Raw genomic sequence first — 72,089 nt, 5'->3', positions numbered from 1 at the left:
GCATCAGCAAGGACTCCGTCATCTACAGCTGTCAAGCTTGGACCATGTGAAAACTCCATTAAGGTAGATGTCACAAGCTAAAGAGGTATGATTGGCTCATTACTCTATCTTACTGCAAGTAGACTAGAAATTATGTATGCTACATGCTTATGTGCAAGGTTCCAAGCGGATCCTAGAGATATTCATCTCGTTATTGTAAAACGAATCTTGAGATATCTTAAGGGAACACCAAATAGGTATTTCGTACCCTAAAGAATCTGGTTTTAACCTTGTTGGATATACAAATTCAGATTACGCAGGAAGTGTTGTTGATAGGAAAAGCACCTCAGGGAGTTGTCAATTCCTAGGTAGCAGGCTAGTCTCATGGTACAGCAAGAAACAGCAAACAGTTTCCAACTCAACGGCCGAGGCTAAATATATTACTGCTGGAAGCTGCTGTCCTCAGATCTTGTGGATTAGGAACCAGCTACGGGACTATGGCTCTGTATTGAACAAAATTCCTATTCTATGTGACAATACAAGTGCAATAGCCATCACCAACAACCCTGTGCAGCACACGAGGACCAAGCACATCATTTTATTAGAGAACATGTCATGAATGGTACTGTTGAACTATTTTTTGTTCCAACAGAAGAACAAATAGCAAATATTTTCACTAAATCTCTTGATGAATCCAAATTTACCAAATTAGTTGGTAAATTGGGTATGTTGAATAGTTTTAGTGATTAAACTAGTTAATATCTGAGATCTGTTCTTGAATGAATTTTCAAATAAATTTTTCATGAATGAAAAATTCATTCGCAAATTTATTTTATCATTTATACCATATTTCTTGCTTATTCTATGTAATTTTATTATCTTATCTTATTTATCTATCCAACTTGTTAATTTTAATATCTCAGAATATTTTATTTTCTCTAAAAATATTTTTCTATGAATTTTATTTGCTAAAATTCAAAAGAAATCTATTTTTGGACTAAAATATAGTTATTTCTGAGTATTTTTATTTGTAAATATTTTTTTTATTCTTGCTATATTAATATAAGTTTTTATTTGTATTTTCTGGATTTGTATATATTAGTTAAGTATTTTTCATTTCTATGTCATTAAGTTTTTTTTTTGAGTTAACAATTGCATGATATATGAAATTGAATGCTGATATCTTTTTGATAGATAATTGGTATTTAATTCATTGATATCTTATTTTAATATTGTAAATAGGATGTAACATAATTATTGGTATCTAAAGTTCTTGACAAGTATCAGTCAATGATATATTGTTAATATTTTGTTGCAGATAATTGTGAGATTTTAAGTTCTAGTGAATTTATATGAGTTGCTATATCTGAAAGATTTACTATAACTTGAAATCAGCTGCATAGTCATTCTTATTAATATTATTTTTCAACAAACAATGTTGTTGATTATAATTTTATTAAGATAGATTATGGAACTTTTGACATGAATGAGAATTACTTAGACTTTACCCTAAGTGATCAATGCTTTAACAAAAACTCATTCATATTGAAAGACAAAATCTTTCTTTCTCTTTTTAATACTGCTAGGTCATCAGTCTGTGTCTTATCAAATCATTTATCTTTTTAGGCATAAAAACAGACTTGTGCACTCGACCAGTTTTAGGAGAAAATCAAACTTATTTCTACATTAGTGATTTCTTCTTTCATTAAAATCTTTTGAAATCACTATTGTACATCATTTTTCTCAAAAGATTAAATGTATAATTTTCATTCATTATAGATCTTAAGTACATTTTATCTTTATATTGCTATATGTTCTGTGATACAGGTCCAGCCTCCAATGGCCTTCTTTCATTGACTGTTATGAGGTTGATAACCCTCAACTTCTATCCCAGACTGTAAAGACAAACACAGAAACAGAACCAACCAACACTCTCTTACCACTAAAATGAAGTATGAATGAGCGTGAGGGAGATAGTGCCTTAGTGCACCTCATAAGGAAGGTTCTGAAGTCAACCCAGCAACTCTGTATCCTACAAAGATGAGTAGTATTTTAACCGAGACAACTGCTAACCCCATACATCTTCTCAAAAAGATGTAATGGCTGAAAAGGCACAAAAATAGTTACTAGATTCATCCTCTCAACAGGGTGTGTCTATTGAAATTTGCATGTCGGCCAGGGTATCCGATGTAGTGGCACCACCTCAAACATAAACAATTCTTGATGCACAAGGAAAGGTTACACACACAAAGGAGGAGTGGACAGAAACAAGAGTTTCAACCATTTTAAGGTCAGATTCGATTGTTCAAGGTTCTTTAATGGAAAAATTGCCTTTACAGGTGTTAGGAGAGGATACTGATCCAATAGCCATATGTCAGTGGTCTGTGTCTACCTCCCCATGCTTAAATCCCCTGGATGCATCTGCGGATAGTGGATATGACATAGGCGCAGATCGACAACTTGTTGACAATGATTCAGATATTACCTGATGAGTCACAAGGAAATGTCTTCACAAACATTAGAAGAGAACTTTGATCTTTATGCTAAATTCGTTGGATCATTGTTTACCTTCCCAGAGTTCAAATCTGGAACCCTAAAAGGGAAACTAGCAACTTGTAGATTATGACTCAGATTCATCTGACGAGTTTTGCGAGGATGGGGATTTGCGAACTCCCATTGCACCACATGTGACCTCCTTAAGGATGGCTAAGGTGATTTTCTTGCAGGTACAGCTGAATTTTGGAGCTATAAGAGGAGTGATATACTTGTGAGAATGAGTGTAAACACGAGTGGAAAGAAGAGTGAAACACATATGAGGTACACTAAACAGAATCACACACTCACAGTGAGGAAGAAAGAGAAACGCCATATCCAATTTCCCCATCCCTAAACATGGTTCTTGATACTTCGGGTCTCGATTTGGTTATGATTGGAACCTAACTCTTAGGGACCTAACATTTACAGATTGGATTAGAATAAGAGATATAAGGAGTTGGGAAGATTGATGAACATGGTTGATCAGACTCTGACTTGTTATTTCTTTTCCAACCAAGTGGAATATGAGAACTCCTTCAGACAACGTCATACATTCCTTCTCTAAGGGGGAGATAAAAGCTTAAGTAATAGTTTGGAGGATTCCTCAACTAAGGGGGAGAAATAGCAGGGATGAGGAAAAAGGTAAAGCACATGTACACTACACCACACCATTATTGTTTGTAACTACGGATCCTATTGTTCGGGAGAGGTGGTAAAAACAAAGTGATTTCCTAGTGATCGGAAGAAGTAGTTTGGTTCATCACTATTCTTCATAAGGGAAGAAGCTGTTTTCCAAAAAGGGGAGTACCATTGGTTTTTATCTGCGGATTGTACGGGAGATGTGGTAAACGAAGGTGATCTCCTTTAAGCAGTTGATTCTCATAGGGGGAGAAGCAAGAGAGATATGCGCTTCTCAACAGGAAATGTGGTTGTATAAAAGAAGCTGTTGATAATTACTTCAAGACTGAGAAATATTATCTAGAACAGATTTGAAGAACCAAGGAAATGAAGATGAAACTACTTGAAGATATGTTCAGTCTAGAGGAACTTCAATTTCTTTTGGAATCTGGAAAATGTTAAATATAATCCAGAACTTTTCTGCTATTTACTTTGCATTTCTGTTTACATCCTTTTCTTATTTGTTAGTTAAGTTATCCTCTAGGTATTTGTTGTTATTGTCTAACAAACAAATAGGGGGAGATTGAAAGGCATATGTCATAGCCTATTTATTTATTCGAGGATTTAACTTAACTCAAATAAGAATGTAACAAGTAAATAGTGGATCTATCATCAAAGAGATCTCACAAAGTAACATCTGTCAAAGGATTCAGAAACAATGTTCATCTACAGACTTGAGGAATTACTTCACTAGAAGAAGTTCAAGAAATTGATCAAGCCTCAGTGATATAAATCAAGATTGTGGATTGAATCAAGTGACAGAGATCTTGTCAGGGTATCAAATAATTACAGGGATTTAATCTAGAAGAAAATCAAGTTATTAAAGTCAAGACATGAAGAAACGTCACGGAATTTAGTCACTCGTGAACCAGACAGTACATCGAGTGTCAGCATTGAAGTGGTGGAATTGATTAATAATTTTCAGTGAGTTTCAGAAGATTTTCAGAAGAATGGTTGCTGTTCAAGACTAGTATTAATTATCTATTAATTAATTAAGTCATATAATTTAATTAAGAAAATAAATTATATTTGCAAAGATTAATTTATTTATTAATTGAATTAATTGATTAATTAATTCTGAATTAATATTATGAATTTTCAGAATTGATTTTGAATTTATATTCAATATTAATTCAGCATGACAATCAATTGAACTGATATGACAATCAGATTGTCATACCGATTATCTTGCTAGTTCAGTTGATTGTCTCACCGATTGTCTTGCTAGTTCAAGTGATTGTCTCACCGATTGTCTTGCTAGTTCAAGTGATTGTCTCACCGATTGTCTTGCTAGTTCAATCAGATTGTCTCACTGAAAGTCATGTCAATTCTCAGATTGTCTTGCCAGTTCAATTCACTTCTGTTGATTAAATTATAAAAGACAAGGAGCAGTAGATCATTCAACACACATTGAATACATCTTCAACCAACCAAGAACATTAGCAGCAGAAGCTTTACTCTCAGCATTTCATCTCTCAACTGCCGCAAATCAGATTATTAATTTCTAGCAATTAAAGTTAAATCTAAACCACTAGAAATCATTATCTTGTTCTTGTGTAACTATATAGTGGATCAAAATCCCTAGAACTTAATCTCAAATTGCTTCTAGCATTTGATCTTTTTATTGCAAAAATAGAAAAAGTTCATGTCGAATTTATTCTAGATTTGTGATAATTTATTTGAGATTAATCCCTTATAAACGATACTGTTGTTGTAACACCTTTCAAGTTTAATAATAGTTTTATTTAACTTGAATTTTGTTTCAATTTTTATTCCGCACTAAATTAAATTAAACGGTAAAGTTTGTATTCAACCCCCCCTTCTACAAACATATTAGGACCTAACAACTTTCTTGCTCGAAGTGAAATTGGGTATCCTCTGACCCAACCACAGCTTCTTTCCGGCGAACAGGTACTGGAGTTTTGGAGGAGTGGAGTTTATGATGATGGTGGTGAAGCTGGGTCCCCAAGCATTATTTTCACAACTGGGGAAGATGAGCATCTGGTTACCTTGTCTACAGTACGACAAGCATTGCATCTTCCTGAAAAATGTTCTTATAGTTCACAAGTTGGAGAGTCAGCTCTTCAAAATATGATGGCAACTTTAGGCTATGAGAAATCTTTGTCCAAGCTGGGACAATTGAAGAGGCCCCACATCAGGAGGGAGTGGAGTTTCTTTTTCGATTGCATCACCAAAGCTTTTGCCACCAAGTGCTCCAACTTTAATGCCATTCCCATTCTGAGTCAGCAAATTGGGTATGCTCTTCTTCATCAAACCCACTTTGATTATGCTAGTGTTGTGCTAGGTTTTATAGGTGATAGGATGAAAGAAGATAGCAACACAGTTTATTTTGCTAGATTTTGTCAGCTTATATACAATTTCTATTGTTCTGATGCACCTCAAAACTTTAGTGAGACAATTAAACCCTTTAAATTGCAAAAAGGGCTTTCACAGACTTTTTATCTACTGATAATAAGAAAACCTTCCTAAGACCCCTTCAAATTCCTACATCTGTAAAATAGTTCTTAGTAAACTCTAATCCTCACACATACAGTTGCATATATTCTGAGGTAGCACCAGCACATCCTCCACCTACATAACCTACCAACACTCAACCAGATCAATCCTCTCAACCACAACCATCACAGCCTACCATCAGCATATACTTTCAACCAGCACAATCCTCTCAACCACCCTCTGGTACTTCTCAAAAGGTGCCAGTTGTAAAATCTGACAAAACCTCTAGGCCTAAAAGGACTATCTCTGTGCCTAAATCTCCACCAAGGAGGAGAAGAAGGATTATTCTAAGGGATGAATCAGATGAAGAGGAACAGGTCCAGGTTCCAGCATCAGAACCTGTGACAAATGAAGTTGAAGGTTCTGGAATTCAGAAAAGGAAAAGATCTGCAAATTCTGATGCAGATCATGTTTCTCCTCCATCTAGTAGAAAAAGGAAGACTAGAGCAGGTGTGCATATGGTAGAAATTCAATCTGAAGATGCTGAAGAAGCTGAGGAAGGGGATCAGGAATCTCTGATCTCGTCAGAACCAATAGTGATTGTAGCTTTCCCACCTCCAATTCAAGCTGAAGACACTGTTCAAGATACAGTGATCACACCTCCTATCTCTCCAATCAAAGAAAAAGCTACAGTTGAAGATTCAGGATTAAGTCCTGAAATTGACATTCTTAGGTTAAACATTCCAACTGTCCTGTATCTGGAAGCACCACAAGGACAAGTGACAACTCCACCTGTTTCTTCACTAAATGCTGAAGTTCCTACTACTCCAATTCTGGATGTGGAAACAGATGAAGTTGTACCATAATCTCCTACAGCCACACACACTCTTGTGTTGTCAGAAGATGATGAGCTTCTCTCAAGTTCTGGAGACAGTGCTCCTGTAAATGCTCCAATTCTTGGAAAGGAGGCATTGATTAAAAAGTTTGTTGAAGAAGATGCTCCTGTTCCATGGAAAGAAACTCACAGAGGAGTAGAGTGGACCAAGAAGTGGAATGAATCTGGTTTCATTCCAAGCTCAAAAGTTATGTCAGATCATATTGCAAAAGCTGATGAGTTGTTGACAAATTCTGATTTCAAAGCTCAACTTAAAGTCACAGCTCTCAGTACTAAAAGTCTTTAAGGTCAACACTCCATTACTCATGCCAAGGTTGATAAACTACAGGAAAATACTGATAAGCTGGACCTGATGCTCAAGCTAGATAAAAACAGGTTTATCAGACCTATTCATGAAGAAGTAGAGGCTAATGAGAAAGTCCAAGATTAGCAGTAGGCCCAACTGAATGAGGTCCTGCAGAATCAAGCCTCTCAACAAACTCAACTGAATGAAATCCAATCTTTAGTGGAACTTCTTCTCTCTCTACACCTATCAGATGATACCAAAAGGGGGAGAAGGTAGTTAAGTCCAAATGCTCTACTATTCAAACACTGAAGAATAAGAATGATAAAGAAGATGACCCGGGAAACCCTAGCAAGGGCAAAGCTCAAGATCAAGGTCAAAGCAGCAAAGTTTCTTCACATAAACTAATTTCTGATTCTAGCAAATCTTCTACACAGAATAATACAAGTTCTGAAGCTGTGAATGCTCAAGTTCTGAAAGCAAGTTCTGATGATCAAAGTCTAATATCAAGTTCTGATTCTGATTCAGTCTGGAAGTCAAGACTCTCAGAAGTTTTTACAAACTCTGAAGCTTAAGGGAAGGGAGACTACTGTCTACTATAAGAATCCCAAGATTCAGACACTTGATGAAGAAATTGCTAGAAGATTATTTCTCAAGCATAATCCTGGAATGGATTTATAGACTCTAAAGGAGGAAGAAGCTAGATTTGTAGGTGAGAAGACAAATCTTAAATCTAAAGCTTATAATGCAAAGAAACCTCCAAGGCCTAAGGCAAAAGGCATTGTGATCAAGGAGAAGTCAACTTCTGAGGCTTCAAAGCCCAAGACAAGATCTCAAGTTGAGATTGATCCCAAAGCAAAAGGGAAAGGAAAAATTGATGAACCAACAAAGAAACATGAGATGAAGATTCCTCAAATCCTGATAAAACCTGTGTGCAAAATGGTTCAAGTTTATGATGATACAGCTGTAGAAGATGAGACTGTTGAAACTCTGAAAAGAAGAAAGATGACAGTAATCCAAGACAACCTCTGACATAGCTCAAGTTGTTCAGAGTGAAGCTACAGAAGAATCTGCAAATCCTGAACAAGTCATCAAGACATCAACCTTTGACAGAGCTCAAGTTGATTTGAACAAGATGGAAATTGCTGATAAAAGGAAACTCCTATGGAAGAATGTTAAACCATCAGACCTTAAGAAAAGTCAACTGCTATCTGATTTCATGACTGTTGGATTGAAATCCAGAGAAGCAAGAGACAGAGCTGGATTAGGTTCTAAAGAAGCCAAGATCAAAACAGGAGTTGAAGTAATTACCATAGATCCATTCTTATTAACTGACAAACCACTTGAGGAAGTCACACAGAAACACCTTGACAAGGTTATATCTATTCAAGTGGTACTGGATACTCATGATAAGAGTAATATCAAAGAAAAGTTGATTCTATTTCTTGAAGATGGAAGAACATACAAAATGTCAGAATTAGATGTGCTGAACAAATCTCTGAAAGAACTTCAATTCTTTCATTATCTTTTAGAGATAAAATCTGAGATTGCCAGAAGATGGTCAAATTTCATCATGAAAACCATAAGGGATAAAGCCAGAATCTCTGGATCAAGGATTACAGAATTTATTCCAAAGATAGTTGAAGATGGTGGAAGTGAAATTCTAATAAAGAAGAATTATGCTAAACTTGAAGTTATTCTGAAGGAGAAATATATGTTCTATAATAAAGATTCATCTCATCCAAGGGTAATCAGACTTGGTGATGGATTGGAAAGAAATCACATCTCAGCACTTAGGACTGTAAATCAGATTGGAAGTCAAGATGAAGAAATGAAGCAAGTCAAGGCTACAATAGCTCAAGTCCTGAGAAATGCAGAAGAGAAGCTGATATCAAACTTTGTCAAGAATCACTTTGGATTCAGATTGACTCAGTAAAATTGGTAAAAGCTGCAAGGACTGTAAGTTGTAGTTAGTTGCCTAAAAAAACTCTCATTGTATTTGTACTTAAATATTTTTGACATCATCAAATCTATTAACTTGTATATTTTTCATAATTTATAAATTGGGGGAGATTATTAGATATATTTGTGATGTCATGTCTAATCTGATTTGTGTTTAGTTTCAGAACTTAATATCAAGACTTATCAGGACTTACTGGAAATCAGAACTTACTGAAGTTAGAACTTATATCAGAACTTAAGGTCGTCGGGATTTATATCAGGACTTAAGTGCGGGTACTTCAGATAAGGAATACGGCTGATTTACAGGAGAGGATCTGGACTAAAACAATAGAAGATATGCATGGAGAGTTGGACAGCTAGAAGACTTGTAGAAGATAATATCTGATTGATATATTTTAGGAGATAGAATTATATTCCATATCAATTAGAAGATATCTTGTAACTGTGTACTATATAAACACAGCTTAGGGTTTACACTATATGTGTTATCATTCACGAGAAAGATTATACATTGTAACCTAGCAGCTCTTAGTGATAATGTTCATCACTGAGAGAGAACAATTGTTCTATTGTAACAGAGTTTATTATATTGAATATACTTGATTACTGTTACATACTTGTGTTGATAAATCGATTTGATTGTATAAACACTATATTCAACCCCCTTCTATAGTGTTGTGTGACCTAACAGATTAGTCTATACACCAGTATTGGTTCTACCCGATGAGAAGGGAGAGTTTGTTATCTACAGCGATGCTTCGTATAAGGGATTAGGTTGCGTATTGATACAGCACTGAAAAGTAATAGTGTATGTGTCACGTTAATTAAAACTGCATGAGCAGAAATATCATACGCATGATTTGGAATTGGCAGCAATTGTATTTTCTCTTAAGATCTGGAGACACTATCTGTACAGAGAAAAGTGTGAAATTTATACAAACCACAAGAGCTCGAAGTACATCTTCATGCAGAAAGAGTTGAACATGAGATAAAGGAGATGACCGGAATTGATCAAGGACTATGATTGCATGATAAGTTATCATCCTGGAAAGGCAAATGTTATAGCAAATGCGCTAAATCGCAAAGAAAGATTGAATATGTTAACCTCGTCCACAGAATTGATCGAAGAATTCGAGAAGTTGAAAATAGAGATACAAATTCTGGGGTTAGAAAATGAAGTAATTTATACAATGGCATTTCAGCCAGAGATTCTGGAAAAGATTCGACATTGTCAGGAACAAGTGATGAATCACGAGAAGGAAAATTGTCAAGAGAATAGAATAAGGCTCAAAAAGATGATAAAGAAATATACAGAGTTTGTTCGCGTATCTGGATTCCTAATATTGTGTAATTAAAGCACGTGATTCTACACGAAACTCATAATTCAAGATTTTTTATCAATCCTGGAAGTATAAAAATTTACAAGGACTTAAAGAGATCTATTGGTGGACGAACATAAAAAAGAAAATTTCAGAGTAGATAAGCAAGTGTTATACGTGTCAAAGAATAAAGGCGAAACACCAACGACCAAGTGGATTGCTTCAGCCGCTAGACATACCTGAATGGAAGTGGGAACATATCGTGATGGATTTCGTGGTTGGATTACCAAAAACAAAGGCTAATCATGATACGATTTGGGTGATCATTGATCGACTGACAAAGTTCGCGCATTTTTTGCCAATCAATAAAAGATTCTCAATGGAAAGGTTAGTTAAGTTATATCTGGACGAAATCGTAATGCGTCATGGAGTACCAGTATCTATCGTGTCTGATAGAGATCCAAGATTTAACTAAAGATTTTGGCGACAATTTCATGATCATTTTGGTACAAAGTTGAAAATGAGTACAGCGTATCATCCGCAGACAAATGGACAAAGTGAAAGAACTATTCAAATGATCGAAAATATGTTGAGAACCTGTGCATTGGATTTCAAAGGAAATTGGGATGACCATTTACAGCTGATAGAGTTTTCATACAATAACAGTTATCACGAGAATATTGGCATGCCTCCTTATGAAGCATTGTATGGAAGAAAATGTAGATCTCCTACATATTGGGATGAAGTTGGCGAACGCAAGCTGTTGGGTCAAGGAACTAGTTCAGCAAATGAAGGAAAAAGTGGAAGTGATTCGTAAAATGCTGATAACTGCTCAAGATCGACAAAGGAAATATGCCAACCAGAATCGAAAAGATATGATATTTGAACCCGGAGACAAAGCGTTGATAAAGATATCTCCATGGAAAGGCTTATCCAGATTCGGAAAGAAAGGAAAACTGAGTCACGGATATATTGGACCATTCGAAGTATTAAAGCAAGTCGGAAAAATGGCATACAAGTTAGTGTTACCTCCGCAAATGAAACATCTCCATAATGTGTTCCGCGTATCTCTTTTGAAGAAATGCAATGCAGATTCTAGTCACGTAATTGAGTTGGAACCCTTGGAAATTCACCAAGACTTGTCTTATGTGGAACAACTCATTCAAATCTTAGATCGGAAATAAAAAGTGCTTAGAAATAAAGTGGTGCCATTAGTTAGAGTTTTATGGAGAAATCCTAAAGTCGAGGAATCGACTTGGGAATTAGAAAGCGAAATGCGTGAGAAATATCCCCATTTGTTTGATTAGGTCAGATTCTGAGGACAGAATCCTTTTAAGGGGGTAGATTGTAACGATTGGGATTTTTGTGATGTAATTATAAGAATAAAATATACTTTTGTGATCTAATTGTTGATTAATGAGTTTAAATATAAAGTTATATAAATTTATGGCTTATGTGGAATTTCTGTGAAATAGTAAAAGGGAACGTAAAATGTCCCGTTCCAGTTTGATGGGTCAGCGAAAGGCATAAGCTATATTTTTGTCAGGTCATCAGGTAGAAGGGGTCGGCTATACGAAAGATGGATTAAATGAAAAAGGATCAGAATCTAAAAATTTGTGGGTTGTGTTGAGTTATAGTAATAATGTGTATTTCGTGTAGACCTGGCAACGTTTCGTGTCGTGTACAAACGTTCCGTGTACTTTCGTGTTTTCGTGTACCATACCTTAAACCCGAAACGACCCGAATTTGGATTCGTGTACCAAATTGGTGACACTAACCCGAAACTAATAGATTCGTGTTTACCCGTTTTAGTACACGGATTAAATACGAAAAAAATTAATTGTTAAAAAATGCAATAGGTACTTAAATGGTCTTGAATAGTGAACAACAAAGTTCCTAATAAAAAAGCATGAAACAAGTGAAAATGTTCTTATGTACAACAAACTACAAATTGTTTAACATTCAAAAGAAATTGAAAACATAAAGTCAACGACTTGATCTTGCTTGTTTTTTTTGCATCCACGACCACGAATCTAAAAATAAATAGCATAGATTTAGTTTACCATTATAATGTCTTAAAAAGAAATTAACAAATTTAGTTTACCGATAACAAATGTCTTAAAAACCATGTTTGTCCAAGTCTAAAAGTGAAAGAGTGAAGTGCTCACATAGTCAATGAATAATGTTAGTCGCTAAACATGTCCTAATAATACACGCAAGTAAACGCGTTCGCAAGTAGTATACAATTTTTTTCTAGTTCGTTCCCACAGAGACTTTATTGGTTAACTAATTAATTCACGCACTTAAGCAATAATGTATGGTTATTATTCAATGCTAAGACGATAAAAAACTGAGGTTGTTTATAACTAAGAATTAAACTAACAATTATAACTAAGAGAATAAGATTGATTAAATTAATATATATGACAAATATGGGATTCTAACTTCATTAAATACTTCATTCAATAGCCTTATTTTTCACAACCTTAGCATGCAATGGTGATGACACTAATCAGACAACACGAAACGGATAAACGCCAACTTTCGTTGCACGAGTACCATACTTGTAACACCCCCCAGATCCGGGGTCGGGGATCCGGGTCGTCACGGTCTTTCTTTCCATAATATCACTTCACTTAATTAATAATAAATAACCTTATGCTGTGACCCCACACTAACGCACACCACAACCCGTTATAGTCTCAGAGATGAAATTTAAATAAGTACAAGTCTTTGAATCCACAATTTAAAAGTTGTTACAACCCAAAATGATTACTTGATAAATTTACAGTTAATTGCCATTATCTGCCACAAGTTATAATTATACATAATTGATTCTCAAAAGTAGATGGTCTGATCTACAATAGATCTACCTCTGCAGCTATAGCAGCTACAACATCAACGGGAAGACGCGGGACGCTTCCCACGCGCTTGCGCTGGGTCTGCTGGAGTCTAGCCATCTTTCCTAACTGTTGTTGTGTGATGAAGAAATAAAGCAAGGGTGAGCAGCAAGCCCACCAAAATAATATGTATAATGATTTACAATATATGAGCCTACTCATAATACTCATGAAAGTCTTGGTCAAAAGAAATGAACCTAGTTTGATATCTTAATGCGATGAAGTCGCAAAATATTCAGTATATATACATATATACTTTTCAAAATATTGGAAGTCCTCTTCCATGCATAATATACACAAAGTCCCAGTGTATAACTGTATAAAAAAAATATCGTTGCAAGGTGATCTCATACATCTAACCTTGTCTCAACGTTTTTCTGAAAATCTTTGTCATTCATAAGACAATTATTAACTAGATATAAGTTTAAAAGATGAGGTTACCAAATACCCCAATATACTTATATCTTTCCCAATACTACTTGAACTACCACCGTTCAAGTTATAATCAGTTTCAAAAGTTCATCACATAGATGAGACTACAAGACAAGATTTGAATAGATTCAATCTTTGAAATATTATTGAATGAAAAAGTTATGAGATACTTTATTTAGTCCCGATATATATATATCCACATATATATATCTCTAAAACATTTCCTGGAACCTCTGTTATGTAAAGTATGAACAGAGTTGCAATATCCAATGAATTTGGAAGGAAAAGAAAACCTTTGGCATAAACCAGATATCTTGCTGATCAGGCAAAGATACCCATAAGTAACCTTTTCTACTAGTAGATGGACGAATTCCCCACTGGTCATCACCCTGGTCATAATTAGGACCTTATGCTGGACTGCCACTCAGCCACTTATGCATTTGATGGACTCCCACTGAGCCACTTACACTATCATGGACGCCCACTGAGCCCATGTTGCTTATGCCGACTCAATAGATAGACTTACTTCCCGAACGTTGGGTAAGTAATCAATTCATTTACCAAAACTGCAACCTTGTTGCGAATATAAAATACACCACAGAGCCGGATCCCTCAGGTTTTAAGCGAGTATTTAAATCCCCTTAAAAAGGAAGATCTTAAATATAAAATTGAGTTTTGGGATCCGCTCTAACTTTTAAAAATCATTTTGAAGACTCGAAAACACTTTATAGAGTGTTTGGAGTAAAGCTGATTTAATGAAGTAAATCAGTCCCCAGAATATTTAGAAAATGACTGAATATTATTATTTAAATAATATTCCCATAAGAATAATCTTTATAAAAATAATTGAAGTAGAAGTATTAAAACTTATACTTGAAACGAGTATTAAATAACCAAAGATATACTTATATGAAAGTATTATCTTTATTTGAATAATCGAAAATAAGTTTGATTATTAACACCTTATTCTTTAATAAAATAAAGAATATATTTCAGCAAATAATCGGAGTCATAGATCCTCAAATGAATATTCAAATAATATTCATTAAATAATATAAACTAAGTCATAAGCCCTCGAATGAATATTCAAATAATATTCAATTAATAAAATAAAAGGAGTCATAAGTCCTCCGATGAATATTCAAATCATATTGAAATAATAAAATAAACTGAGTCATAACCCTCGAATGAATATTCAAATAATATTCATTAAATAATATAAAAGAGTCTTAAGTCCTCGAATGAATATTCAAAATAATATTCATTAAATAATATAAAAGAGTCATAAGTCCTCGAATGAATATTCAAAATAATATTCATTTAATATAAAGGAGTCATACGCCTTCGAATAATATTCGAAATAATACTCAATAATAAAATAAAGTTTAAAGTTATCGAATAAACCTTATTCGATTAATAGTTTGGAAAAACTATAACCATATATATATATAAATATATATATATATCCATATCCATGTATACAAAATGTACTCGGGATCCTCGACTCCCGGTTTTAGAAAATATTTTCACCTTTGGGTCCCTATACTAAGGGTATATGCAAGTTACCGCTATCCTCTAGCATAGGTATTATCAACTGAACCAACAGATATATATGGCAAGAATATGAAACAGGCATGCATATATATACCATATCAGCATGCTTCAATATATTGCAACATTTTCTAATTAACCAACATGCATCTATCGCAAGATAATGCATATACATATATTCATCACAACAACAGTATAACGGGTAGAAAACTTGCCTGAGCGACTTGGGGGTGAGAAAGGCTCGGGACGAGTCTGATAACCTATAAACAACAAGTAAGTTGGAATTAAACCAAAATCACTTGTAAACCTATACTTTAACTAACTTAGACTCTAACGCTTATTTTGCGCTCACCGATTCGCTTAAGCCACTCGGGTACCCTCGGCTCCACCATTTTTAATAATTTAACCTTTACGAGTTTTAAAGCGATTCCTTCGCGAATGTCTTACCAACTGCCTAACACACTTACCATAAATGTTTCATACATTAATTAACCCTTTTTGGTCTTTAACCTATGTTTCAAAGTAAGGCGAGGGAAAAAGTTTCGTTCGCGAAACGCCGTTACTTGAAACGGCCATTTCTCCTAAACCGTGCATCGGAATCGAACGAACTACATATCAAAACGAATCTCGTAACATGAGCTATCTAATCATGGCAGTGGTCATAATCTAGCAGGGGGTTCTCGGGTCCTAATGCTATGCACAAAAACAGTCCAAAGAAAATCGGACGTTACGACGGCTATGTTTACGCGATTTCCAAATTTTAAACCATACAAAACCAACCACAAACCAACCTCAAATCCAACATACAACCAACATCCATCCTTATCACATCATAACAACCCCAACCAATTCAATTTAATCATTCATACTTATGCTTAAACTTAACTTTAATCATACTTAAGTTCCTTTAAATCAAAACCACAACAATTACCATTCCATTTCACTACCATTCCAAATCCCAAACTCTAAATCATAACAACAAGCTACAATATCAACCCACTAATCAAAATCATCTTATAATATATAGGAATCTAGGGTTTGGAGATGGTATACCTTCCTTGAAGTGGTGGGTGGAGCTAGGAAGCCTTAAGAAGCTTGGAGAAGTCTTAAGAATGCTTGGATCTTCAAGAAAAACAAGAAAAGTTCAAGTTAAAAACTTGAAAACACTATTCATTGTCTTCTTCTTTGATTAAATGAAGAAGATTGAGAAGGAATTAATGGCTTAAACTCATGATATAGTCCTAACTAAGCATGAAGATGATTAGGGAATTATCTTACCAATTTAGGAAGCTTGGATCTTGGATTTTGAATTTCTCTTGCCTTTTGAATAGTGAAAAGCCGTGAGCAATGAAGAACAAAGCCTTGGTTGCTTTTGATTTTTGATGAAAATGATTTTACTTGGCTTGGTTGATTGGTTTTTGTGCTTGCTTTAGTCAATTACTTTCTTGCCCTTAAAATTGTGTGGTTACAAAGCTACCACACCTCCTTCCTTCCCATGTCATGCTTATGTCATCCTCATGATGTCATCCTCCCTTCCTTGTCCTCTTTCTATTGGTTGGATGACATCCTTCCCGCTAATCCCTTTGATTAACTTCCTAATCGTTTGCCTAATGACCGCTGATCTGTTATACGGTTCGCTTAACTTTCGTTCTCGTTTATCGTTTGAAGGATCACACCCGGGATCTTATTACTTAGGTTCCCTTAACCTTTCTCAATACATTATATTCCTTTTTATGATCCTCTATTATAATCCTTTAATTTAAATCCTTTTTATCCTGTTACCTTATACTCAATTCTCTCCGTATCTTGTGGATTTCCGGGAAAAATCAAAGTGTTCGGAATTGGATTCTGACGATCTTTACATACACTTATATACCACATAGAGTACTAATAATATCCCATAAGATCAATAACAGAACCCCTACATAGCGTGGCATGAAAAGTTTTCTCGTTCAGCAGAAACACTATTCATAAGGGTTTCAAAATTTCTCAAAAATTGGGGTTATTACAGTCTCCCCTCCTTAAAAGGATTCCGTCCCGGAATCAGATAGAAAACAAATGGGGATACTTTCTTAGCATTACACTTTCTAACTCTCGAGTCAATTTTCCCACATTGTGGTTCTACCACCAAACTCTGCCTAGTTTGATAATCCTTCTCCTAAGCACTTGTTCCTTTTCACTCTATAACCCTTCCTGGTTGCTCCATATAGGTTACGTCGGGTTGCATATCTATGCGCTCATATGCCTTTATTTATCTGGCATCCGAATTACACTTCCTTAACATTGATACGTGAAACACGTTATGACTTGCTACCTGTTCGGGGGTAGGGCTAGCTCATATGCTAACTTCCCAAACGTCTTAATATATCCAAGGGTCCAACAAATTGGTGGACTTAGCTTTCCTTTCTTTCCGAACCTCATCAATCCTTTCCAAGGGATACCTATAACATTACTAGGTCCCCTATTTCATACTCTTTATCCTTTCGTGTCAAATCAACATACTTATCATGTCCATCTTGGGCTACTACTAGCCGTCCTCTGATTAGATTTATCATATCCTTGGTCCTTTGGACTACTGCGGGTCCGAGCATCTTGCGCTCTACAACTTCATCCTAACGTAAGGGAGATCGACATTGTCTTCCCTCAAGGATCTCATAAGGCGACATCTCGATAGTGACATATGATCTATTGTCGTAAGATAACTCAATCCGAATTAAGTGATCATTCCAAATTCTTTCAAGTCTATTGCCCAGACTCTCATTATAGCTTTTATCATTAGAACTTTTGCTTCTCGGTACCCATTCTTTTCCAGTTCGTAATCGCTACTACCTTCCGTTCCTAATATTATACTGGTTATACTTTTGCTCGTTAGCGTTCTATAACCTTTTAATAACCACGTCAACCTTAGTATCACGAATGTGTTCCCATTCCGCATACTACCACCACTTTATTACTCCTTTTTCAGTTGTTTCTATTTTCCAAAATTTGATCAATCAAATAGAAGTAAAGGAATTTGTTGAGAGATCACTATGATCATGAACACTTGTTATATCGCATAGTTAGTACAGAAGGTGGCCAGCCCTTAGTACTTGACAAGCAATTAAACAATAGCTGGTATCCTACTCGGCTTCTATCACACAGATAGATAGTCATTCGGCAATACCTCCCCTTCTGGAAGGGTTGTTCTTCTCAGCTTACACGAAATGAAAAGAAGAGAAAAGAACAAACTGAAGAGAATTGTATATATGAAAAAAAAAATATACTGCCACAAAATATCTGGCTTGGAACCTACCTCTGAACTATAGAGGTTTATCATAGAAGAACAAAACATATATGTATTTATATCAGCATCGAGCATTATAGCCTCGTATTTCCCATGCCTAAATATTTTTGCTATCCCGTCCATCATTCTATGGACCCATGCTCTTCCTCGAGCTTATACACAATTACCTTTGAAACTCCTTCGACATCGAAAATCAAATCTGGGATCTCATTCTAGACATCATCGTTACTTGAATTCTATGCTTGCACCGCAACCTTCCTCGTATAATAATACGACTCTCTATTGATAAGAAAGAATAATAATTCACTAGGTAGATACTCTACTTAATTAGTCTATCAATGATAACTTATACACTACCACGACCCGATTAGTGGTACTCAATCTCAACACCCATTCCAATACAACTCTCACGGTTGTAATCAGCTCAATACTCGCAGAATCATTGCTGCCTTACTATGGTCCACCACTGACCTACTGTCGTCATTCATGTTCCATGAAGTCTTAATAGCTAACCATACGGAGTCCATACATGTCGTATCAAATCCTTCTAAGGAGGTAACATAATCACCATTCATGATTCATGGAGTACACTCCTGATCCTGACATACATACATGACATGAAGCATATAAAATTGCAGAAGAGTTTCAATCAAAGCACCGATAGCAGGTTAATACCATTCTTAATCATACGCCCTAAATAGAGGACTTAAGTCAAAGGTTCGTCTAGTCCTTTTTGAAGCATGGTCCTGGCTTATCTCAAGATAGTACCTTCTAAGATAGATAGCCTGCTCATGGCGATTACACGAATTAAACCTTTACCAACTACTATTACGGTTGGGTATTGCACAGTCATCAGAAGGAATGTCAATCTTCCAAACCATAATACAACCTTCATAGCTTTAACCATCATCACTGTATTCCTTTGGCACAAGCGCCTATAATTATCCTCTTACCTTTAAAGTGTCGGCCACCTCTTTGGCCTTTCCTGATAGTAAAATTTCCTTACAGTCAATGTCATTTTAACCACCTCCAAATAAATTTTCTACCTTATTTCAATCACAGCTTATGTGAAAATACTTTTTTTTTAATATCTGATGAGTAAAAAAAAAATTTCCATTTTTCCATAAGTTATCCCCTCAGTCTTTAGAGGTTAATCACTGTCATGACTGACTCTCAATCATAATTAGAACATCTTTTATCTTAAGTCCTAATTGCCCTGAACAATTTCGACCATTACTGGTTCGATCCATACTTTCTCGTGGTTTAACACGTGCCCCACTTGGCAACATTATAATTACGTCATATTTCCTTTATCAACATTTTTATTCTTGAGAATTTTGAATATTACCTTTCTCCTTGTAAAACCTCTAAGGTTATCCTTCAATCGTTCCTCCTGTATTCCCTAGATACAGGGCATATCAAAATACCATTCACTATTACTAGAACCATTGTCTATATACTTCTGAAAAATTTCTCCACTGATCTTTAAAGGTTATTATTACCTTAATCCTTTCCAATTCATACTGTCAAAACTCATACTATCCCTATTAAGGGTGAAATGCCAACCTTTATGCATTCCCCTAGGATTTGTTTTAAGTTACCGATGTTCTATTCTTAATTCCACCTTTAAAAAGGTACATGCATCCTTCCATGGATAAATCAAGTCATATATCCTTGATAGATTATCTTATTCATCATTCCCACCTCGATAGTAAATGCCTAATTTCACAATAACATCTGTATACAAAATGAGGTTAATCAAAATGGCCTCCAAAAGATAACAACGGTTATCCGCTTTTCTTGCCTAATCTGGTAACGATAACATGGATGTTCTGGAAGATATTGGTCGTGTTCAACGTGAACTTCTTCTTAATAATTCCTTATTTACTTTTGTTGTTTATCTCAACAGTCACCTCAATGTTGGGATATCTTTCATATCTGGCGTCTCCCTTTCTGGGTATCATGCCACCGGTCTTACACTTCACCTTCTTGAAGGTCACTTCCTTCATCCAATTTTCTTAATTTCTTACTTTCTTATCCCCTTAGTCTATCCGCGTCTCATTATTTATCCTTCGAATTATCTCAAGGTTTCCTCGAATCTTCCCAACTTACAGGGGAAAAAATATATGTATCTCTTATGCCCTCAACCATCAATTTTAACTCATGGTGAATCACCCTCATCCTGACGATTACATACTCTTCTATTTCTATTTCTACGAGTCTTTAGGGTTTCCTCATACCAAACTCCCTTATCATTCCTCAAACTCTATTGCCGTTATATTCCTTTCCACTTCAATTTCTTTTTCTTTTTTTTCTTTTTTTCCTTTCTCTTATCATTATTTCATGAACCAACACAACATAAGCATTGATTCCAACATCCCGTCATTCTGGATTCGTGTCCTCAGAACGAATCTTGACAACTTTTACAACTTAGATTCATAATTTTTCACACTCGTCTGCCTTTGTTCTGGCTCTAAAGCTTTTACTCTATCTCTATAACCTTGGGAAGTACTTTCCTGAAAACAATTGACTGAACTTAAATCAGTTTATTATAATCTCTTGCTCCGTGCCTTCCTTGGTCTTTCACCAGCGGGTGGTCTCTCTCTCAGGAGGGTAAGTGATAAAAACAGTCTTTTGAGATTCGTCAATCATTTAGAATCTCAAATGATTCCTATATTTCCTTTAGCCAGGCTCTTGCCTCGATTGGGTCAGCTTGTTCCTTGGAACTCTGAGAGCTTAGCGACTTAAAGGTCATGAAAGAATTTCCTACCGCATTGTTTCCTCAAGGTGGTGGTTGGGGATAATAGTCTAAGTTCTCTTTAGACAGGTCCATGAATTACCGTATAGGGGTACCATCTCGGGTCTCCTGTCCTTACTCAACTTTTGTTTCCTCAGTCTAAATATTTCTTCCTACTCCCCATAATTGGGGTCATCTTATATAATTTAAATCCTCATTTTCCACTTCATCATGTTATGGGTTCCTTTTGTCTTGGTGGCAACCTCCCTGACTATCACGTTCAGGGTTTGCTCTAACTCTTATTCCTCAAACTAGCTTTCATCTAAGATTTCATCTTTAAGCTCTTAAACCTTTGGAACCCAAATTCTATAGGAATACCTCATTATTCCCTTATCATCTCTCTCGGTATTAATCTCATACCTATTTGTTGGCTCTCTGCCTTCATTCATCACTTTTACTGGCACAATATGTTCTTTTCCAATACTTCGGGCTGTATTGCTATCTCAAACAGCTTTTCGGTACCAGCTCCGGTTACCTTCACTACTATTTCCATTTTCTCAAAATCTCTTATAAACTCTCCAAAAGACATTATCATCTTGAGTCTCTCCTTTTTACTAAGGGCATCAGCCACCATATTGGCTTTCCCCGAATGATAAAGAATCTCCCAATCATAATTCTTGATTAGCTCTAACCGCCTCCTCTGGCGTATGTTGAGCTCTTTCTACGTGAAAATGTACTAGAGCACTTATGGCTTAGGTAATTCTCGCACTTCTCTCTATACAAGTAGTGCCTCCAATCTTTAGGGTAAAACTATTGCCACGAGCCTAAGCTCATGGGCGGGGATATTGAATTTCAAATTCCCTTAATTGTCTTGACGCAGACGTGATTATCTTGCTGTGCTATATAAGAAGCACCCTAATTCCTTATGCGAAGCGTCACTTACAAATCACAAAATCTCATTTTCCATCCGGCAACGCCAACATAGGGAACGTCACTAACCTTTGCTTCGGTTCTTAAAAGTTGTTCTCGCATTTCTCTGTCCATTCGAACTTCTCAGTCTTACGAGTAAGCCGCGTTAAAGGGGACTACTATCTTTACAAACTTGAACGAACCTCTGGTAGTGACCGGCCAATCCTACCTCTGGTAGTCGACCTAACCATGGTCATCAATTCATCAGTGGTCCTTTATCCATTCTTGTCAGGATCCTCCATTGGATCCTCCTCAGCAACTATCCCTTCTAGGACAACATCCTCAATATCAACATCATCCGGTCCTGCGTTAGGACGCTCTATCGGATCCACAATCCGATCTCCAATTAGTAATAAAACATCATCGCGCTGTTGCTCCTCAACCTCAGGGTTCGGAGTCCCGCTACCATATACGATAACGAACTACGCTCCTATCACGATATTTATAAGGGTTCCCATAAGGGTTTTAACTGTCAGTACTACGTTAGGTAGCCCGACTATGAACTTGGCAAGAGTTCTTATTATCTTAGTTAACTTATTATCTTAACGTCCCATCATCTCTGAGGTTTATAACGCTTAGCTCTGATACCATTTCTGTAACACCCCCCAGATCCGGGGTCGGGGATCCGGGTCGTCACGGTCTTTCTTTCCACAATATCACTTCACTTAATTAATAATAAATAACCTTATGCTGTGACCCCACACTAACGCACACCACAACCCGTTATAGTCTCAGAGATGAAATTTAAATAAGTACAAGTCTTTGAATCCACAATTTAAAAGTTGTTACAACCCAAAATGATTACTTGATAAATTTACAGTTAATTGCCATTATCTGCCACAAGTTATAATTATACATAATTGATTCTCAAAAGTAGATGGTCTGATCTACAATAGATCTACCTCTGCAGCTATAGCAGCTACAACATCAACGGGAAGACGCGGGACGCTTCCCACGCACTTGCGCTGGGTCTGCTGGAGTCTGGCCATCTTTCCTAACTGTTGTTGTGTGATGAAGAAATAAAGCAAGGGTGAGCAGCAAGCCCACCAAAATAATATGTATAATGATTTACAATATATGAGCCTACTCATAATACTCATGAAAGTCTTGGTCAAAAGAAATGAACCAAGTTTGATATCTTAATGCGATGAAGTCGCAAAATATTCAGTATATATACATATATACTTTTCAAAATATTGGAAGTCCTCTTCCATGCATAATATACACAAAGTCCCAGTGTATAACTGTATAAAAAAAATATCGTTGCAAGGTGATCTCATACATCTAACCTTGTCTCAACGTTTTTCTGAAAATCTTTGTCATTCATAAGACAATTATTAACTAGATATAAGTTTAAAAGATGAGGTTACCAAATACCCCAATATACTTATATCTTTCCCAATACTACTTGAACTACCACCGTTCAAGTTATAATCAGTTTCAAAAGTTCATCACATAGATGAGACTACAAGACAAGATTTGAATAGATTCAATCTTTGAAATATTATTGAATGAAAAAGTTATGAGATACTTTATTTAGTCCCGATATATATATATATATATCCACATATATATATCTCTAAAACATTTCCTGGAACCTCTGTTATGTAAAGTATGAACAGAGTTGCAATATCCAATGAATTTGGAAGGAAAAGAAAACCTTTGGCATAAACCAGATATCTTGCTGATCAGGCAAAGATACCCATAAGTAACCTTTTCTACTAGTAGATGGACGAATTTCCCACTGGTCATCACCCTGGTCATAATTAGGACCTTATGCTGGACTGCCACTCAGCCACTTATGCATTTGATGGACTCCCACTGAGCCACTTACACTATCATGGACGCCCACTGAGCCCATGTTGCTTATGCCGACTCAATAGATGGACTTACTTCCCGAACGTTGGGTAAGTAATCAATTCATTTACCAAAACTGCAACCTTGTTGCGAATATAAAATACACCACAGAGCCGGATCCCTCAGGTTTTAAGCGAGTATTTAAATCCCCTTAAAAAGGAAGATCTTAAATATAAAATTGAGTTTTGGGATCCGCTCTAACTTTTAAAAATCATTTTGAAGACTCGAAAACACTTTATAGAGTGTTTGGAGTAAAGCTGATTTAATGAAGTAAATCAGTCCCTAGAATATTTAGAAAATGACTGAATATTATTATTTAAATAATATTCCCATAAGAATAATCTTTATAAAAATAATTGAAGTAGAAGTATTAAAACTTATACTTGAAACGAGTATTAAATAACCAAAGATATACTTATATGAAAGTATTATCTTTATTTGAATAATCGAAAATAAGTTTGATTATTAACACCTTATTCTTTAATAAAATAAAGAATATATTTCAGCAAATAATCGGAGTCATAGATCCTCAAATGAATATTCAAATAATATTCATTAAATAATATAAACTAAGTCATAAGCCCTCGAATGAATATTCAAATAATATTCAATTAATAAAATAAAAGGAGTCATAAGTCCTCCGATGAATATTCAAATCATATTGAAATAATAAAATAAACTGAGTCATAACCCTCGAATGAATATTCAAATAATATTCATTAAATAATATAAAAGAGTCTTAAGTCCTCGAATGAATATTCAAAATAATATTCATTAAATAATATAAAAGAGTCATAAGTCCTCGAATGAATATTCAAAATAATATTCATTTAATATAAAGGAGTCATACGCCTTCGAATAATATTCGAAATAATACTCAATAATAAAATAAAGTTTAAAGTTATCGAATAAACCTTATTCGATTAATAGTTTGGAAAAACTATAACCATATATATATATAAATATATATATATATCCATATCCATGTATACAAAATGTACTCGGGATCCTCGACTCCCGGTTTTAGAAAATATTTTCACCTTTGGGTCCCTATACTAAGGGTATATGCAAGTTACCGCTATCCTCTAGCATAGGTATTATCAACTGAACCAACAGATATATATGGCAAGAATATGAAACAGGCATGCATATATATACCATATCAGCATGCTTCAATATATTGCAACATTTGCTAATTAACCAACATGCATCTATCGCAAGATAATGCATATACATATATTCATCACAACAACAGTATAACGGGTAGAAAACTTGCCTGAGCGACTTGGGGGTGAGAAAGGCTCGGGACGAGTCTGATAACCTATAAACAACAAGTAAGTTGGAATTAAACCAAAATCACTTGTAAACCTATACTTTAACTAACTTAGACTCTAACGCTTGTTTTGCGCTCACCGATTCGCTTAAGCCACTCGGGTACCCTCGGCTCCACCATTTTTAATAATTTAACCTTTACGAGTTTTAAAGCGATTCCTTCGCGAATGTCTTACCAACTGCCTAACACACTTACCATAAATGTTTCATACATTAATTAACCCTTTTTGGTCTTTAACCTATGTTTCAAAGTAAGGCGAGGGAAAAAGTTTCATTCGCGAAACGCCGTTACTTGAAACGGCCGTTTCTCCTAAACCGTGCATCGGAATCGAACGAACTACATATCAAAACGAAGCTCGTAACATGAGCTATCTAATCATGGTAGTGGTCATAATCTAGCAGGGGGTTCTCGGGTCCTAATGCTATGCACAAAAACAGTCCAAAGAAAATCGGACGTTACGACGGCTATGTTTACGCGATTTCCAAATTTTAAACCATACAAAACCAACCACAAACCAACCTCAAATCCAACATACAACCAACATCCATCCTTATCACATCATAACAACCCCAACCAATTCAATTTAATCATTCATACTTATGCTTAAACTTAACTTTAATCATACTTAAGTTCCTTTAAATCAAAACCACAACAATTACCATTCCATTTCACTACCATTCCAAATCCCAAACTCTAAATCATAACAACAAGCTACAATATCAACCCACTAATCAAAATCATCTTATAATATATAGGAATCTAGGGTTTGGAGATGGTATACCTTCCTTGAAGTGGTGGGTGGAGCTAGGAAGCCTTAAGAAGCTTGGAGAAGTCTTAAGAATGCTTGGATCTTCAAGAAAAACAAGAAAAGTTCAAGTTAAAAACTTGAAAACACTATTCATTGTCTTCTTCTTTGATTAAATGAAGAAGATTGAGAAGGAATTAATGGCTTAAACTCATGATATAGTCCTAACTAAGCATGAAGATGATTAGGGAATTATCTTACCAATTTAGGAAGCTTGGATCTTGGATTTTGAATTTCTCTTGCCTTTTGAATAGTGAAAAGCCGTGAGCAATGAAGAACAAAGCCTTGGTTGCTTTTGATTTTTGATGAAAATGATTTTACTTGGCTTGGTTGATTGGTTTTTGTGCTTGCTTTAGTCAATTACTTTCTTGCCCTTGAAATTGTGTGGTTACAAAGCTACCACACCTCCTTCCTTCCCATGTCATGCTTATGTCATCCTCATGATGTCATCCTCCCTTCCTTGTCCTCTTTCTATTGGTTGGATGACATCCTTCCCGCTAATCCCTTTGATTAACTTCCTAATCGTTTGCCTAATGACCGCTGATCTGTTATACGGTTCGCTTAACTTTCGTTCTCGTTTATCGTTTGAAGGATCACACCCGGGATCTTATTACTTAGGTTCCCTTAACCTTTCTCAATACATTATATTCCTTTTTATGATCCTCTATTATAATCCTTTAATTTAAATCCTTTTTATCCTGTTACCTTATACTCAATTCTCTCCGTATCTTGTGGATTTCCGGGAAAAATCAAAGTGTTCGGAATTGGATTCTGACGATCTTTACATACACTTATATACCACATAGAGTACTAATAATATCCCATAAGATCAATAACAGAACCCCTACATAGCGTGGCATGAAAAGTTTTCTCGTTCAGCAAAAACACTATTCATAAGGGTTTCAAAATTTCTCAAAAATTGGGGTTATTACAATACTACCAGACATCCACAAAAGAGATAGAAGCTGAATAGACACCAATTATATTGAGACCCTATATGTCTATAGAATTTGACAACATAACGGTTTAAGCACAAGTTATCTATCTTGATTACACAGGGCAAGTAAGATGGTTAAAATTACCTACGAATCATGCATAACAAATACATGAACCTATGCTAGCATGGCACGTTCGAAATCCTTAAATTCATTGTCGCTTCATTAAGAATTAACACGCTATCTTATAAGTTCGCGACGCTCATAAGACGAATACGCACAACCAATACTAGGCTATCAATCACCACATACTAAGGCATCAAAATAATTTAACTAAAGAAATCCATAAATAAATCCGCTAGAACCCCACGATAACGATTAGCCCATAATCGGACTCATCATCAACATGGGTTCCGATGAAAGTATGGTATAACAAACGTAGTCTTTATAATGAATAAATAAAACCAAGTACAAAACAAGAGTAAGGTTCACAAGCAAGAAAACTAGCATCCAAATACAACTTAAAACAAAGATTCACAAGAAAAAACAAGATCTTCTTCGTCTTCGTTGAATCGTGCTAAAAACGGTCTTCTTACGGTCTCTTTGCGCTCTGGTACATCTCTTCCATGAAAACATTCTTATTTGAATATATATAGCAGCCCTTTGTAATCTGGAAGTCTCCCCACTTAGAATCGAATTAGAATCAGAATTCATATTTTTTGCACCGGCGCGGCCGCGCGCTATCACAGCGCGGGCGCACTGCCTTTCTCGAATCCTGGCGCGGCAGCGCGCTATCACAGTGTGGGCGCGCCGTCCTTCTGGGAAAAACTCAGATTTCATCTTTCTCCTTGCTGCTTCGAGCCGGCTTTCCACGAGCTTTTATTCCAACACCACCTTGACACCAAATTAGCACCAAAATAATTCTAATTCACCTGATTCACAGATTAATGCATGAAATGCAAAAACACTAGAAAATACGTTAAAACACTTAACAACTTGAGTACAAATGCATCAATTCAAAGCTTATTAGAGCATAATAAAGTGTCATAAATGCCACTCAACATACCCCCAAACTTGAATCGATGTTTGTCCTCAAGCATAAATACACTCAAAAGAACAAGAAAATAAAAATGCATGAATGCAACTAATATGAATGCAACGATCTCAATAGAATAACTCAACCACTCAACAAGCAACATAACAACAAATGCAGCTACTCGCATAAATACCAATTAAATCATACAAATCAACTTACAAACTAGAGATGTGTGTGTGTGCAGATGCTTACAGATATACTATCGCAACTAGATCAACAATCATGACTCACTACTTATCAAGACAATCGCAAGTTTATAAACAGAATAAAAGCTAGACTCAAAATAATTTATAACACTTTAATTTTTATATCAGATATTTATATGGATTCATGCTTTTCTTCAAAATAAAACAAACACATATGCTTATTTGATCGTGCAATGAGTGAGGTCCACAAAGACTTATACAATAGTACCCATGTAGCGAGCGTTAGGTTAGCGGATCCCAGACCATAAAAGCCTTAGGTCAATTGGCACAAAGTCCCCTAAGAACTTAATAACTCGAGTACTAAAGAGCCCACTCGTGATCAATTATGCATAACACTTATTTTTTTTCTTCTTTTTTTCTCTTTTTTTTTCTTTTTTTTCTTAACGAATTTCTGAATGAGTGCGTTTCGCTCCATCTCATTCAACCCTAGACTACTCATAAAAATATGAGTCGGCTACTAGTCATTTGACACCTAGCCACACAACTAGCATTGAAATCCAATTTTCCTCCAATTTTTAAATATCCATGTCTTTTATTATTAAGAGAATATCTTAAATTTTAAATATAAACAAGCGATTAAACCTCGACAAACCAACAAACCATGACTAAGATCTAGCACTCTAGCAACCTATAAGACTTAGTGAAATACAAGTGTCTCTAGCATGCAAATCAACTTAATACGACTTAATATCTCTAAACACGACATCACTACACTAGCATCAATATCACAAGTCAATCGGAAAATCATCTAAGGGATCATGTTATAATGCAAATGCATGAAAATTATATAAACAAAATAACATAAAACTATCAAAATAAAAAAACTATATGGCAAAATATGTAAACTGTATGAACTAACTATCATGAATATGCAAACTATATGAGACTCACACAAAAACATATTCCTTCATCTACTACCCCCAAACTTAAAATATTCACTGTCCTCAGTGAAGGTAATAGTAAGGAATTCAGGCATACCTAATCAGAATCAGACTCCTCACCCTCAACGGGTGGAGTGTCGGGTGTGTCCGGAGGTGGATACACGGAATCCTCACCAAAAACTGGCCACTGGATATCAACATTGGTGGCTCTGAAAGCTATCCCAAGTGCCTGGGTGAGATCACGTGCGAACCTGCTATGGATGTCATGCATCACATTCATCCTCCGTGCCAGATGCCTGTACTGTGTCATGCTCATGCTGACTCCCATATCAGCTCCTTCCTCCTCCTCATGTGCCTGTTGCGATGGCCCTGCCTCATCTCCTAGCTGAGATCTCCATGTAGTCCTGCTCACGTGAGTGGCCCCAGCAACTGGCCTCCCACCAGGTAGGTGGTCAAAAGTATGACCAAGCCCCTTCAGATCGGGCTTGCCTCCATCCCATTCTTGCATCGTAGCCAAAGTAGTGTTGTCAAAAGGAGCACTCGGGATCTATAACTGCTCGTGTGCGGGCCAATGAACACCAACTGCCACGCATAGCTTCGTCACCACGGACGCATATGGAATAGACCCCGTAGTACTCCCCCTTAAGAACTTCAGAATCCCCTGATAAATTACCATCCCCAAATCTATATAATCGCCCTGAAGAATGCCCCATAACAACTATGCACGCTCCACAGTAATCTCATGCACATGCGAAGATGGCATGATATTAGCACATATAAAAGCGTTTCATGCATGGGCAAACATGTTCATTCTGGAAGCCGGGAACGTAGAATACTCGATCGTGCCCCTCTTGATCTTCAAGTGAGTATCGGGCTGGCACAGAGTAGCAACAATAAGATCCAGATCAAAGTCCTCTGGAGTCTTATCATTCCAGGTGGCCTGCCTGGGCTTCCTTGCGGGCTGCTCAATAACAGTTCTGATAGCCTCTGCACTATACTCCACCGTCCTCCCTAAAACCACCATGAAGCCATTCTTCTCGGCCTTGGCGTTCGCATAGAACTCGTGAACAACACTTATGGGCACAGCAGCGGGTGCCTCGCAAATAGGAACCCAGCCCATCTTAAGAATCATCTCCGACAGCTGACCATCCTTCCCTGATGGCAGAAAATCTCATTCCTTGATGATTGGCTTTGAAAGAAGCCTAGTATACTCCGCTTCAGCCTCGGGAGTAGAGAACCTTGGCCTTACACCACCCACACTTGATGAATCGGTGGTGTTGTTGTCGACTTGTGTTCTTTGTCTCTTGGGTGCCATTGGAAGTGAGTATAGAGAATAAGGGTTGTGTTTAAGAGGTAATTTATGTTTGAGAATTTGTGAATTGGTCGAGAAGTTTGTGTATGAGGTGTATATATATATTGGTGGTAAAAAGAGAATTATATATGGAATAGAAGTGGGATTTGATTATGGGAATAATGGGAGTAATGGGTTTGATTTGGAGAGGGAATTATGGGATGTGGGAGAGTAAAAATCGGTTTGGAATTGATTTTTGACTAAAAATCCCAATTTTCTCTTGAAATCGCTGTTTTATTTTTTTCTGAGTCGGGACACGGTGCGGCCGCACGCTGAGACAGTGCGGGCGTGCGCTACTTCTGCCAAATCGGTGCAGCCGCGCGCTGTAACAGCGCGGGCGCGCCATGTTTCTGTGAAATCAGCGCGGCCACGCGCTAGGACAGCGCGCCAAGCTTCTGAAGTGAGCCCTGAATTTTTTTCTTTTTCTGATTTTTTGTGACTTTCTCTTTTCTTCTTGCTTACTCTACTTACTAATGTACAACAAACTCGGGTTGCCTCCCAAGAAGCGCTTCTTTAATGTCGCTAGCTCGACGTAGAACCTTGAGCTCAAACGGACAACAGAACGACACTAACCAACTCACGGTTTGCCATGCCACCATAGTAATGCTTCAACCTCTGACCATTTACCTTGAATGTTTGGCCCGGATCATTCTCAAAAATTTTCACCGCTCCATGTGGAAACACAGGTTTGACAATAAAAGGCCCTGACCATCTTGACTTTAACTTTCCAGGAAAAAGACGGAGACGAGACTTGAACAATAGAACTTGTTGCCCCGGCACAAATGATTTGAGCACTAGAACCTGATCATGCCACCTCTTGACTTTCTCTTTATACATTTTGTTGTTCTCATAAGCTTGAAGTCGAAACTCATCGAGTTTATTCAATTGAAGCATCCTCTTCTTTCCAGCCGCATCCAAGTCCAGATTAACCTTCTTCAAAGCAGCATGCTTTATGCTCGAGCTCCACAGGCAAATGACACCCCTTACCATAAATCAACTGAAACGGCGACATTCCCAATGGAGTCTTATATGTTGTTCTATAAGCCCAAACAGCTTCATCAAGTTTCAAAGACCAATCTTTCCTCGATGGACATACGACTTTCTCTAAAATGTGCTTGATCTCTCTGTTAGATACCTCAGCTTGACCATTCGTCTGAGGATGATAAGTCGTAGCAATGCAAATTTACATTATACCTTTTCATCATAGCAGTGAACTTGCAATTGCAAAAATGCGACCCCTCATCACTGATTATGACTCTTGGAGTTCCAAACCTTGTGAATATCTGCTTGTGAAGAAAATTAAGCACCACTTTCGCATCGTTTGTTGGCAACGCCTTAACTTCAACCCATTTTGACACGTAATCAACCGCCAACAAGATATACTGATTGTTACAAGATGAGACAAATGGCCCCATGAAGTCAATTCCCCAAACATCAAAGACCTCAACCTCGAGAAGCACATTAAGAGGCATCTCATCCCTCTTAGACATATTACCCACACGTTGACATCGATCACATTTCAAAATGAACTGGTGAGCATCTTTAAATAATTTCAGACAAAACAAACCTACTTGAAGAATATGAGCTGATGTCTTTTCTCCACCATAATGTCCTCCATAAGCCGTTGAGTGGCAATCTCGCAAGATCCACTCCCCCTGTTTCGCTGTAAGGAATACATCTCCTGATGATTTGGTCAGCTCCTTGTCGAAAAAGAAACGGCTCATCCCACATATACCACTTCACTTCATGTAGAAACTTCTTCCTTTGAGCATAAGATAAGTCGGGAGGCATGATATTACTCACAAGGTAGTTCACAATGTCTGCAAACCACGGTTCTTCTTCTTACACTCCAAACAGCTGCTCGTCTGGAAAAGACTCATTTATCAATGTCTTGCAATGAAGTAGCATTAGGATTTTCTACACGCGAGAGATAATCAGCGACTTGATTTTCAATTCCTTTTATGTCCTTGATCTCTAGTTTAAATTCTTGAAGCAAAATAACCCATCTAATCAATCTAGGCTTCGAGTCCTTCTTTGAGACGAGATATCGAATTGCAGCGTGATCTGTCAAAACTGTCACCTTAGTCCCAAGTAGATAAGATCAAAATTTCTCAAAACCATAGACAATAGCAAAAAGCTCTTTCTCTATAGTAGTATAATTCAGTTGAGCACCATTTAGGGTCTTACTAGCGTAGTAGACCACATGAAATATATTGTTCTTCCTCTGCCCAAGAACTACTCCAACTGCATAGTCACTTGCATCGCACATCATCTCAAAAGGTTCATTCCAATCAGTTGCAGTTATGATCGGTGCCATGATTAAACTCTTCTTCAATGTCTCAAAAGCTACAAGTCACTCATTATCACACTTGAAAGGGACATTTTTTTCTAGCAAACTGCACAATGACTTCGAAATTTTTGAGAAATCTTTGATGAAACGCCTATAGAAACCCGCATGACCAAGAAAACTGCGAATTTCCTTAACAGAATTAGGTGGAGGAAGATTCTCAATGACCCCCACCTTGGCCTTTTCCACCTCTAGACCCTTACTAGAAACCTTGTGCCCGAGAATAATGCCCTGACACACCATAAAGTGACATTTCTCCTAATTGAGAACCAGATTAGTCTCAACACACCTTTTGAGAACATGTCCAAGATTTTGCAAGCATTCATCAAAAAAATCGCCAAAGACTGAGAAGTCGTCCATGAACACCTCCACATACTAGCCAATCATGTCAGGAAAGATGGTCATCATACATCTCTGAAATGTGGTTGGCGCACCACACAGACCAAAAGAAACTTGTTTGAAGGCGAAAGTACCAAATGGACAAGTGAAGCTAGTTTTCTCCTGATCTTCTGGAGCGATACAAATTTGATTATAACCCGAATAACCATCCAGAATTAAATAGTACTCATGACCGGCCAACCTGTCGAGCATCTGATCAATGAAGGGCAAAGGGAAGTGATCCTTCCTAGTGGCCTTGTTCAGCTTCCTGTAGTCCATGCAAACTCTCCACCCCGTGACTGTTCTAGTAAGAATAAGCTCATTCTTATTATTTGCTACCACAATAATTCCACCTTTCTTTGGCACACATTGAACCGGGCTTACCCAAGAACTGTCAGATATAGGATAGATAATTTATGCATCTAGCCAGTTAAGAATTTCCTTCTTCACTACTTCCTTCATGATTGGATTAAGTCTTCTTTGCTGCTCGACCGTAGGCTTGCTACCCTCCTCTAGCAGAATTTTATGCATGTAATAAGAAGGGCTGATTTCCTTAATATCTGTTATAGTCCATCCAATTGCCGATTTGAACTCTCTCAGAATCCTCAGAAGCTTTTCCTCATCACTACCTGAAAGGTCAAATACAATGATAACAGGCAGAGTAGATGCATCACCTAAAAATGCATACCTCAAATGCTTAGGTAAAGGCTTAAGCTCAAGAGTGGGAGCTTCCTCAATAGATGGCTTGAGGCGCTTAGGAGCTTTGTTCAATTCCTCTATTCCTAAAGATTCAAAAGGCATATCAATCTTCCTCTTCCAAGGAGAATCATTCAAATATTGCAATTGTTCTTCACCTTCGTCATCTTCACTATCTGAATTCCCCAACAAGGCTTTTTTTAAGGCATCGGACCTTAGCAATTTATCAAGTTCCGATGTAACCACCGAATCGACCAACTCCACTTTTAAGCACTCCTCATTATCAGTTGGAAATTTCATAGCATTGAACACATTAAAAGTAGCATCCTGATCCAGAACTCGTATTGTGAGCTCACCTTTTTGTACATCTATCAAGGTTCGGCCAGTCGCCAAGAAAGGTCTCCCCAAGATTATGGGAATCTTCTTATCCTCCTCGAAATCAAGAATTATGAAATCAGCAGGGAAGATGAGTTTATCAACCTTGACTAAGACATCCTCCATAATACCTTGTGGATATCTAATAGAACGGTCGGCCAACTACAAGGTCATCTAAGTCAGTTTGGGATCAGGTAAGTCCAACTGCTTGAAAATTGACAAAGGCATCAGATTAATGCTAGCTCCCAAGTCACATAAGCATCTGTCAAAAGACACTTTTTCAATAGTACACGGAATAGTGAAGCTTCCTGAATCCTTAAGCTTCGGAGGTAATTTCTGTTACAGCACAGCACTGCATTCCTCTGTGAGAGCAACAGTCTCTAAATCATCTATCTTCACTTTCCGAGAGAGAATACCTTTCATAAACTTTGCATAACTAGGCATCTACTTAAGAGCCTCAGCGAAAGGTATGTTGATATGAAGTTTCTTGAACACCTCTGGAAACTTCTCAAATTGCTTGTCCTGCTTCTTCTTCTGCAGTCGCTTAGGAAAAGGCGGTGGAGGATAGATCTGTTTCTCCCCTGTATTACCCTCAGGCGGAGTGTGGTCAACAGTAGTCTTTCTAGGTTCCACTTCTTCATCCTGCTGATCGACTTCTTTCTCAGCCCCAGCTTCTTCAGTCAACTCTTGAGTTTGTTCGAAATTCGTAACCTTTCTAGACCTCAAAGTGATTTCCTTTACCTGCTCCTTAGCTTCCCTCTTTCCTGGCACTTCAGTGTCACTAGGTAGTGTACCAGGCTAATGATTTAGCAAGGCATTGGCAATTTGCCCAATTTGATTTTCCAAGGTCTTGATGGAAACAGCTTGACTTTTGCACATAAGCTTCAACTCCTCTATTTTAGATTTTCCATTATTTTGTTGCAGCTAGAGTTGTTGTCTTGGCGCATACTGCGGTTGCTGAAAACCAGGGGGGTTGTACTGCTTAGCTGGATACTACTGATAGGGCTGTTGAACCGCATTCTGAGTGTTGCTCCAACTGAAATTAGGATAATTGCGGTTTTTGGGATGATAGGTGGATGGCACTGGTTGCTGCGATCGCTGAAAGTTGCTCATAAACTGAGCTAATTCAGTAGAAATTACACACGGATCAGTCTCATGGGCACCAGCACATAGTTCGCAGACACTGGTGATTTGATTAACTCCATAATTAGCCAAAGTGTCCACCTTCATCGTCAAAGCCTTAAGTTAGGCAGCGATTGCAGTTTTTGCGTCCAACTCCAGAATTCCTGCGATTTTTCCCTAAGTCAGTCTCTGGGAAGGATTCTGGTACTCATTAACAGCCATCGGTTCAATAAGTTCATAAGCTTCATCGTAGCTTTTAGCCCACAAGGCTCCTTCTGATGCTGCATCAAGCATGGGTCTAGAAGTAGCACCCAATCCATTATAGAAACAGTTGATAATCATCCAATCAAGCATGTCATGGTGTGGGCACTTCCTTAACATCTCCTTATATCGATCCCAAGCCTCACACAGAGATTCTCCTGTTTGCTGAGCAAACTGAGTAAGAGCATTCCTGATTGCAGCAGTTTTCGCCATAGGGAAGAATTCAGTGAGAAACTTTTGAGCAAGATCTTCCTAAGTGGTGATAGACCCTGCTGGTAGAGAATGTAACCAGCACTTAGCCTTGTCCCTTAGAGAGAATGGGAAGAGTCGCAGCTTGATAGCATCTTCAGTCATATTATTGAACTTGAAAGTGTCGCAGATCTCGATGAAATCTCTGATATGCATGTTGGGGTCTTCAGTAGGAGAACCCCCAAACTGAACTGAGTTATGTATCATCTGAATCGTGCTTGACTTGATCTCAAAAGTGTTAGCCCTGATGGCTGGTCTGATGATACTTGACTGAATGTCATTAATCTTTGGCTGAGAATAGTCCATCAAAGCCTTCGGATTCTCTGCATGATCACCCATCTCTATTAAAGCTGGTTCTTCAATTTTCTCTTCTTCTTCTACCTTATTTTCTTCCTCAAAAACTTCCGTACGAACCACTATTGCTTCCTCCTCGGCTTGATCCAGATTTCTCTTAAGAGTACGTGAACGCATATGCATACACCCTCGCTAGAGTACCTGAAATAAAACAAGAAAACAACTAAGTAACAATGTCTGAGTCAGTGAACTTTAACGACGACTGATGGGAAACTAGCGGGCCTAATCCATAAAGGCTGAAATAATGCCATAGGTACCTTAATGCCGGATGGAGGTCAGTACGGGCTGATCACCCGTATTATATTTAAAAGATGGATATTTCAATCAAGGGTTCTTTATTGTTAAAGAATAAAAGTAAAAGTTTTATAAATGTTGCAATTAGCGTTATGCTTTACTGTTGAGTTTAAATTGAATCTTCTTTAGAGTTATGAAAACTTATTCGAGAACCCTGATACTCTACTTTGAAGTTGATATTCAAAAGTTAGAAAACGATTTTTTCTTAAGATGTGAGAAACCCTCTGAAAATCATATCGTTGATTTTGATAAATATTGATTTCACAATCTTTAATCTTGAAAGCCTTGAAACCCTCTTTTAACACCATTTCCTAGAGATTGAGAGAATACTGCCACCTAGTTTACTGGGATTAGAATGCATATGCTATTTTGATATCTAAAATTGTTTAAAAGTTACTTATTGAGTCTTTTTGCTCATTTATTTGTGTTGATCTAACAATGGCAGTTAAGCAAGAAGATGGTCAGGTTTAGGCGCACCGCTCGCAATAGCGTTCCTGGCGGTCCCTATCGTACTTTGAGATTTCAGTTGCCAGATCAGGTAGATGTTGTGTGAGAAAGCGGCAATAGTTGGTGGGAAGTGTAATAGCTGAATCATATATTTTTGGGTTATTTGTCGATTCTAAGTTGGAATCGAATAATCTGGTTTAATTTATAATAAGGGTTGTAATAATAATATTTTGGTTGGTATTTGTAATCTTGTCTTATACTTTATCATGTTTAGATCCTAATAGTTCAGGGTTTATTATATATTTATGCTGCTACTATATTAGTTTATTAGTGTTGTGGGTCCTTATTTCTAACCATGAGATTGAGGGTGCCACAATATATAAAATGAGTGTGGTGAAGAAAATTAGGAGATGTAGTTGATTTTTAATTTGTTATATATTCTAAAATTTTATTACTACACTTCGTAATTTTTGATGTGAGGGATAAATAAAATTGAACGGGAGAGAGTAAAAAAGCATGCTCCCTCCATCCCAATTTATATGTCTTGTTTGACTTTTTATGGTCAAATTGACCCAACTTTGACCGAAAATTTCACATAGTATAATATCAAAAATACTTATAAAATTTATATTATTAGAAAATATGGTTAATGTACTTTTATATGTATATTTTAATTTTTCAAAATAATGAAAGAATGAGTTTTTATTTACGATCAAAATTGAGTCAATTTGACAATTAAAAATCAGACAAAACAGATAAATTGGGACCGAAGAGAATATCACAAACAAAAATATCTACTAATAAAAAAATGGATAAGAAAATGAATGTTAATGGAACCCACATATCCAAATAATCAGTGCCATTTTGGATCTTTCTCTTCCGAGTCGCACGAATAAAAATTTCATCAAATAAATTTGATATTTTCAGACCATAAACAAACACACACACGCACTGTACTTACAATAGGATTCTCAAACTGCCCGGTAAAATGATAGTCTGAACCCAGTACAATTATGTTCTGAACAGGAAAAAAGAAAGAAAATGGTGTTTTCATCTCGAATTTTAGCTGTTTCTTGCCACCCAGCATCATCGCCCCTTAATACAAATAATATAAAAAGCTCACCGTTGTTGATCTTCAGAAGAAACCTCATCAAATCCAACTTCATATGGCGATCCATGCCTTCCGATTCCGATTCGGATTATGATTCTGATTCCCCTGATAAAAACGCTTCTGCGTATGCAACTTCTTTTACTTTCTACTTACATACTTTGCATACGTGCTCATTAGTTTTTATTAAGTGATCTCTAAGATTATATGCAAGTTGATTGTTTTCGTTTTTTTTCTTTAGCTATATGGTTTAGTACATATACCTTTATAGAATTATAGTTACTTACTTATGACATGGCCAATTGTTTCCGTACTTAGCATCTTAGTCTTCGCAACAATCAAGTGTTGCTACCTCAATTGTTTACAGTACTTATCTAGCATCTCCGACAAGCCCTTTATTTAAGCTCTTAACTCAAAATATAAAGTTGTGTAAAAATGCAACTCCAACAAGCTATTAGTGGCTCCTCAAATCACTGATATCCTCACTTCTTTATTTTTAAGTCACAACTAGCTCTGAACTTAGAATATTTTATACTAAAATAATCTCTACACTTTTGTTCTCTCTCTTATTCTTTTGTTATTTTGTAACTTTAATGTACTTTTAATTATAAAATATTAGATAAGGAGTTAGTTTAAAGATTATTGTGGACACGAACTTACATTATCTTACTAGGAGCTAAATTTTTATATTATTTATAAAGAGGGGGCTAAGAGTCTTTCGGAGATGCTCTAAGTCTTCATCCGAGTCTGTAGCAGTGCATTGAAATTCTTTAAAAAGAGAAGGGAATCTCCAATATATGCCTATTAGTTTTGAAATTCTTGATGCTTTATAATCATCAAATTTCAATGGTCGAAAAGAAATTTTGAAATTTGCATTTGAGTTTTAGACATCATTATAAAAAATTTAAATTTTGATTATCACCGATTCTTCTGATAATTTATATATATCTTTGCAAGTCTTTACCCCTGATAGAGGGAGAAAATGAAAACACAACTTGCAATGGGGTTATTATAGTGTTTAGTCCGAACAAGTAACACACAGAGTTTAGTAATTCTATCTTATCATATGACAGGATCGGTTCCTAATCAGTCGTAAAGCTAATAATTTATTTCAACTTAGTCACGTTAAAAATTTCTGGGTTCATAATCTCAAATTTGAAGTTCATTTTGTTTCTGAATCAGATCGTATGATATGTAGAGACTAAAGATTATATACCAGTTGTCACTTTTACATGTAATGTTAAAGCTAAACTAACTTTGCGGAGAGAAATGAAATGAAGAGGAAATAAAACTAGAAAATTATGTAATTTAGCTTGTTCATTTGGATGCTTTCGTGTTGCAGTTTTTGTATCATTGAAGGGCCTGAAACAGTGCAGGATTTTGCTAAAATGGAAGTCCAAGAAATTCAAGATAATATTAGGAGCCGTCGAAATAAAATATTTTTGCATATGGAGGAGGTGAGCTATTTATAATGATACTTGTTTTAAGATGAATTCAAGATGGCATAGCTTTTCTAAATGCATGTCTACTTCTCATGCTCCAAGGAGTAATGTTAAATTTCTTCATTTAGAATCTTATTTCATCGATCTCATATCTTCAAGTTTTATTCTTCCAATTAGTATGTTACATACTTCTCCGTGCAACTTTTGTTGTTATCACCTTTTCACATAATGATAAGTTGATTTCACAATTGCGATCTTCGAAGAGAAATATAGGATTTTTAATCTTTTTTCATCTAATATACTCACACTAATATATATATATAGGTTTTTTTCTTTAAAGTGAATGTTTCCAAAAAAATTAAAAATCTGTGCTTGTTTTGGAGCTCAGTTAATCTCAAAATCCCTGTATTAGGTTTTTGACATACAACCACTAGCTAGCCGTGTGCTCAAGCCTGAAGCTATCCTATATTGGAGTCTCTCCTTTTGAATTGGCTATGAATGTTGGCTTCAAAGCATTACAATTATTCCATAGCGAAGTAATCAAATCACAATATCATTGTACTCTTTTTAGGCTTTTACTCTGATTTTCAGGAAGGGGATTGCCTATTCTTCTAAATTCATTTTCACTATAAATATGAAATTTCTTTTTAGTTACACCTTGTGCTTATGTTATTGCAGGTTCGCCGGCTGCGGATACAACAGAGAATAAAAAATGCAGAGCTTGGAATCTTTAATGAAGAGGCAGAAACCGAACTTCCAAATTTTCCATCTTTTATTCCATTTTTGCCTCCTTTAGTAAGTCCCTTATATTTATTGATAATTTGACTTCCTTAGTGCAAGAGCTATTTAGAAAACATTTTATTGCTTCTATTCTTTTTTTCCCTTGATATATATTTCTCTATCTGAGTATTCGTGTGTGTGTGTATTTGTTTATTGACTAAACGTATACTGTCACATTTGTGCTTCATAACTGAAGTTTTCCGGCTATAATGACTGCTATATAATTCCATGGAGAACTCACCAAGCCTTAAGCAATACCTTGCTACTTGCTTCTCTCAATGCTGAAATTTTCAAGTTTTGTAATATTATTAGTCTGTGCTTGTCTGTTTCAATTAATCAAATCGTCAATAGACTATTTCATCCGCGTTTTATAATTTAAGTATCAGATATCGACTCTATGACTGATATATGATTCAATGCAGACCTCGGCAAACCTTAAGCAATACTATGCTACTTGCTTCTCTCTTATTGCTGGAATAATAATTTTTGGTGGCCTCCTAGCACCAGCAGTAAGTCTTCCTACTTCAAATTGTTGATAAGATACTAATTTACTTAAGAATGGTATCTTATGTTTAATTTGTCAGCTGTTTCTTCTTAGCACATACTTCTTTGACCCATACATCATTTCCTTCGGTTATGTATTAATTTCTATGCAAACTTATGTGTATATATTTTCTACTGCTTAGTATTGTCGTGAATACATATCTTTAGTTCGATATTCAGGGAAAAATCATATGTGCTTATATTTGGCTCTTGTACAATGTAAAGTACTAATTACACATAATAAATTCTGGTAACTTATGCACTTTAAGGGTTGGTTACTAAATGACCATCTAGGTACATACTTGACTTAATATTTCGCCTTGGCCAATTAGGAGCTAAACGGGCTTCTTGGTCAAATGCACTGAAATCAAGAAAAGAGTTTGTAACTGTTCTCATACAGAGAAATGAGATGACTGCAGATAAGGAATGCTGCCTTGTTACCGTGTCTGCGGCTCTGCCTATTTTGCGTTTATTGAGCCTCTGTTACCCGGACTCTTCAATTTTTCCCTCATACCCTTGTCAAGAGAACATGACATGAGTGATGAGATTTGAGTCTGATCCTTCGAAGATCCGGATACTTCACTTTGAAGCAATCTAGTTCTAAATGATTTACAAGGCCTCACAGCAACTTGTTTCAGAAGAGTGATGACCGTAGATGACTATTTTTATGCTATCCTTTTAATTTATGTTATTAATTTGACATATATTATTATGTGTATGTTTTATTGGTAGAAACACTAATTTAAAATAAGTAAAATATATATGAAAAGGGTATAATTTCACTTATGTTAAGATTATGTGCCGAATCCCTGTAGCCATGTCCAATTTCGATTCCATATCCGAGACTCCTTAATTTTTTTAGCACTAAGAATCTGACATTTGGATCTGCACCCGCAGCCAAGTCCGGGTAATTTTGAACTAACATATAATAGAAGTACATGATACTCATATTATGTTGTTTTAGTTTGAAAGTGTATGATTTTGTTTCTAAAAGCATACTGCAATACTATGTGAAGGAAATAATAATGGCAGGTCCCAGAATACTGCTTTCATATCAAAACATAAAAAAAAAAAAAGGAAATAGCTGCAACCACACTGAACAAAATATGCACCTTTTATCTTATTCTAAAATTAAACGGAAAGTTCTGAAAAAAAAAAGATTAACGGAAAGTTGTATTAGTTCATTAGCCGCTCTACCCTATTAAGTCAGTTCGGAGAGAGGATTTCCACTAGTAGCAGAAGGGATTCTCAGGTGAGAGGCATTCGTCTAGCTAAAAGCGAAGCACTCTAGGTGGTTGTACGACATGGTGTGGAAAGGGACTACTGCTGAGATCCCCCCCCCCCAAGCTGAGAAACTTGATCATTACTCCAGCGCCAATTCAGTTGGAGATGATTGTCCCAATTCCAGTTTGAAAGATTTAACTTTTCTAGAAATTTATCTTATACACGTTTCTTTGATCTCAGCTGGAACTAAAGCTGGGACTAGGAGGAACATCATATGCAGATTTCATCCAAAGCATGCATCTTCCCATGCAGTTGAGGTATGGATTGAGGTTATGTTTATTTCTTTAAATGTGCTCATTTATCTTTTATTAATACTGATTGCCTATGCTGGTGGATTGGTTAACCTAATTTTGAATAATTTGCTGGTGTGAAATAACCTTGAAATGGCGGAATCCTCTCCCTGTTAATATAAATGTCAATCTGTGCTTCTGGGCACTTTGGGGCCGGGAATCCTCGAACTGAAAACAAATTAGAAATCTGCCTCGATCTTCACCCCAAAACAGGGTAGATTTGCCACATTGTAGATATAGGTCTCCCGCAAATAAACCCTATAAAATTTGTCAATTCCCAGGTTTAGAATAGTAAACATAAAATTTAAAATACAACGAAATAACTAAATGAAGTTCCTGTCTTTCTTCTTTTATTACCTGTCATGTGCCCACCATTACCTTTGGTGCCACTTCTGCCGTCGCCATTCCCACTCTGAAAATCCAATCTAACTTTTTTAATCTGTAGGTGTTGATAGATAATATATATACAAAAAGAGAATTGAGAGAGAATGTCCTGAAAGGGATACAACAATTTTGAGTAAATGACGAACTGTCGTTTAATGAAATCAGATTTCGGGTTATATATGGCCTATTTTTAGATTAACATTTTCCATAACTGATATGTGACGTGTCTGCGAAATTTTTTATTGTCAAGCTTAGAATTGGACTGTATAACTAAAATTTTGTGCTTCACAAGCAAAGTAAAGCCTAAAATGCCAAGAAAATTTCATTTGTGAAGCTTAGGATTAGATTGTATAACTAAAACTTTGTGGTTCATAACCAAAGTAAAGCCAAAAAGCCAAGAAATTTCATTAGTGTTATATTTGCCATTAATTAACAAAAAATCAAAACTCGGAAACACAACACTTTTGATATATAAGAAATATAAGCTGTGCAGGTCATTTCACATTGATTAGGTACTTATTAAGTACTAACCTACGATTAAAGTACACAAATTTGCAGAACACTGATCAGAAGACTGAAGTTTGCAATAACTTCATACTTTATTCAGATTCTGAGGAAATAAAGTGAAAGTAGCATGCGTATTAATGGGAAGAAACACGCAGTTCTGATCAAGAAATTAAAAGAAAGCAATTGCTTCAGTATTTATTGTTTCCAGATCACTGGATGCAATCTGCACATAAACAACGATCTCCGCACAGCAACCTCCACTATGATTGAACCAAATAAATAATGAGCTTTCGGCTTCGCTTGGTGCCGGATAGGCTTATTGCAGACTGCTCTGGAATACGGTAAAAATGGCAGGAGGCAGGATGAGGTGAATCTAAATTTTACCAAGCCTTCCTCTAATTAGGGGCATAGAGTTTCTTAGTTAAGGCAAGCGCGGGTATCCATTTCATATCCTTCCTGACATTAAAAATAACAGGATAAATTTAGATTAAAAGCAAAAGGATCTCCTCCAGAAAATAATATTTGGAACCAAAATGAGGACCAACCATCGAAAACCAAGGTGTACTGTCGACTAGTCAACTCCTAGTCGACAATTGTAATATAAATTTATGCATATAATTTGTATTGAAATGCAAGATAGCAATTTATAGTTATCCTTTTATAATTTTAACGAGTACCAACTACAGAGGCGCTATTATTGTTTATTCTTTCTGATGTGGATGCCTAAGTGTCGAACGTAATACACCTAGGTAGAGTGAAGGACTCCACAGCAGGCTTTATAAATAATAAGTTAGAATTCCAACCTATTGCAGATGTTATATGACTATATTCTTTAACGTCCCTTGATGTTTCTTGTATAGTCTTTACAACCATAGTGCAGAAACTAATAAAAACAATAGTTGGTATTTTGAGCAATGAACCGGTCAGTGTTTCAGTACTTTCTAGACAACAAGTTTCTTGCACCAAAAACACAGGATAGGAAGGTAGTCTCTTGCTTGACATAAATTTAGTAGTCCACTGCAATTTGATGCAAGTCTGTATCTTGTAGCATGCGGTGATACTGAACTTTCTGTTTCGCATATAGTGACGTTGATCCTATTGTGGCCTCATTTTCTGGAGGAGCAGTTGGGGTAATCTCAGCGTTGATGATAGTTGAAATAAACAATGTAAAACAGCAAGAGCAGAAACGGTGCAAGTACTGTCTAGGAACAGGTAAATTTTTGGATGAGGCAATGCCTACTGGTGTCATGGTATTAGATATATAGAAGAATTGTTTAGTCAAGTTTTTCTAGGAATCCCTTTTTCCCCCAAGTTAAAAAAGGGAAAAGTTAGGAAGTCTGCTTTCCTTGCATACCTCGTGGTTACAAATTATAAAGCCAAAATTGTTTATCTATTGCCTATTTATATGAAAGATCCTGAATTTCTTTGTGTAACTCCAGAACTATTATTTTCAAGCTATTTATCAATAAAACTACTTATTCCATTTGTGATTTAGTCGAGGTTGCAACAAAACCAAAACTTCTTATTAAGAATAAAAAAATTATAACTGATACTGAGAGTACCTATTTCTTGATGCAGGATATCTTGCTTGTGCTCGTTGCTCAAGTACCGGAGGTCTTGTTCTCAGTGAACCAGTTGCAAAAGCAAATGGCAGGGATCAGCCTTTATCACCACCTAGAACTGAAAGATGTTCAAATTGTTCTGGGGCCGGAAAGGTTGGATCTAAATTCCTTGCACACACCTTACCTTTATGAAAGTTGAATTTGTTAAGTCTAGATTGGAATGGTAGAGATTTAGCGTCTATAACCAGTCCCATAACTCATGCTTGCCGCCATTAAGAAAATGTTTACCTTAGCCTTTGCATCCAGAAGTTAAACTAGCTGAGCTTTCGAAGTAATTATAAGATCCTACCGTGTGCTGCAGGTTATGTGCCCTACTTGTCTGTGTACAGGGATGGCTATGGCAAGTGAACATGACCCAAGGATTCACCCTTTCGACTAATGTGCAGATTACTACTCGCTTGTAGCTTTGTATTTTTTATTATCAGTTTTACAACACAAACCAGCTTCAAATAGTTTGTATATAATATAAGCTTTCACAAGTAGGGGCAGATCCTCTAAGGGGCAAGGAGTCATCCGACCCTCTTAAATTTTTAGTTTAGTTAAATATGTATATTCAAATTATATAAAAATTAAAAATGCCCCCCTCCCCTAATTTTTGGCAAAAAAAAAATTGCCCCCAACTTAAAAAATTTTAATGTCAAAAATTTTTATATTGGGGTAACATTTATAAATGAAAGGTATATATTTTTTGTTTAAAAAAATTGTGAGTTACAAACGAAAGTAGAAGTTAGGAATATATGACACAAAAGGATAGAAATAGATATTGAAGTAGCATTTCTACTTAAACCACATATTTCTTTAATAGCTTTTGATTAAAATTCTATCCTTCAGAATTTGATCAAATACGTCTTCTAATCACTTAAAGGTAAGCTTTTTAAGTATACAGTTGACACAAGAACCAAAGTTGATTTTCAAATTTGAATGGTGTTCTTGATCTCGTTCAAAAGGTTGAAAAATACTATAATAGGGGTGTTATTCGGTCCGGACGAGCCGAGTTTCCAGCTGAGTGTAATTCGAGCCAGGTTTAATTGAGTTGAGCTGACTCGTTTAGTTAAACGAGCATAAACCTCTGTCTGAACCCGACTCGTTAATTTTCACGATTTTTAATGAGTCGGACGAGCCGGCTCGTTCAATTTTACAATAATCGAGCATAAAACGCTACCCGAATTCAGCTCGTTTAATTTCACGAGTCAAGTTAAGCCGACTCGTTTAATTAAATGAGCTGAAACCTTTACCCGGACTCGAGCTCGTTTACGAAACAAGCCGAGCCGAGACCAGTAAAACGAGTTCGAGCCGGGAGAACTCGCGAGCTGCCCAGATCTTATTACAACCTTACACACACAAATTGAATATCCTTGAGTTTATATGTTGGTAAAATCGTCAATGATTCTAACGCTTACAACTATAACAATTAAGAAAGGATTTTTTTAATAATCTAATATATAAGATCGTATTTTTGATTTTTTTTCGAGCCGAGCTCTAGCTTATTTCAAGCCGAACACGAGCAAAATATGGCAAATGCTCGGCTCGAGTTTGTTAAAAAAAAATTCCGACCCCCTTATATTCGAAGCTATTCACAAGTGGTATAAACAATGTTAGGATCACCCATGTATCTCTGTAATAGTAATTTTGCCACTGAACATTGTAATATACTCCCTGCATCTCATATTATGTGTCTTCTTTGAATTTGTATCGGTCAAATTGACTTAAGTTTGACCGAAGTTTATTAATAATTTATAAATGAACAAAATAAAAAAATTACATCACCGGAAAGTAGATTTAATCTACTTTAATATATAATTTTTAGTTTTTTAAAATAATATACGAGTAATGTTTAATCGTTGGTCAAAAGTTGGTCAATTTGACTTCTATAAAAGGAAATGTGACACATAATATGATATGGAGGGAGTATAACTTATCTTGTATAGTTTACTCGATACTAGTGTCTTGTTCTTATAGTGTCTTCATCATGGTAATCACGGCACCTCGATTACCTTCCAGAAGACTAGATGACAAATCGCATGACTAGTCATAAAAATTAGACAATATTTATTGTGCATACACTTATTAGACCTAATATATAACATAACTAAACACATCAATTTCTTAACTTGAAACAAAAGTAATATAACGGTAACTCAAAATAAGCTAAAAAACATGAATATTTTAAAAATAAAAATATGTGCAAGCATATAATAATGAAAGTACATTGAATATTAAGTAAAGTTATCCATCTTAATATCATTTTCATTTCTATCATTTTCATTTCTATCATTTTCTTTCTTATATATTGTCAATCTATCATTGATCATAATTGTCACAAGTTGGGCACGAAACCAAGTACCTTCACGGCTATTAATCATTTACGGGAAATTCTCAACGGTACCCTCGTACTTTTGGTTTTTTTAGATGGTACACCAAATAATTTTGACTTCTATTTGGTACCCTCATATTATTATATAATTCCGAGATGTACTCCTACCGTTAAACCCTGTTAATCAAACGTTTAATTACCTCATAAACAGTATAAAATACAATTAATAATAGTTCAAGCCTAAGTTGATAGAACAACAGTATGATAACAAGTTTAAAAAATATAGATTCAACCAAAAGGTCCATCCAATAACCATTCAAAACATCCATCCATAATCATTCAAAAGACCCAAAAATATATAACAAGATAACCTTATAAATTTAAAAGATTCGACTGTAATGACCAAAAAAGTCTACAAATTAAAATTTTAAAAACAAACCAAATATGTTCTGATTCGTTCTTAAATATGAGATGAACTAAGCTGAGAAATGTTGAACTCGGTAGCCTGTGATGCACTGCATCTATCAACTCCTAGAGTAGAGTTTCTCAACAAAGTTGCTAGTGTTTGAGTCACTGCAAACATTTGGATCAAACTTATGTTTGCTCCAAGTAGATGCTTCACCTAAATTTGCAAACCATGTCATAACACTATCACCCCCTGCCTCTTTCAGTCTTTCCATAGCTTTTCTAAATATAAATTGAGAAGTAGCATTGCAAGCCCTCCGTAACACTAATTTAATAGGATTTTTTTTTAACCTCTCAAACATTGTCATCAATTCGGCATGTGTTAGTTTCTCGTGGCTCATCTGATAAACATATTGAAAAGTTGGATAATTGTAGTTCAACTTAATACCCCTGTTTTTAGCTTCATCTTCGTAATTCATAACCAAATCCAGTAATGTACATTTATCAATTTCAACCTTAATATCTATAATTATACCCCTCCATTCAAAATGTAAAATCTTATGATCACCCATGCTGTAATAATAGTGCAATATATATACGAAATCAAAATCAAAACCTTAAAATTTAACAATAAGATACATATAAGCATACATATATCAATTCATTTACATACGAAATATCAGTACAAGATGAAGGGTATAACCTCTCAAACATATGTGAACATATACAGGAGTCTATTGATACACACATATAACAAAAGTGAAATTAAAGATGAAGGATACATACCTCAATTGAAATAAAGGATTGATTACTTTGTGGAAGCGGATTAAGAAGAACCCTAATCGCACTTAACTAATCCCCAATTCTCCATATTATTGAAACTAAACCTAACCCGACTTGACACTGTATAAACGTTATGTTTTTTATTTTTATTATCTATTTATTTTTATTTTAAAGTTAATCATGGGTAATTAAACTTTTGATTAACATAGTTTTAACGGGAGGAATAGAATTGTATAATAATACGAGGGTACCAAATGGAAGTCAAAACTATTTGGTGTACCATCTAGAAAAGCCAAAAGAACGAGAGTACCGTTAAGAATTTCCCATCATTTACAAGTAGAGTTTCGAGACTTTCGAACCCCGATTACCCTCGCATTGGGCGTCTCCTGGATAACAATGGTTTTCACTCAATTGATATATATCTCTCCATCTGCTGTTGTCTAATATGATGCATTATTGTTATCATATCATTCTTATTTATAAATTCTCATTTATCGAGTTCAAAACTAAATATGATAAATCGAGTTTAAAACTAAATATGACGAGATCAAAAGGCGCGGGTAATATGGGTGGTTGGTCTGATAATTTACTAAATAAGAAAACTCTTACACAACATCAGTAGATTGAAAAACATGTTGTCTCGCCAATCTCCATCTCTGTTCATCAAACACATTCCCATCTCTCAACGCACTTACTCTTCTCACCACCTTAAACCCGCCACTACCAACAACAATGTTGTCACCTCAAAAAAAACATCATCTTCATCTTCAACAAAAAGCAAAACAGCTCGAAACATAGCTCAGTTAATAAACACTCACAACCCCACTTGGGAATCATCTCTCCCTTCTACTTCTCTCTCTCAAACCACCATTCTCCGCACTCTCCGTCTCATTAAAACCCCTTCCCAAGCCCTTCATTTCTTCATCCGGGCCCACAAAAATGGCTTCACTCACACTCCCCAATCCTACTTTCTCATGCTTCAAATCCTCTCCCAATCTCGAAACTTCAATTCTGCTAGAAACTTCCTTTTCTCTATCGAGAAAAAGTCGAATGGGACTGTCAAGATTGATGATAAATTCTTTAATGTGTTGATTAGGAGTTACGCGAATGCCGGGCTTTTTAGTGAGTCTATTAAGCTTTTCAACAACATGAAATCAGTTGGGGTGTTCCCTTCTGTTATTACATTTAATAGTCTTTTTGTGATCCTGTTGAGACGGGGTCGAATTGGGATGGTTTATGAGGTGTTTGATGAAATGCTTAAGACGTATGGCGTTACGCCTGATAATTTCACTTTTAATATTCTGATTAAAGGGTTTTGTAGGAATGGGAAGGTGGATGAAGGATTTAGGTTTTTTAATGAGATGATCAAGAGGGGTTGTCAACCGGATGTTGTTACGTATAATACGCTTGTTGATGGATTGTGTAGGGTTGGGAAGGTGAAAGTTGCGCATAATGTGGTCAAGGGTATGGTGAAAAAGAGTGGAGATTTGAATTTGAATCCTAATGTTGTTACTTATACGACGTTGATTAGAGGGTATTGTGGGAAACACGAGATTGATGAGGCGTTGGACATTTTGAAAGAAATGGTTGATCATGGATTGAAACCGAATGAAATTACATATAATACACTAATTCAAGGTCTTTGTGGGGCACAAAAGCTTGATAAGATTAAAGAAGTTTTGGAGGGAAGTTTGGGTGGCAGTAAATTTGTTCCTGATACTTGTACTTTCAATACATTAATGAATGCTCATTGTAGTGCTGGGAATGTAGATGAAGCAGTGAAGGTTTTTGAGAAGATGGCAGAATTGAAGGTCCAACCGGACTCTGCCACATATAGTATCCTCATCGGGAGTTTCTGCCAGAAGAAGGATTATAAGAGATCCGAAAAGCTGCTAGATGAGTTGTTGAAAAAGGAAATATTGTTACAAGATGGTGGCTGTAAGCCTCTTGTTGCTGCATATAATCCCATATTTGAGTATTTGTGTAGTAACGGAAAAAGCGCAACAGCTGACAGATTCTTTCGGCAACTGTTGAAAAGAGGAACACAAGACCCCTCGTCTTTCAAAACTTTGATTATGGGACACTGTAGGGAAGGTGCATATAATGCCGGGTATGAGCTGTTGGTTATCATGTTGCGGAGGGATTTTATGCCCGATGTGGAGATTTATGAGTCCTTAATCAACGGGCTATTGCAAAAGGGCGAACCTAAACTTACCCATGACACCTTAGAGAAGATGCTAAGGAGCTCCTATCTTCCTCCAACTCCTATGTTTCATTCTATTCTTACAGCGCTTATAAAAAAGAGTTGTGTCAGTGAATCTGCTAGGCTTGTGATGTTAATGTTAGAAAAAAGAATAACGCCAAACATTGGTCTTTCGACAGATGTTGTGAAGCTGCTATTTAAAAATGGGACACGAGATAAAGCAACCGAAATTGTGAGGGCTGTTTATGAGAACGGGTATACATTAAAAGCAAATGAATTGATTGCTTATCTCTGTCAAAACAGAAGATTGCTGGAAGCACAAGAAACATTGATGCTTTGCCTGGCAAAGGAGCAAACTGTTGATTCGGATACTTGCAGCACTGTTATAGCAGGACTTTGTAAAATTCGTAAAGCATCAGAAGCATTTAAGTTGTACTATGAATTGCTAGAGAAAGGGGTTGGAAAATCTTTGAGTTGCCTAAAAGATTTAAGAGATGCTCTTGAAGCTGAAGGGAGATTAAAGGAAGCGGAGTTTGTATCCTTGAGGATGCCAAAACAGTAGAAAACATAGCTACGTGCCTACAAAAATGACGCCTATAACAAGCTTTGTGCCAAAAACATTACAGTTTTTTGTCACTGATATGCGAGTTTAGAGCCATCAGCAAGTATGCGTGCAACTACATTGTAAAACTGACTTCTTTGTGTGGAGTGCAACATTAAGGGAGTATTATCACATCTAAATTAGGATACAGCTAGTCAAAAACAAAATTAAAAACTTTGCAAGTGGTCTTTTTGTAATCCATAACCTTTGAAACAATTATACAGTATGTTTAATTATTAAAGAAGCCCTTCATTTATTGAGAATTTTATTCATAGAAGGCACCTAATCATGACAAGTAGTCTGCCAAAATCAAGTCACCTCCAGGCTCCAGGCTCCAGCCATTTTTTCTTTCAAACAATCCGAGTTTCAGCTATCTGCTAATTTAGCTAATTATGATATATTCACTCCACATCTGTACAAGATCAACCTTTTATGATGAATAAACAATAGTATTTGCTTACTCATTTAAAAAATATGTACTATATGAAACTCTCTACCCTGATGAAAAATTGGATTCTTACTGGGCCAAGCCAAATGCACGAGTAACAAGGTAATATTTTCTTAAATGTAGAGGTACTATCATATGATTTTAACTACGGAAAATAACCTGAGATCAAATTCCACAAAGCTAAAACCTCTGCACTCCCACAACCACGATCAAACACTAACACTGCTTGCTCAGCATTTGGTAGAATACTTGTAATTAGAATGCAAGAAAAAGGATCATTTCATTAATCATAACTGGAAAATATATAAGGTTTGAGTACATAATAACTAATTCTCTCCCAGATAACATTAGCAAAAAATCGCAATAGCTACATCAGCAGTTTGGCAACCTACCGACAGTAAAACTCTTGATAAAAAAACAACAAAATACACATTGGTGCTCAAAAGGAACTGGGCCGAGCATTTAGGGCTTGGATGATTCTTTCTCCGCTGCGATATCTTTTTTGATTAAATTTTGGTAGTGACCGACTATGAAGAAGTACTGTCCATAAAAAAAATTGTGTTTAAAACCAAATTAAATTCAGATTAAAAATAGAGAGAGAAACAGTAAGAAAATAATTAAAACTACAGAGAGCATGTAAAACTATGCTGAAAGTTCAGAATCTCACTTGGAATGCCGCGATTAAAGGAATAAACCATTTTCCTTTTTCATTTGGATTTGGCCCATCAATCAACTTTTTGTCAACCAAGATACTTTTGCTTCCATTTGAAACGACTTCTGTTATGGTTTTCACCAAGTTAGGAATCCAAGCAACTCCATTGGGAAGAATCTGAGTCAAAAGAGCAAATAGACCACATTAACAAATTATAGTTCTATACATATTTAAATAATTCATCTATAAGATGGCCACAAATAACATTTAAATACATTACTTTATACAAAAGACTAACCTTCTCCTCACTGTCATTCTTGTTACATCTTCCACTGTTTTCAACCAAAACAACAGGGATCGCATCCTGTAAGCAGTAGCACCATAAAAAAGTGACAACGATAGAATGTATCAATTCTACAATAATTAGCACAAACTGGTAATATACATAATGCCTTTAATATAATTTCCCAACTCAAGTAGCAGAAAGATGACAAGGAATCAGAAACTTAATATATAACAACTCTGCTAGTAGATAATCATATAACAGAGAAAAATGACACATTTTGCTAGATTCAGTTGCTACTTTAGTCATCCTACTAAAAACGATTTACAAGAGATCACTATTGACGCTTGTTTGTGTGTATCGAAAAATACAATATATCCACCCCGTAGCTAAGCATTAGAAAGAAGATGGAAATGTATGACATCTCTGCATCACAAATCTATTTTTTCTAAAACTATTAACCTGATGAGGAACAAAAAACAAATTTATTTGCTTGGACATAGGGTAGGGCGTCAGGAAGGGCAGCAAGACTTCAAGACCCTCCTGGAGCCTAGGGTAGGGCATCAGGAAGGGCACAAGCACACTGGTTATACATGTATTGATGCATATATGCATAAAATTGGTTGATTAAACCAAACAAATGCACCAAATTAAGCATATCAAAGAGGAATCTAGATAACATTTATATGTAGCTCAAGCAAACAAAAAGAATTGTAAACGGGACTTAACTAAAGCAAGCTAAGCATACAACAAAACATCATAAAAAAGACTATTAATCTTTCTGCCATAGCATATATGATAAGTGATAATTAAACACTTATATAATAATGAAATCTAACTAATCAAAATACCTAAAAAAATCCTTCAGTTAATTGTGTTTTATTAAATTTATTAACGTACGAGTTTGAAACATTACATCCTTAATGGTCACAATGTCTAACTTTCACATGTAAACAGGTGTTGCAGTTTAATATGTTTAAAAAAATACAATAACAGTAAGTGTGTAACAACATTTTACTCCGGGGTTTAATGTAATCCATGATTCCTAGGTTCAATGTAAAAATCGTTTGGTATGTACGAGTTATCCAGTTGCAGTTATGGACAACGGATCTAGCATGGTGATAAAATGTACCCACAAACAGATAAACTTCCTCACTGTCCCTTTCCTCTAGAAACAATAAGAAAGACTACCTGAATGTTTTTAATCTTAGCTCCAAGGCCTACAACTTTCAGGAGAGCCTCTGATCTTCTGGCGAAAAATTCATCATACCCCAATTGATCTGGTGGAGAGAGCTGAGCATGTGTGAGGACCACTATACCTCTACGCCATATATCCTTTCCGAAACTATCAGTTATAGCATTAACTATCTGACGATCCAAGTTGTCCACCCTATATGCATCCAAGCGGTCCACATATAGCAGCACATCTATTGTCTTGTTCAAAAGAAACCTAATAATATAACCCCATATTAAACAGATGTATTGCTTTAGTGCAGAACGGTAAAGAGCGAATAGTTTCAGTACAAAAATATAAATTAAACAAATGGAGTGGTTGGCTTTAGTGAAGAATAGTAAAGAGCGAACAGTTTCAGTATAAAAATATATTCCACATAAATACTTTATTTTTAAGATATGGACCTTTTAATCAACTCGAGGGCCTGGTCATTCACATATCCTCCCTCAACAAGCCCTGGAGTATCAATAATATTAAATGTAAATCCGGACCGTACACGTGAAATCATCACAGGCCTTGGATTTTCTGACTGCAAAACCAGTGTGTAATGATTAGAATAATCAATAAATTCATCAGATGTTCCTTAATCTTGTCACTTTGACGGAGTAGAACTATTACTTGAAAAGCACTGACAGTAACCGCTTTCTCCCCTATAACTGAGTTCACAGTTGAAGATTTTCCGACACCACCTTTCCCCATTACAAGGATTGTCAATTCGCTCACATCCTAAGATTCATAGAACACGGTAAGATTTTAATAAACCCATAATAATGAAATATTAACTAATAACATTTTACTTCTCGATTAGTGAGACAGTGAAGGAATCTAGAACTGCATTAAATATCTACACACAAACCAACATGGTGGAACTCACTACATGTAATTCCTTGCCTTGTTTTCATTTCCATTTGATAAATCCTACTACATATAGATTGAAGATATATACATCAGACGAATCAGACCTTTTCCTTCAGCTGCGCCAACAATTCAATGAGTTTGGTTTGTGTGGCAGGTGGAAAAGTTTGAATTCCAGTCCATTCTCGGATTAGCATAGATGCCATTTGTAGCTTTCTCAAGGAAAAAAACCATCGTAAGAGAAGGAAAGAGGCACCAAATCTTAGCACACGTTTTACATGCACATAGCTATATATAGAAGCCACACGGGCACACATGTAATGTATAAAATGGCCAATAATCTAATACAGTGACAATGGAAAAAAATTTGACTTCCGAGAGCATGAAACTGAATATAACACAGCACAACATATTAACAACAGACAGTGGAGGATCTACAAATTCCAAGAAAAGCATTTTTAGGACAAGTATCATAAAACTAGGAAATTAGATTTAATGTATAATAATCCATATGATTATATCTAATCACTTGCTTATATTAAATTTCAAGAGGCACCAAGTCAGTGAAACAATTATATAAGTTTTTAAAATTCCAGGGAGAACAACTCAAACTTTCAAAACATCAAGGAAGAAAATTAACAAAAAAAAGCCAAACATGTGCTAGAACCACAATATTTTGCACAACTATACCCACTTTCTCTTACATACCATCTCAGCTTATTAAGTACAAAGCATAAAACGAAGGAGCGGAGGCCGGTGCCTCCCCTGGTTTTACCACTAAAAATGGATATAAAAGTATTCCTGGCTATTCAACAACAGTTTTCAACACATCAATCATATCACGACTACCAAACACACCAGCCATATTAAGAATTTACGCAAAAATTCCGTACCTACTTACAATATCGCAACTAATTTATAAAGCCTGTTAAATGACCTAAATTACAATTCAACAAATATTTTAATAGACATTATACTTGAGCTCATTCATGTAATTTACTCAACAAGACGCAAAATTGAAACCCCCCTTACCAAGAAACAGCTTTAACTAGGGATTTAACACCTCAATTACATATAGAAAGTACAAACACAATAACAAAAATTCACAGAAAGTTGAAGAAATATAAATAAATAAATACAAATAGAGAAAGTGAATTATAGAGATTAATTAAATGCAATAGAGGAGAAGAGAGAGTTACCAGTGGATTCAAAGACTGAAGAAGATAGGGTTTAAGAGAAACCCAATTGTTGTTTTTTGCCCTAAAGAGAGAAAGAGAGACCTTATCTTACAGTCTGTGTAAGTATATATCCTCTATGTGTGTATAATTTTATTTGCTTTCTCGATTAGGGTCGGGTCGGGTTACCCCTTTGCTAAAAGGGCTTATCCGGGCTCTTCCAAATTTATGAAATGGAATTCATGTAAATAACTAAATATGTCTCAGCTGTCCTGCTATGTCCCATTTGATTTAATATTTTAAAATATGTCTCACGATTAAATATTAACTCGCATATAACTCATATATATTTAAGTTATAAAAATAATAAATATTTATTAAATTTTACTAAAATATCCATATCAATTAGGTATTAGGTGATCGCCTAAACATATCTCGCCACTTACTTCTATCTCCCAAATCCATTATTTGTTATTTAGTTTTCTCTCACACTCATTTATCTTTAAGTGTCTGTCAAAATTATGTAGAAAGGGAACATATATTCAATTGTTTGTAACGCATAGATTATGTATTCAATACCTAAGAAGTCGATTTGTCAATCGACAACATGCATAGCAAGAAAAAGTTTACGACTGATTAAAAATGCTATTAGATTAAGGGAAAACGTTTCAAAAATGATACTTGATTTTGAAAATCATGTTGAAAAGTCGAGATATCATACTGAAACTGGTATTGCGAGCAATCAAGGCCTCTTCAATATGGATGTTAATGATATAGGTCAAAATTTCTGGAATTTGGTTTCAGAAAAAGATAATGATGTTGAAGAAGCATATAGTGCGACTGAAGAACCAATTATACATCTTGAAAATTTTGCTGGAGATGATTATCATTCCGAAGATTAATCATCGAGCCAACCGCTCATGTACAACGAGTAGGGATGAGCAAAACCGAACCAAAAACCGAAATCGCAACCGAAACCGAACGAAACCGAATAAAACCGCAACATGAAAAACCGAACCAATTAATAACCAAACCGAATATATACTGAACCGATAATATGGTTGCAGTTTGGTTTTAATATTTTCTAAACCGAATACAAACTGATCTGAACCGAATAAATATAATTATATATATTTTAAAATATATATTTATATATTAGTATTAAATTTATATAAATATTATTAAATATTAAATTTAAATATTATTAAATTTATTTAATATTAATTGTAATTGTATCAGTAAGACTAATAGGCACGCTGGGATGAGTTTCTTTGTCGTCTCATCCCCGCTGCATCGAAGAGTTCATTTTAGCATAAAAAATAATGATTTTAATGAGGACAATGAGAAAGAAGCTGAATGTAATGTTACTGCTTTCCCAAATTAAAAAGTTATTGTTGATGATATTGGGCCAACAAGGAATTGTCTAATATTGTAACACGTAATTTTGGTCTTGGGCCATTGTTGAATGACTAGTTTGTAACCCGTGCTTTGCACATGGGTATTTTAAAAATTATTTAATAAAATAAATAAATAAATTTATAATTAAAATTGAATAATAAAATTCTGAAAGATTAAGTTATTTATATAATAATGTATTGCATCTACATATTATGATAAATTTATTTAAGAACTACTTTCGTTACATAAGTTATTTTTATGTTATATATTTTATGAGATTATTTCTATAAATAGATCTGTCAAAATCTAAAGTTTACTTCAAATTTGTATTAAAAACTTACCATAAATAACACAATTCATATTTATAATTATATTGCAAAGTTTCTATAATTAAATTGGGTCATAATAAATATATGGATCTTTTATAAACCCAATATGGATACCAAACCTAAAAATGGATAGTCCGCTGGGTCAAATTAAAGTTAAAAATTATATCCGAGCCAAAATATGGATACCAAACCTTAGGAAAGAGTTATCCAGCAATTTATAATATATAGATAATGATTTTGATGAATTCTTTGCGGCTAATTTAGTGGATCTTGGGTTGTTTTCTAAATCAGAATGTGATGAACAAATTGCTTCTGATAAAATTGAAGTGGGTCTACAGTTTTCAGATAAAATTGTCTTTCAAAAATATCTCAGAAAATATTGTGGATTGAATAAGATAGCATGCAAGTTTAACAAGAGCGTAAATGTTAGGATTAAGGCGGTGTATCAAGGTTTTGGACAACCTATCATGTGTGTGGTTTGTATCTACACGAAAGATCTCGGATGAGGCAACTTAGAGTATAAGGAAATGTCAACTTCATCACACTTGTACCTGATATCCTAATGGGAGGAATTTTAGTACAAATCATGAGTTTGTGGATGAGCATTTTAATGAAAAGATGAATAAATCACACAACAAGATTGTACCTAAGCCTAGTGAAATTAACGGTTCTTCATTTCGTTATTCCTACCTCAAGTTATAGCTTTTTTAGTGAGTAGCGTTCAATTTGTCAAAATTCTGCAATTAGGAAGTTATTTTTGCCTAACTTTGCAGAAAAAATTGATTTAATTTACATGGTTCCCGGTACTAATTTGCATATCACTAGAAAGATAACAAAGCCTAGTTTCTAGAAAAATTAAAGTTTCGTCATTTCGTTATTCCAACCTCAAGTTATAGCCTTTTTAGTGAATAGCGGTCAACTCTCAAAATTTTGCAATAAGGAAGCTGTTTTTGCCCAACTTTGCAGAAAAAAATGCTTTAATGTACATGATTTCAGGTACTAATTTGCATACCACTGAAAAGATAATAAATTCTAGTTTCAAACAAAATTAATGATTCGTCATTTCGTTATTCCTACCTCAATTTATAGCATTTTTAGTTAGTAGTGATCAATCTGTCAAAATTCTGCATTACTTGCATCATATTAATAATCCTTCCTTTGATGTCATGTTTTAGGGATCATGGTTTGTAAAAATGAGTGTACAGAGAATTGGTTATTGTTTTTGAAATATCTTAAGCCTAGATTGGATGAACATCCGATAGCCGTAATTAACTTTATATCTAACACGTAAAAATGACTGAAGAATGTTATTCATCAATAGTTCCCCAATTCGCCACACATGTTTTGTTTCAGGTGAAAGACTAACTTCTACATTTCCTGTTATCAAACTTTTATAGTATATATTTTACACTAACTCTTGAATTGATGCAGATATATGTATAAAAATTTCAAATCACAGTATAAGGCTTCTAAGTTTCCTTGAATGCTGCCAAATCTTATAAAGCTAAACACTTTCAAGTAATATTTCTCAATTCTAAATCTTGTTCATCAATTTTTAGTAATTTCTCATAAATTAAAACTTGTTAAGGGGACATATTTTAATTATAAGTTTACATAGATAGTATGATGGTGGAAAGTGTTAATACTTCTGAGTATTTGATTGGTGAGGATCGTAAGAGCTGGTGCAGGGCCTTCTATGGCCATAACGGTTGTTGTGAGCACTTGAGCAACAACTTTTATGAGAGTTTTACCAATATAATTGCAGAAATTAGGGAAAAACATATTTGCAAATTAGTATTAATGTATGGACAACTGGTCATGGGGTTGTTTTACAAGAGAAGAAATGCTTGTGTTGGTTGGGATTTTGGGAATTTGGTTACCGACATCAAGAAGTTACTAAAGCAAATACTCAAAAAAATAGAGGAATACAAAATGAAGGAGCTGTTGCCGGCAAGGTTTATGAGGTTACAAGTATTCATTCTTCCATCTTCAGAATCGGGCTTGAGAAAAAAAAATATGTAATTGTGTTCAGTGGCAGTTGAGGGGTTCCCCTGCCAACATGCAGTCTGTGCTCTACAGAAAATCAGATCCAATTAGGTCAAGTAAGTATTTAAATATAACACGTTGATTTGTAATGTATATCCATGCTATTAATTTTTATGACCTTTATACAGGTATTGTGCTAAGTATTATTCGGTGGATAATTACAACTTAACATACGCCTTAGCGATGACACATTTGGACGAACCAGATGATTGGGAAGAGGTATCTAATAAAGTAATTGTTGTATTTTATTACAATGATTTAATGCAATATTGAATGCTCATTTTTCTTCCTTGATTAATTATTGGTCCGCCTTTACTGATTAGAAAACAAGTTAGACCGAGAAAGAATTGAAGAAAAACCTATGATGAGCATTTAAATGAGAAGAAACCAAGGTGTTGTAGCAGGTGTAAACAACCTGTTGTGCAAGACATGCATGTACTATAACAAGACTAAGTAAAATTGACAACCTTAAGTAAGTTGTATTGTAATCTTAGTTTGATTTTGTATTGTAACATTTAAAGTCTGTAAAAATGTCAAAGAGCAAACTGGAGTCTTTTTCTGTAAACAATATCAAGCCTAAGAATTCTATCTGGAAAAAGATCAAGAAGATCATGCCTCAGAAGAATTATGAAGAAGCTTGGACTTGAATAAATCTGTTTTGAGAAAAATATTCTAAGTCAAGATCTCTACAAGTCACAGATTTAGTGTTATAGAGAAGTCATTCGAGAACTCCAGAATGATTTATAGAGAAATCAGGAAAGCTAGAAAACTCAGAGATATCGACAAGCCAAATTGAAGACATGAAGATTGGAGATATCGACAAGTCATTTCTTCACTAGAGAACTCTGAGATATCGATAAGTCAAATATCACTAGAGAACTCTGAGATATCGACAAGTCAAAATATCACTAGAGAACTCTGAGATATCAGACAAGTCAAGATATCATTAGAGAACTCTGAGTTATCGACAAGTCAATTGGTCACTAGAGAACTCAGAGATATCGATAAGCCAAATTGAACACATGAAGATGAGAGATCTCGACAAGCTAATTTCTCTTATAGAGAACTCAGTGACCTCTACAAGTCAAAACAACTATAGAGTAATGAGAGATCTCGATAAGTCATTATACTTATTGAGATGTCAAGTTCTCTATATACCAAACTGGAGATCTCGAGGTAAAACTCAAAATACAAAGTGCAGATCAGTTCAATATCGAAGTTTAACAATCAACAAACAATCCAATCAGTTGGATTGACAAGTCTACAAAAAGCAGCTTGAAGAGTACAAGATCAAATGCCAAGATTAACTGACAGAGTAAAGTCACAGGCGTGCAAGATTAGCAAAGATACACTAAACCAGAAATAGAAAGATTTGATTTCCAAAAATAGGGTTTAGTACATGCTAATGCATGCTTTGTAATAACCAGTGCTTATTATTCTATAAAGTAAACACTGGTTGCTTTGTTTTAGTCGTAACAAATAGATCTGAAGATTTCTTGTAATCTTAAGAGAGAAGCTGAGTTCTTAACATAACAAGAACTCAGAAATTTGTAGCAAAACACATACTTGATTTTAATATAAAATTAAGTGAAGTTTTGAAAGATAGTGTGTTCCTGTACATGCATTATTAACTCATTTAAATCATACAATCTTTACAAGTTATATTTCTGCATCTGTTTTGTTCACCAAGCTTAAGAAAAACAAAAAGCCACTAAAATTGTATAAAACACATTCACCCCCACCTGTGTTGTACTCGTTACCTAACAAGTGGTATCAGAGAAAAATCTGAAAGTAAACAGATTAAAGATCTTGGAAGAATGAATACACAGAAACTTAGCAGCATCAAAATCCCCACATTTGACAGATCTAACTATATATGTTAGGTCACACAACACCGTAGAAGGGGGTTGAATACAGTGTAGAATACAATCAAATCGATTTAGAACACAAGTAACAGAAAATAGATGTATTCGATATATTAAACTCTGTTACAATGGACTGTCCTCTCTCAGTGATGAACAAATATCACGAGAGCTGCTAGGTTACAATGTATGATCTTCTCGATAATAATAACACATATAGTGTAAACCTATATCTGTGTTTATATAGTACACAGTTACAAGATAACTTCTAATTGATATGGAATATAATTCTGTTTCCTAAAATATATCAATCAAATATCTTATATAATTCTTCTAGTCCTATAACTCTTTCGTTGCATATCTTCTTCTATATTAGTCTCAATCTTCTACTGTTAATCAGCTTCCTTTCTTAACTGTAAGTCCTCTCGTACTTAAGTTCTGATATGACCTTAAGTCCTGATATGACACTAAGTCCTGACTTCCAGTAAGTACTGATATTTCCTGTTTGTTAAGATCTGAAAACTAAACATGAAACATATTAGACATGACATCTCAAATATATCCAACAATCTCCCCCAATTTGTAAATTAAGCAAGAATATACAAGTTAATAGATTTGATGATGTCAAAAACATTTAAGTTCAAATGCAATAAGAGTTTAATAAGACTATCAATTACAACTTATAGAACATCCAGCTTTACCAACATTACTGGATCAATCTGAATCCATAATGATTCTCAACAAAATCTTTCACCAGCTTATCTTCAGCTTTCCTCAGAACTTCAACTAACTGTGCTTTGACCTGCATCAGTTCTTCTTCTTTACTATCACCAATTTGATAAATGGTTGTTCTAAGAGCTTGAATGGATGTTCTTTCAAGTCCATCACCAAGTCTGATAAATTTAGAATGTGAAGAGTTTTCAATATAACATAAGCATTTTCCTTTCAGAATTACTTCCACCTTAGCAGAATTCTTCAGCATAGGAATTTCTCTTCCATCATCTTCAGTAATCATTGGACTGTAATGAGAAGTCTTTGTGCCAGAGATTCTGAGTAGATCTTTTATAGCCTTCAAAATGTATTCTGACCATCTTCTTATAACATCAGATTTTACTTCCAGAATATAGTGAATATGTTGAAGCTCTCTGACAGACTTCTTTAGTACATCAGTATCAGCTAGTCTATAAGTCCTTCCATCATCGAGAAATAAGATCAATTTCTCTTTTAGATTCTCCTTATCATGAGCATCTATCACAACTTGAGCAGACAACACCTTGTCAAGGTGCTTTTGTTTGATTTGTTCATATGGTTTGTCTGTCAACATGAAAGGATCTCTTAGAGTAACTTCTACTCATGTTTGAATCTTCTCTTCGTCAGAACCTAATCCAGCTCTATCTCTAGGTTGCTTGGCTCTCAACCCAAATGTAGCGAGTTGATTAATCATGAGATTGGATTTTGGTTCAACTGGAGTAGCTTTCTACCATAACAACTTCTTCTTATCAGCAATTGTCATTTTATTCAAATTAACTTGAACATTGTCAGTAGTTGATAGCTTGATCAGAATTTGTTGTTTCTTCTATAGCTTGATGTCCTTCATTCTGAACAACTTGAGCAGTGTCAGAGGTTGTTTTAGATTCTTCAATTATCTTTCTTCTTTTCAGAATTTGAATAGTTTCATCTTCAACAAGATTATCATCAGTTACTTGAACCATTTTGCATACTGGTTTCATCAGAACTTAAGAAATTTTCATCTCCAGTGACTTAATTGGTTCAACAACTTTTCCTTTCCCTTTGTCTTTGGGATTACTCTCAGTCTGTGATCTAGTCTTGAATTTTGAACTTTCAGAATTTGACTTTTCCTTGATCACAATGCCTTTTTCCTTAGGCCTTGGAGGTTTCTTTACATCAGAAGCTTTAGACTTAAGATTTGTCTTCTCAGTTGCAAATCTAGCTTCTTCCTCCTTGAGAGCTTCTAAATCCATTCCCGGATTGTGTTTCAGAAATAATCTTCTTACTATCTCCTCATTAAATGTCTGGATTTTAGGATTTTTATAATAAACAGTAGTCTGCTTCCCTTTTAGCTTTAGAGTTTGCATAAAATTCTGAGAGTCTTTTGATCCTGACTGAATCAGAATATCAGAATTTGACATCAGACTTTGTTTATCAGCACTTGACTTCAGACTTTGAACATTCACAGCATCAGAACTTGACTTGTTCTAAATAGAAGATTTTCCTTGAACTTTTCTTTGACCTCTGCTCTTTTCAGAGTTTCCATGGTCATCACCTTTATCATCTTTCTTCTTCAGTACTTGAGTAGGTGAGCATTTGGACTTAACTACCTTCTCCCTCTTTTTGGCATCATCAGGAAGTAAGAGAGAGAGAGAGAGAGAAGAAGTTCAACTGAAGATTGGATTTCATCCAATTGAGCTTTCTGAGAAGCTTGATTAACCAGAACCTCAGCAATTTGGGCCTGTTGCGCCTCTTGAACCTTCTCAATGGCTTCAATTTTCTCAAGAGTAGGTCTGACATACCTATTCTTGTCAAGCTTAAGCTGTAGATCTAACTTATCAGCTTGTTCCCTGAGTGTATCAACTTTAGCATGAGTAATAGAATGTAAACCATGAAGACTTCTTGTACTCATAGCTGTAACCTTGAGTTGAGTCTTGAAATCAGAATTTGATAATAACTCATCAGCTTTTGATACATGCTCTGTCAGAATTTTGGTGCATGGAATAAAATCTGAGTCATTCCACTTCTTGGTCCACTCAACTCCCTTGTGAGTTTCTTCCCAAGGTACAGGAGCATCCTGTCTAACAAATTTCTTCACCAAAGCTTCCTTTTCCAGAATAGGAACTGGAGTTTCAACAGAAATACCGTCTCCAGAACTTGAGGAAGTTTCATCATTTTCTGATAGTACAAGAGTGTGTGATGCAACTGGAGATCCAAGAATAACATCATCTAAATTCTGATCATCAGAATTTATCTCTAGAGCTGGTCTCTTTGATGTAGATGGTATCTCAGCATCTAAGATTGGAGATTTGACTGTAGATGGCTGAGCTTCAGTAGTTGGAGTTTCCAGATAAAGAACTTGAGGTATATTCAAATTGTGAATATCTATCTCAGAGTTGTCAGTTTGTTCTTTAGCATCATCTGTAGCTTTTATTGGAGAGTCAGGAGGGGTAACCACTGTATCAGTAGCAGTGTCTGTGGCTCGAGCTGAAGAAATCAGAGCTTCAATAATGATTGGTTCTTGTGAGATCAGAGATTCCTGATCCCCTTCCTCTGCTTCTTCATTATCTTCTGATGAAGATTTAGCCAAATACCTCCTAGCCTTCATTTTCTTCAATCTCCTTGCTAAAGAAGGAGTTGTTGTTGCAGCATCAGAATTACAAATTTTCTTTTCAAAGTATCAGAACTTTGAGCTGCTGTTTCTTTCTGAGAAGTAACATTCTCAGCTTCATTTATCACAGGTTCTGATGTAGGAACCAGTGCTTCAATCGTTTCCTCCTCAAATCAACAAAATTTATTATTGACCATAATTGTAATCAAAACATTCATCACATGATAAAGTTTAAAATAGATGAAGTAAAGATTAACAAATTGCAATTAAACATGCACAGTTACATAATATGAGAAACAGAGACTAAATCTTGCAATTAAAGTAAATTTCATTAATATATTAGATGAGTACATTTCATGAAATTTATCAATTACATGCAAAAATTACAAGATAGTCCTATGCTAAGATTCTTAACATCAACAGCCTTGGTCCTAGTCTAAGAAGCCTGACAAAGCTGACGGTGAAGAGAAAATGACGGATGACAATTAATTATTCTTCCTACTTTCAACAAAGAGAACATCAAGACGAATGATTTGCTCCTGCTATTTAAGAATACGAAGATGAACTTCTCTTTGGAAAGACAACAGATCATTTTCAATGTTGTCTGGAAGTTGAATCCAGATGTCGAATGGAATGTTGTTGATAGAATATGAAGTCGGAAATCCATTTCTAAAAATGGTCACAGTGTATATGCCATAGCAGTAAAACCGACTAAAATGTGCCATTGTTTGAGAAAAATGAAAAGATGTGATTTTACTGATGAATGATCAGTCATTTAAATAGCTAATGGAATACCGAGGGACGCGGGGACTGTTTAACAATTACAAGTAAAAATAATGATCCCTCGACTCCCTAGACCGATGTGTAATAATAACAGTCAGTAAAAAGTTAAAGCAGGAGTTAATGGGCATGTGAAATAATTAACAATTATTGTGCACATGCAGTTTTTCAAGACTAACACGTTTACCACTAACCCATAATGATTATGACTGTTTTTATTTTACCCAAATATATTCTGATTTAAATATGACTATTTCAGATTTTACCACAAATAAGTCAAGTAAAGAATAATGCCACATAAGCATCAAAGAGTCCATCAGGATTTAATATCAGAACTTAACTTATATCAGTTTTTACCAGTCATCAGAATTTGGCTTCTGTACTCAAAAAGTGGATGTTTGTTTCTGTAATTCTTCGTACAAAGACTGACTTGTTTTCTTCAGAGTTTAATCATCAGAACTTCCATCAGAACTTGTCCTCAGAATTTGTGCAAATGACACTTAGCTGTTTGTCAAAAATAACTTAATCACCACATTAATTTTCATCATTCATATGGAGTGAAAGTGTGTGCATTCAGCAAAATATCAGATAAAGATTAAAGTCTGATAAATTTTAGTACATCTTAGAAATAAGGCATAACTCAGAAAAGTGCTTAAAATCTGTCATCAATCATGAAGTCTACTATAGAACAAATTTATGCATGAGTCCACCTCAACTGTTTGTGCTCATTTTATGCATCTTTTGAAATTCCTTTTTAGAGTGGCTTCTCAGTGTAAGTGAGTCATGACTGCTTATCCGAATTTATGCTGTTGTCAGAGTATTTCTCCAGTAATCAGAGATTGTGAAAAGTCACCAAGAAAATTTATTTGCTTTTCTAATACATATAACTTAATACCAGCAATGCACTTGGGTCTTCCCTTCCATATATTTACTCTAGATCTCAAAGGAGTACCTGACTTTTTTTTTCTTTTGATAAGTGAGGTTTATCATCATATGGTTCATCCGTAAGATTTACTGACATCAGAATCTAACAGATAAAAAGCAATAATCTAGTTTGTGACTTAGTAATAAGATACACAAAGTAAACTTGACTAAGCTCAAAATCAGAATTTGCTTATGTTAATGAGTTTCACAGAAATAATTAATTCAAACATGGGATTTCCAGTATGTTAAAGACTACTAGGTCAGCATCTAGCACAGTTATCCTCATTGGATTGAATAGTCACAGAACATTCAAAACACTTATCAGAGTATAAAGATCCACATCAGATAACAATCAACATTTAATGAATTTTCAAATTTTAAGCACAGATTACATAGAGATAATACAATATGTAAACACTAATCATAAAGTCTGATGCATGAGAACAAAAACTAAGCAGATTTAGAGAAAGAACCTGAAATTATTCCAAGTTCATTTACCAATCTTATAAAAGTAGCTTCACATAGTAGTTTTGTGAAGATGTCTGATAGTTGTTGATCTGTTGGAACAAAATGTAATTCCACTATACCTTCTTCTACATGTTCCCTTATGAAATGGTACCTAATGCTGATGTGCTTCGTCATTGAGTGTTGAACTGGATTACCTGTCATAGCAATAGCACTTTGATTATCACAGTAAATAGGGATTTTAGAAAATTCTAACCCATAATCCAGTAACTGATTCTTCATCCAAAGAATCTGTGCACAACAGCTTCCTATAGCAATATATTCTACTTCTACAATTGATGTGGAAATTGACTTCTGTTTCTTGCTAAACCAAGAAACCAATCTGCCTCCAAGAAATTGACAGCTTTCACTAGTGCTTTTCCTATCTATTTTGCATCCTGCAAAATCTGCATCTGAGTAACCAATTAGCTTAAAATATGATTCCCTAGGATACCACAATCCTAGATCAGCTGTACCCTTAAGGTACTTGAAAATTCTTTTCACAGCTATTAAGTGAGGTTCTCTTGGATCAGCCTGAAATCTTGCACAAAGACAGGTAGCATACATGATATCAGGTCTACTTGCAGTTAAATAAAGTAAAGAGCCAATCATACCTCTGTAGTTAGTAATATCTACTGATTTACCAGTATTCTTATCTAACTTGGTTGCAGTGGCCATGGGAGTGGATGCAGTTGAATAATCTTGCATTCCAAATTTCTTCAGTAAATTTCTGGTGTACTTGGATTGATAGATAAAAGTGTCTTCTTCATTTTTCTTGACTTGAAGGCCCGAAAAATAGCTGAGTTCTCCCATCATACTAATTTGATATCTTGACTGCATTAGCTTTGCAAACCTCTTATAGAGTTTGGCATTTGTAGAACCAAATATGATATCATCAACATATATCTGTACCAAAAGTAAGTCCTTTCCATGGTTGAGGTAGAATAAAGTCTTGTCAATTGTGCCTCTGTGAAATCCACTTTCCAGAAGGAATTGAGCTCAAGTCTCATACCATGCTCTTGGAGCTTGCTTAAGGCCATAAAGTGCTTTGTCAAGCCTATAGACATGATTGGGAAATTTAGGATCTACAAAGCCTGGAGGTTGTTCAACATATACCTCTTCTTCCAATTCTCCATTAAGAAAAGAACTTTTCACATCCATTTGAAAGACTTTAAACTTTTTGTGAGCAGCATAAGCCAAAAAGATCCTTATGGCTTCTACTCTAGCAACTAGTGCAAATGTTTCATCATAATCAATACCCTCCTGTTGAGAGTAGCCTTTAGCAACCAACCTTGCTTTATTCCTTGTAATTATGCCATCACTATCAGTTTTGTTTCTGAACACCCATTTTCCCACAACAGATCTATTCTTTGGTCTTGGCACTAGGGTCCAGACTTTATTTCTTTCAAATTCATTTAACTCTTCCTGCATTGCTTGCATCCAATCAGTATCTTGAAGAGTTTCTTCCACTTTCTTTGGTTCAGTCTGAGATAGAAAGGAATGATAGAGACATTCATTTGAAGTTGCAGTTCTAGTTCTGACACCTGCTTCAGGATCTCCAATGATTAAATCAGATATGTGTGATTTAGTTCACTTCCCTTCAGATGGAAGTTGATCTCTAGAACTGGATCCTCCCCCATGATCCATGTTGTCTCCATTAGCATTTTAGATGCTCCCCCTGTAGTTATGCTCTCTGAGACTTCAGAATTTAATTTTGATTTTTCAGGAGTTGAAGAATCAGAGCTTCCAGAATTATCAGAATTTAGCTCATCAGAACTAGATGAATCAGTACTTGAAGAGCCAGTGACAGGTTTTGTTGCTTCTTTAAAGTCTTGAGATGTGGTAGGATCTTCAGTTTGCTCCCCCTGGACAGTTGCATTTTCCTTTGGAGTTGTTACCACAGATTCAATGACATCAGTACTTACAGGTTCAGAGTTTAAGTCATCAGAAGTTACAGAATCAGAATTAAGTCTTCATTCTCAAATCTCAGCTGATCATGATCATTGAAATCTTCAAGTCTAGTAACTTTTTATCATCAAAAGAGACATTGATAGATTCCATGACAACCTTTGTTCTTAAATTGTAGACTCTGAAGGCTTTTGTGGAAAGTGGATATCTAACAAAAATTCCTTCATCAGCTTTTAGATCGAATTTTGACAGCTGCTCGGGATGAGTCTTAAGAACAAAACACTTGCAACCAAATACCTGAAAGTATTTCATATTTGGCTTCTTTTTCTTCACCATCTCATATGGTGTTTTTCCATGCTTGTTTATGAGTGTAGTATTCTGTGTAAAACAAGCAGTCTGCACAGCTTCAGCCCAAAAATAGGTTGGCAGCTTTACTTCATCAAGCATAGTTCGTGCAGCTTCAATGACAGTCATGTTCTTTCTTTCTATAACTCCATTTTGCTGAGGAGTTCCAAGTGCAGAATATTCTTGTTTGATTTCATGCTCTTTACAGAACTCTTCCATATTTGAATTCTTGAACTCAGTGCCATTATCACTCCTTATTATTTTAACAGAATCTTTGACCAACTTATCCAGTTGTCTGACATGATCAGTTAGAGTAAATGCAGTTTCATTCTTCTTGTGCAAGAAGTACACCCAAGTGTACCTTGTGAACTCATCCACTATAACCATAACATATTTCTTCTTTGCAATAGACATGACATTGACTGGACCAAATAGATCAACATGCAGTAAGTGATAAGGCTCAAGAATTGATGACTCAGTTTTGCTCTTGAAAGAAGATTTTCTTTATTTTGCCTTTTGACATGAATCAAAAAGGCCATCTGGAGCAAATACTGATTTTGGCAGTCCTCTCACAAGATCTTTCTTTACAAGCTCATTTATGTTGTTGAAGTTTAAATGAGAGAGTCTTTTGTGCCAATTCTAGCTTTCTTCAATTGATGCTCTACTCAACAGACAGATTGCAAAACCATCAGTACTTGTTGAAAGTCTGGCTTCATAAATGTTACCATGCCTGTAACCTTTCAGAACCACTTTTCCTGTAGAATTTCTTACAACTTCACAGTGTTCTTCAAAGAAATCCACATGATAACCTCTATCACAGATTTGACTTATACTCAACAGATTGTGTGTAAGACCTGAGACCGGATCTACTGTTTCAATGATGACATTCCCAAGATTAATATTGCCATATCCCAGAGTTTTTCCCAAGTTTCCATCTCCATAAGAAACTTCTGGGCCAGCTTTCTCCACAAAGTCTGAGAGCAGGGCTTTATTTCCACTCATATGTCCTGAACATCCACTATCCAGTACTAGGATGTTTCTCCTGTTGCCCTGCAATCACAAAGACCACTAATGGTTAGTTTTAAGGACCCAGACTTGCTTGGATCCTTTGGCCTTATTAAGTTTGTTAGCATTTGCAGCGGATTTATTATCAGAGTTTATGCTAACATGCTGTTTATCAGAACTTATATCAGACTTTGGTTCAGGTTTTACACTAGAAGGAATTAAAGCAACTTTCTTCAAAGAAGGTTTTATTTGATAATAATCATAGTATAAACTATGATATTCCTTACAAGTATAAATGGAATTCCATAAACTACCACAATGAAAACAAGGATTTTGTGGCTTAAACCTAACAGACTGACTCTTAACTCCTGACTTAGGAGATAAATAGTTTATATTCTTATTCTTCCTACAAAAAGAAGCAAGATGGTTAGAGTTTCCACAGTTATAACATTTCTTTCTAGGAGCATTAGGAACAGGCATATAATTATTGCTTTTATTCACACCTTCCTTTACATTCCTATTTTTCCTAGCTGCCTTAACCTTGTTGACATTCCTTATTTATTTCAGCTTATGTTTAAGCTGCTTCTTTGTCATTAAGCCTATGTTGACTTCAGCTGGTTTATCCTGTTCTAATTTGTCAGAAGTTAACTTCTCCTTAACTTCTGTCTCAGACTCTTTCATCTTTTCAGAATCAGACTTTACAGTTTTAGCTACAAACTTAACAAGATTTACCTTTGGCTTAAAAGTTTGTTTAACAACAATTGGCTCAATTTGTTCAGTTCCCTTTTCACTTTTGTCATCTCCATAACCTAAGCCCTCTTTCCAGTTTCCACTACTTAATAAATTTTGAGTTGTTCTGCCAGAGTTAGTCCAAGTCCTGATAATCTCTTTTTCTTTTTCTAACTCAGTTTTTATAGATTTATTCAACTTCAGCAATTCATCTTTAACATAAAAAGCATCATCTCTCTCTTTCTGAGTTTGATGGAACATAACTAACTCCTTTTCTAAATAATCATTCCTTTTCTTAAAAGCAAGATTTTCAGAAGTTAATCTTTCACATGTTAAAGTTTGATCTCTGTAGCTAATAAACATGGTTTTAAGATATAATCTCAACTCAGTAATATCATTAGTATGAAATGCATAAGTTGTTTGAGGTACCTTTAACTCAGCAGTTTCAGAGCTGCCATCAGCATTTCCCATCAAGGCATATTTCACCTCGTCTTCACAATCTGAAGTGTCTGTCCAACTTTTCTTCTTTGTGACAAGTGCCTTACCTTTATCACTCTTTCCTTTCTTGCAGTCAGGAGATATGTGGCCTCTTTCACCACAATTGTGCATTTGACATTTGAGTAATCTCCTCTGTCAGACTTTCCTCCTCTGCCTTCAGATTTTCTGAATCCCTTCGTATCAGAACTTCCACCTTTCTTGAAAAACTTCTTTCCCCTTCTGAATTTCCTGTAGGCTATCTTTGTGATACCCTTCACCATAAGAGCACACAATTTCATCATCTCTTCATCAGCATCTACTTCAGGTAAACTTTCAGTTTCTGAATCATCATCATCAGAACTTGATGATTCTGAATCAGACTTTGTGATGAGAGCATTTCCTTTGCCTTTCTTTGAGACAGCTACTTTGGGGAATTCCTCTTCAGCCTTAAGAGCAACTGTTCTTGACTTTCTCCCTTGTCTCTTGCTTCTTTGATCCATCTCAAGTTCATAAGTCTTGAGCATACCATAAATTTCATCAAGAGTAGTTTCATCAAGAGCAT

The 72,089-nt window shown here is 35.5% G+C and overlaps 3 protein-coding genes and 1 non-coding gene across 4 annotated transcripts; 3 read left to right on the top strand and 1 right to left on the bottom strand.

The window, feature by feature from the left end:
* Nucleotides 1–35,714: 35,714 nt before the first annotated feature.
* Nucleotides 35,715–35,821, top strand: LOC141722902 (small nucleolar RNA R71). Its single transcript, XR_012575899.1, has one exon. It is a non-coding gene; the product is annotated as a small nucleolar RNA R71 (small nucleolar RNA).
* Nucleotides 35,822–37,858: 2,037 nt separating this feature from the next.
* LOC141720813 (protein ORANGE, chloroplastic-like) lies at nt 37,859–45,406 on the top strand. Its single transcript, XM_074523449.1, has 8 exons — nt 37,859–38,202; nt 39,418–39,532; nt 40,196–40,312; nt 40,720–40,806; nt 42,305–42,381; nt 44,390–44,517; nt 44,884–45,020; nt 45,229–45,406. The coding sequence occupies exons 1-8, from the start codon at nt 38,009–38,011 to the stop codon at nt 45,304–45,306; spliced, it is 933 nt and encodes a 310-aa protein (XP_074379550.1). The 5' UTR covers nt 37,859–38,008; the 3' UTR covers nt 45,307–45,406.
* A 3,601-nt stretch (nt 45,407–49,007) lies between these two features.
* On the top strand, nt 49,008–51,539 carry LOC141720811 (pentatricopeptide repeat-containing protein At1g02060, chloroplastic). Its single transcript, XM_074523448.1, has one exon. It carries the CDS (start codon nt 49,062–49,064, stop codon nt 51,192–51,194), a length of 2,133 nt encoding a protein of 710 aa, XP_074379549.1. The 5' UTR covers nt 49,008–49,061; the 3' UTR covers nt 51,195–51,539.
* Nucleotides 51,540–51,942: 403 nt separating this feature from the next.
* Nucleotides 51,943–56,056, bottom strand: LOC141720810 (translocase of chloroplast 34). Its single transcript, XM_074523447.1, has 8 exons — nt 55,905–56,056; nt 54,813–54,917; nt 54,469–54,576; nt 54,255–54,379; nt 53,808–54,066; nt 52,632–52,697; nt 52,349–52,510; nt 51,943–52,221 (listed from the first exon to the last, which is right to left on the bottom strand). The coding sequence occupies exons 2-8, from the start codon at nt 54,909–54,911 to the stop codon at nt 52,144–52,146; spliced, it is 897 nt and encodes a 298-aa protein (XP_074379548.1). The 5' UTR covers nt 54,912–54,917; nt 55,905–56,056; the 3' UTR covers nt 51,943–52,143.
* Nucleotides 56,057–72,089: the final 16,033 nt, after the last annotated feature.

This window comes from Apium graveolens, chromosome 4 (genome assembly GCF_009905375.1).
Source record: "Apium graveolens cultivar Ventura chromosome 4, ASM990537v1, whole genome shotgun sequence".
Lineage (NCBI taxonomy): Eukaryota > Viridiplantae > Streptophyta > Magnoliopsida > Apiales > Apiaceae > Apium > Apium graveolens.
This window is presented reverse-complemented; position numbering and strand designations above follow the sequence as displayed.

Excerpts from the sequence above, each read along its gene's own strand:
- LOC141720810 (XM_074523447.1), bottom strand. The coding sequence starts at position 54,911 with ATGGCATCTATGCTAATCCGAGAATGGACTGGAATTCAAACTTTTCCA. Across the intron at positions 54,380-54,468 it reads TTACTGTCAGTGCTTTTCAA|TCAGAAAATCCAAGGCCTGT; the intron begins GTAATAGTTCTA and ends CTGGTTTTGCAG. Across the intron at positions 52,698-53,807 it reads CTAAGATTAAAAACATTCAG|GATGCGATCCCTGTTGTTTT; the intron begins GTAGTCTTTCTT and ends TACTGCTTACAG.
- LOC141720813 (XM_074523449.1), top strand. The coding sequence starts at position 38,009 with ATGGTGTTTTCATCTCGAATTTTAGCTGTTTCTTGCCACCCAGCATCA. Across the intron at positions 40,313-40,719 it reads TTCCATTTTTGCCTCCTTTA|ACCTCGGCAAACCTTAAGCA; the intron begins GTAAGTCCCTTA and ends GATTCAATGCAG. Across the intron at positions 40,807-42,304 it reads GTGGCCTCCTAGCACCAGCA|CTGGAACTAAAGCTGGGACT; the intron begins GTAAGTCTTCCT and ends CTTTGATCTCAG.
- LOC141720811 (XM_074523448.1), top strand. The coding sequence starts at position 49,062 with ATGTTGTCTCGCCAATCTCCATCTCTGTTCATCAAACACATTCCCATC.